At 38.4% G+C, this 60948-nt stretch overlaps 2 protein-coding genes across 5 annotated transcripts in view; both read left to right on the top strand.

Annotated features, from left to right (window-relative positions):
• pak1 (p21 protein (Cdc42/Rac)-activated kinase 1) overlaps positions 1–8738 on the top strand; it is a 67654-nt gene extending 58916 nt beyond the window's left edge. For all 3 annotated transcript variants that reach the window (XM_088079275.1, XM_088079278.1, XM_088079276.1), the window contains 3 exons: positions 1–10; positions 928–1065; positions 4221–8738. The exon at positions 1–10 is cut by the window's left edge and continues 187 nt beyond it. In XM_088079275.1, coding sequence (XP_087935401.1) covers positions 1–10; positions 928–1065; positions 4221–4307 — 235 coding nt within the window. In that variant the 3' untranslated portion in view covers positions 4308–8738. The remainder of the gene's footprint in view (positions 11–927; positions 1066–4220) is intronic.
• An 8491-nt stretch (positions 8739–17229) lies between these two features.
• On the top strand, positions 17230–60726 carry gdpd4a (glycerophosphodiester phosphodiesterase domain containing 4a). Of its 2 annotated transcripts, none has more exons than XM_088079280.1 (19): positions 17230–17517; positions 18454–18544; positions 37693–37918; positions 38671–38776; positions 39246–39349; positions 39558–39651; positions 41117–41176; positions 41337–41435; positions 41546–41639; positions 43957–44102; positions 44205–44287; positions 46619–46769; positions 47518–47736; positions 48635–48792; positions 53101–53248; positions 53710–53792; positions 55233–55312; positions 56435–56572; positions 56979–57137. In XM_088079280.1, exons 3-18 carry the CDS (start codon positions 37857–37859, stop codon positions 56527–56529), a joined length of 1782 nt encoding a protein of 593 aa, XP_087935406.1. In that variant the 5' UTR covers positions 17230–17517; positions 18454–18544; positions 37693–37856; the 3' UTR covers positions 56530–56572; positions 56979–57137. The 2 variants fall into 2 exon arrangements, with proteins under 2 accessions (XP_087935406.1, XP_087935405.1); XM_088079279.1 differs by lacking the exon at positions 56435–56572 and adding an exon at positions 59209–60726 and having other exon boundaries at positions 17231–17517; positions 56979–57150.
• The last annotated feature ends 222 nt before the right edge of the window (positions 60727–60948 follow it).

A 60948-nucleotide genomic window follows, 5' to 3' on the forward strand; every position in this document is an offset into this window, starting at 1 on the left:
CCCACTCAGGGTGAGACTGACTGTGTTCCTGAGTGTGTCTGCTAAAGGCTGAGTGAGGGAGAGTCACTGTGATGGGAGCATTATTTGTTACCATAAAAGCATGAAGACATGATGTGGTAGAAACCCAAAATATGAGTATGAACCTGAAAATAAATGTAACAAGTCCCTTTTAACCCTTTAAAACCTGGATTGATCAGTTTTCTTGAGCGGCGTTCAGACACCTCTCACAAAGTATTTAACCCTTTAAAACTGAGCAACTTGGTTTGATTTCTTTATAAAAACACAGGGAAAAAAAGACAGTGACCAACTTGGCAAAAAATGTCCCATAAATTGCAATAAATTAGTAAAAGGTGACAGGAAAATGGCCAGAAAAATAGTTTCAAAAAAGGGGTGGGGGGGGTTATTAGAACATTTAAACAACACTAGGGAACATTTCTAGAAAACTATATATCTAATCATTATGATTATATATCTAAAACAATGTTAAAAAAACATAAACATACATATATATATATATAATTTTTTCTGTGCTTTTTTTGGCCACTTTCTTTTTGTTTTTGTTAACTTCTCTTCTTTTTGGGTTTTTTTTGGTCATTTTCTTGTAAGTTTTTTTCAACCTCTTACTTATTTTTTGGCCATGTGTTACGATGCTCATTGCCTTCTTCCCACGTTTTTCTGAAGAAATCAATCCAATTTGTTTAGGTTTCAAAGGGTTAAAGACTGTGGCTGCCTGGGTGTCATTCTTTAAACCATCACTGGATGGCACCAAAGTAGAAGATTTAGTGGTTTCAATTTGCACATGCATCATGGGATGTAGATGAACATGTTTCTCGTGTGTGTGTGTGTGTGTGTGTGTGTGTGTGTGTGTGTGTGTGTGTGTGTGTGTGTGTGTGTGTGTGTGTGTGTGTGTGTGTGTGTGTTGCCCAGGCACTGTATCTCATAGCAACCAATGGTACGCCAGAGCTGCAGAACCCAGAAAAGCTGTCAACGATATTCAGAGACTTCCTGAACAGATGTCTGGAGATGGACGTGGAGAAGAGAGGCTCGGCTAAAGAGCTGCTGCAGGTAGTGTGTGTGTCTGCGTGTGTGTGTTGACATTGAAAATGGTAAAAAAAAAAAAAAAAAATCAAATAAACAAGAGAAGAAATATGCATAAAATACATTTACCATCTAAAAACCACCTGACTCTCCAGAACAATCTTTTGAAATGGAAGCTGACGAAACGTTGACTCAAGCTCCACTTGACCTGAAGTTGTTTTGTCAAGAGCAATAACGCTGATGCATCTATATAAATTTGATTTCCTCAGATTTTAAATGACACCTTCCATCTTCTCAAGTGTTTTTTAATGATGATACTATGCACATACAGTCGATCTTTTTTTTGTTTCAACACTAGATTGTGATTTCAGACGGGGGGCAAGATTGACTTAACTAAAAGTACCAATACTGCAATATAAAAAAATGCTCTGTTGCAATTTAAAGTCCTGCATTGCAAATGTCACCTAAGTAAAAGTACCTAAGGGTCAACAGTAAAAATACTTTTAATGCTGAAAAATACCCCCTTTAAGTATGATTACATGAGTTTTTTGGCAATATTATTACTATTTAATTTACTGTTGTGTGGCCAGGTTTACCCTTTTATGTTAAATAGAGGTGCACCGTTGGATAGTCTGTTCACATTGCTCAATCAGCAGCACAGACAAAAACAAACTATCTTCAGAGCCGTTTCAAAATGCTTGACGGCTAGTGACATAAAGGAAAATAAAATGGTAATGTTACTTGAGTTTGAGAAGGAGCTGCCAGTCAATCGTGATATGACCAAATCCTGACCATCCTGAGATATGTCTTGAGCAGCCAGATTAGCCTTTTTTGAACTAGGTTTTCTAATAGTTATGAACATTTACTGTCACTCAGATTTCTCTCTTTTTTTGTGAGACACTTAGCTTTGATATTATGTATGTACTGTAATACTTCAAGCTAAGTTTTCAGTGGCTTCAAAGAAAGAAGTTTCAGAAGTCCTTGTTCATGCTGTAAATTGTACTTCTTAGAAAGAAAGGAAACATGAAATTAGCCAAAATTTGAATCAGACCATCAGACTTTTTAAAAAAGTGATACTGGCCAAGAAAATTGCGATTGGTGCAGCTCCAACATTTGATCTTAACTTTTTTTTTCAAAGATGATTTTTTTGGCATTTTAGCCTTTATTAGATAGGACAGATCATAAGTGTGAAAGAGGAAGAGAGAGGGGGAACGACATGCAGCAAAGGGCCTTGAGCGGGAGTCGAATCCAAGGCCGCTGTGGCAAGGACACTGCCTTTATTCATGGGGTGCCTGCTTTATCCACTCAGCCACAGACGCCCCATGATCCTAACTTTTAAAGTAACTTGTAACCGTAGCTGTTAAGGATATTGGAATGAGAAGTACATTATTCAAAATGGAAATACTGAAAAACAATAACCTCAAATGTGAACTTAAGTAATATATGTAAATATATGAACTCAGTTTAATTTTACCACTGAGCACCAACACTGAGCACTCAGTCTATCTCATTAGTCTCAGTCTGTTTATAGAAATAAAAATTGAATCCAGCGTCAGTGTTGATTTGAGTTTCAGCTGTGTGCTCACAGACAGACAGACAGACAGACAGACAGACAGACAGACAGACAGCTGTGGAGGTGGAGGTGTAACTGAACATCACAGTGAGTTGTGTAACTGTACGATGACTCAGAGCTGAGAGGTGAATTTAGAAGGTCTTTTAAAGGAGTAATTGAATTTAATGACTCCTTTGTATGAGTGTGTGCGCTTGTTCTCTGAGGTAACAGTTTAAAGGTTGATTTAGTTGTATGTTTGTGTGTGTGTGAGCGAGAGAAAGAGAGAGAGAGAGCGAGCGAGAGAGCATTAAATAAGAGGTTACGTAGGACTGCACATACTGCACCAACAGTTTTTATTCAGGCTCTGTGCTGTTTCAGTCTAACATCACTCTTGTTGCATAAAAGGGGAGATCTGCTGCTTTAAACCAAGCACTTCTAATATCTTCATGTTGATTTTCTGATTTCATCCACGTGATGAACTGCAGAGGCAGAGGTGAGAAATAGTGATTGAAGGAAAAGATTTAGAGAAAGAAGTTCTCGGTCTGGAGAACAGTTTTGGATTTGAAGATGACGTGTGTTTAGCTTTAGCCTCGGATAAACATTGTAGTAATTTTCTATGCCTGAAACATCACAAAAAACAAAAGTATTTATTATCAAGTCCAAAAAACATTGCCTGAAAGTCCCACCACTCAACCACACAAACACACAGTGCAACACTTAACCTGACGAGCTCTCTCGTTGGTCATTTTGTTTTAAAGGGACACTCCAGCAATGTAGAACTGCTTTTCCTTAAAGTTTACGACTCACAAGGAGATAAAAAAGACCAAAATGTTCAAATTGAAACAGCAGCGGCTGAAATATTCAGACTTTTAGTCCCTACAGCCTCGTTTCCACCAAGCAGTCGGGTTCATTTCAGATCAGTTCGTTACACGTGAGACCGGTAGTCTTTGCATTTCCATTGTCAAAAGTTGTGGATGGCACCAATAGATCTGTTCTGTTCTGTGCCTTTTCTCCCATCACCACTCTGTCGAGGTGCCTACATGTGCTGTGAAAGGGGAAACTACCTGTGAAGTGATAAAGAAATGTAAACAGTTACGTATATGTATGTGTTGCAGAACATCATTATTATCAGATCACATCAGTGTTCTTGTGCTGCATCCAGATGCCTTTCATAAGCTTTTTAACCCTTGAAATCCTGAAACCTGAGAAAATTGGTTTGACTTCTTTAAAAAATCATGAGTGAAAAGGCAATGAGCAACTTGGCAAGAAATGCCCGAAAAAGTAGTAAGTAAAGCTGGTAAAAGGTGACAGCAAAAAGACCTGAAAAATTTGTTTGGAAAAAAAGAACATTTTAGTGAAAATTTATAATTATTTATATTTTTCTTTGTAATATAATTATATTTATTATTATATTTATAATTATTATTAAATGTAGACATGTAAACATATAGATGGATAGATAGATGATAGATATTCATATTTTCTTGTTTGTTTTTGTTTCTCAATTTTATTTTCTTTCTTTTTTCCTTTCCCTTTCCCTTCTTCTTCCCACTCCCGCACTTCCCTTTCTCCTTCCTGTATCTTCCCTTTCCCCCTTTTCCTCTCCTTCCTTCTCCCTCTCCTCTCTCAGCACCAGTTTCTGAAGATGGCGAAGCCTCTCTCCAGTCTGACTCCTCTCATTGTGGCTGCTAAGGAGGCTGCCAAGAACAACCGCTAGCTCGCCTTGCACTTGTTATTCTCTCTCTCTCTCTGTCTACCATCCCTCCTTCCTTTCTTCTTCTTTATTTCCCCGACTGCACCAAGTCTGACCCCCCTCACAGGGAGGACGAAGGTTAAATTCTTCCTGTAACTTTTTTTTCGACACTCACTGGACTCGGACAGGAAGACTGGGGGGATTCGGGGGCTAACTGAATGACATCATCTGTAATCAAGTGATGTCAGCGATGACATCACTGCCCCCCAAGACGGTTCGAACAGCCCAATATGGGAGAGACAGTGTTTCAACAGTTCTTTTTTTAAATCAATGTTTGTTTGTTTTTTTACTTTGCCTGTAAAAGCCCCGGACCACAACAGCCAACCAGCAACCTCTGCTGCAGACTGTGTGTGTGTGTGTGTGTGTGTGTGTGTGTGTGTGTGTGTGTGTGTGTGCGTGTGCGTGTGTGTGTGTGTTTTAACTAAGGTCCTTGCTTCCTGTCATTCGTCTGTGGGTTTTAGTCAGATTTATTTAATCTTCTCAATTTAATCAAAAAGTGCATTTTTTGATTTTCATTTTACATTTCTTTAGATCAACATTTCTGTGTGTGTGTGTGTGCCTGTGTGTGTGCGTATTTTTGGTCACGGGGGGATGTTTGGATATTGATTAAGTTGATTGTAAGGTTACCTTCTGTAGTTTTTGACACGGAGCAGGAGAGGTTTGGAACTTTGTCGTGTCTGCAGTTTGAGCTGTGAGTTAGAGAATATTAATATTAAATATAATAAAGTGAGACCGGCGGGCTTGGAGTCATCGATGGAGCGAGTTTGGACAGTTTGGAGGTTTTTAAAAACAGCCATTATTTTTCCATGATGTCTTTCCAGGAGAAAGCAACACTTTTCTCTTTGCTCTTTTTACTTTTTTAAAATGTTTTGTAAATAATTCACAGTTGCTGATATTGGACCAGTGTTTCCTTGTGTTCGGGTACCTGGAGGGCCCATAGTCAGACTCAGGTTGCAGGTTGTTGCTCGTTAAATTTTCTCACTGCTGACAGAGAAGCTGGATCCTGATAGAGGAGAGATCTGAGAAAAATATAGGCAGCTGTTTTTATTTTTTGTGTGTTTTTAACACTAATGAGTATGACTCCAGTGATGTAGCATTGCACTCCTATAACATGCTCTGACTCACAATAGAAAGAAGATCAGAATGGATGCAGCACAATTAGAAATATCAAGCTTGTTTTCCTTGATTTCACTGTTCTGAGTTAAATGTCAGAGATGTTACGCTCCATTGTTTGTCAGTCACATGATGACAACAAAGAGACATAAAGTCTTTCCCAGGAGCCTTACTGTCACATTTTTGTAAAAGGTGTTAAAATGTTTCAAAAAGTTGTATTTAAAGAGAAGCATCAGAGATTTTCTCCATACAAAAATCCAAATTCCGATCAGCACAGGTTTCAGGAATCCAAAAAAATAATGCAATGCTGAAATGTGCTTTTTACCCATAATCCATTCTGCCAAACTCGCTCCATCTGCGGCTCTGGGACTTCACTGTCTGCGGGCTCCACGCTGAGACCGTGAGGGAGAGAATGTGCATGTCAGTAACCTTTTTTTTATACGGTACAAGATAGAGAAGAAAAATACTAAATGAGTTGTGTCAATGCTGGAACATGAAGTGGCGGTACATGAAGGATGCTTGTGTACGATAGGAAAGATCATATCCTAAAGTAATACTTCACCCCCCCAAATTGATCATTTGTATGTCAGTTACTCATTTCGTCATTTCGAAGAATCCAAATACGGAGAAAATTGAAATCATCCATTTACAAACTGTCACACATCTCGAGCAGTATAATCAAAGTCTCATTTATCCAAAGCTATGATCAGTATTTCCCAAACACAGGCATTTTTGCTAAAACATTACTTCTTAAAACTTAACTGAGAATGAAACAGATCTATGATCTTGTCAAAGCCAGACTCCATTGATAAAACCAGTTATTTTACATTGCTGAACACGGGAGCTGCTGGTCTACTGCTGCCTCAATCAGTGAGTTTGTTTGTGTTATTGTGTGACTTTGGTGTTTTGAAGCGTTACTTTGGATTCACCAAAGTCACACAATAACACTAACTAACTAACTAACTGATCTAGGCAACAGTAGACTAGCAGCTCCCGTGATCAGCAATGTAAAATTACTGTTTTTGTCAGTTGAGTCTGGCTCTGAAGAGAGCACAGATAAGTTTCACTCTCAGTTCAGTTTTAAAAAGTAAGGTTTTAGCAAAAACGCCTGTGTTTGGAAAGTGCTGATCATAGCTTTGGATAAATGAGATTTGGATTATACTGCTCGAGTTGTGAGGGAGTTTGTAAACATGTTTTTTGGGGGTTTCTGTCAGTGCGAATACCAATGACTTATATTCAACAAAATCATCATTGTCATCATTTTTGGGTTCTTCATTTACTGTTGAGAAATGCGAGAAACAAAGTTTTCATCACAAATTCAGTGGGTGAGTAATTGATATACAAATGATTGTTTAGGGGGTAATTTATTCCTTTAATCCTTTTTTCAGAAGAGTGAGACAAATAAATGCTACGATGGTACAGTGTTGTTGTTTTTTTTCTGCCTGGTGGACTGTTGGCTCCCCGGGAACTCTTTGAACATAAGGTGTATAATTTACGTGCAAAAAACAAACAAACAAAAAAAACGATTTGACAAGACAACAAAGACGACAACAACAATCTGTTTCATCTTTTGTTTACAGACTGTTTTTTTATATAATCGATTCATGTCAGAAAATGAGTTTTGACTTAAAAAGTAAGATTTGAGTATTTGTTTTGGAGTTTTTTCTGCTGAATTCAAGAAACTGAGTTTTTCTTGCCGAAAAAAAAATGTCACAGGTTCAAATCCTGCAAGAGCCAAAGTTTTCATCAACAGCCACGGTCATTCGCTCTGCAACCTGCAACGTGAATAAAACATTTCCAAAACATCTATTCAAAACTATCACTTTGATTTCTGCTGGTAGTTGTTTTTATTGTTTGTTTTATGTAGTGTTCATGTACCTCTGGCCTTAAACTGTTTCAAAGGTGCAAGACTACTTTAGAACCAGTCTGATGGCAACATTTTGAGGCAACATGTTGAATGTTGATGCTGCAACTTTTGACTTTCTTGATTATCAAATAATCTGATGACCAGTTTCTCTATTAATCAATTTGTAAAAAAGCAACAACTAAACAAACCGTGTGTTCATCACATTTTTAGAGCCCAAGGTGACATATTCAAATGTCCTGTTTTGTTAAAACCAACACTCCAAAACACCAAAGTTTACAATGATGGGAAAAAAGCAGAGAATGATTGGCATGTTAAATTAAAAAAGTAAATGTTAAATTGGTTATCAAAATATTTGAAGATTAATTTATAATTAATCGTTTGAAGCACACAGCTAATTAGACCGGCTGCAGTGCGGCGGATGAATGCTGTAAAAATCATTAACGTGTATAAAATGCCTGAAACTGCTGCCGCGGTGTGTCTGTCCTGGTCTGAACCCCGTCACAGAGCCCGACTTGAAGGACTAATCTGTGGTTTTCCACTCGATTTTCTCTGAGATCAAAATATTAGTTTTGGCTTTCGTAATGTTATTTTGATGGGCTCATATAGGTATGTGTGACAATGGAAATGTTGTCTATCTTTCAAGATGAGCACTGATGTGACTGATCAGAGAAAATGTTGCGATTAACAATCTCATACCAGATGAGCTTCATAGCATTATTTTGGATGAAATTGTTGGTTGAAGGTCCAGTATGTAGGATTTAGGGGGATATATAGGCAGAAATGGAATATAAGTGTGTTTTCTTTAGTGTATCATCACCTGAAAATAAGTATTGTCTTTTTGTTACCTTAGAATGAACCATTACATATAGGGAGCAGGTCCTCGTCAAACTGAAAAACTGTCTCTAGATAAGGCCATTCAAGTTTTTACTTCGGCAGAAGTCCCTCTGAGACAAGCAACATTATAAAAAATACAGATTTTTAATGTGAAACTGCTTTATTCTTCTTCTTCTTTTTTTTTGGTTACAGTTTTAATCACCTGGTCCGTTTGTTTTGGAGAGAAGGAATCAAATCACATAACGACCATCACATTTAGCCTCTTAAGAAGCAAACTGCTGCTGGCTTAATGATCTGTTACAACTACTGCTGGACCTTTAATAAAGTTGAATACTATGAATCACTTTGGTAAAAAAAAAAACATCATTTTGCTGTATGATGTGACCATCGACAAGCAGAACACAAAGGGGTTCAGACTTGGTACAGTCTAAGTTCTACAAGGGTTCAGTCCAGGATGAGACGGTTAAATGAAGTGTTCACTCCCCAATGTATCAGAGCCATAATTTATCTGTTTATAAGTCATTTTGATGATTTGAAACAACTCTAAAAAACATAAAATAAAAGTGTACAAAAACGGAAAATCTGGTCTGCTTTTTTTTACATTTAGCAGAGATGAAATTTGCTAAGTATGTAAGTCAGCAGCTGTTTGTTAACAGAATCACCATATCAACTGAAAAGGAAATGATTTGTTATCTCAGCCAGGCATAAGTCTGGAGGGATCATGAGTTTCTGCAAACCAGGGATATGTTTTATTTGTAAATTTCATATTAGCATTTCTAAAGTGATGTAATTGGCATTACATGTATATAAACTGACTTTGTAATTGTGAGGAGGAAGGGAGGTGGGGACAGTGGATGGTATGACATCTATGTCAGATGGCTGCCAGGCAGCAGTCAGCAGCAGATCACCGTTAGAGACCAATGAGAGGTCTTTTCCAGCCGTGACCAAACCGGGTATTTTAAACATAAATGTAATGTTGGGGTTTTTTTGCCTAACCACATGTTAACCACTGTGTTGTCACAACATAAAACTGAAAATTGAAATGCAAAGAGACTTAATGTTACAACATATGTGCTAGTTATACTTATTCAAATGTAGCATATCTATTGTTTGCAGAAACATAGAATGCCAGCATGTGGTGATTGAGTTGACAGTGTATAACTTTTAAAATGAAACAGCTATTCAGTTTTGTGCAGGAAAGTGCAAAATATTGAGAAGAATTGAGAGAGTGTGCAGAAGTTCACTCTTTTAAAAATAAGAAAAGTATGCAGAGCAACAGTCTAAAAGATGTGCGTTATGTGATGTGTAATATCTGGGGAATGCCATTCTCCTTGTTTGCAAAATAACCAAAATGCATGATCCTTGTTAACCTGCCATCCCACAGAAGCAGAAAGAGAACAGAGGTATGTTAGTCTGGTCTGCCTGGCTCATTGACCTTTGCTCTGACTGAAGTTTGTGGAAATTAAAATCTGAAGTATCAGAACAGCTGTGTATTGATGAAGCCATGGTGCTGAAGTGCAGACAGATTTGTCATTGAGTAATTTATAATATTCTCTAAACTATATTCCAGTAGCTAGGGGCCAGTAGGCCAGTACGATGTGTTAAACCTTAACAAATGGCCTGCTGGTGTTAATGTAACATATAGAGGCAGATGTAGAGACCTTAGGTAAATGAAATAAAAATACTCTGCATTTGGACTTAACCCTCTTACAAGTGGCCAATTGTGGAAGGTTTTTAGTTTAAATTTTCCAGCAAACAGCAGTCTAGTGTTTTCCCCCCAAAAAGCTAAGCTTTGCTAAAAATCTAAATCTTGCTGAAACTAACCTTGAACGTACAATATGTAATTTTCTGCTGCTAGTTGTCTCTCAATTAAAACAGTAACAAAAGACAGCAATGTCATCATTGGAGTCAGTTTCTCCCAGTTACAATTCTTTGGGTGTCAGTTCAGCAGGTTTTTGCAGGCAGCCAGATCCGCAGAGGTCTTTTCATCTCCAGAATGAACCAGATGATGAATAACACTGAATAAGGAGTGACCTCTCTCTTATCTGGCAGAGTCTGTCCCTCATTGGCTGAGGCCTTTGCCACGGTTTGGGTTTGATTCTGGCCCGTGGCCCTTTGCTGTAAGTCATCCCCCACGCTCTCCCCTTTCCTGTATGCCTTAAGCTGCACTATCCATAAAATCATCCCCACCCCCCCAAATAATATTAAAAAAGAAGATGCCTGTGTTTTTCCATTGCTGGTTAGCACAACAGGGGCTGGAGCGGAGCTGCCACTTATACATTTGCTGAACTTATGTCTCTGATAACTTAAAATTCAGACATCCAATGACTAAAACCCTTCATCTTGTCAAAAGTTAGAGTTAAAGACAACCAAGAGCTAAAAAGTGTATCCCAAATATGTGGCTTAAAACTGAATTAAAGGTCAAGTTGTGACGGTTACTGGCAGACAAACTCAATCCAGATGCATGCGTGACCAAATGACACGGACTAAACACATTTTAATGCAGAAGTGGTATATTTTTTATCTTTAAGTGTCAAACTGGTGGCAAATAAGTGAATTTCCAAAAGATTGTAGCATTCCTCTCAGAAAATGTATCACTCACTGTTGCATTTTGGTCCTAGAGGCACTGCAGTGTTAAAAATACTAGTTCAGTTATGTCAAAATGTGATCTTGATTCTGAAGGCATTTGTTCTCTGAGGTTTCACAAACTGCACAGATGAGTCCCAGAAGGAGAATTACAGCTTTAAATGCTTAGGAACTCGTGCACCGACATGTTCACTATTTCCTTGTTTTTGAGCATTTGTCCTGAATCCTCTGGAGACCAGAGCATTGTAAGCTGATTGGACTGTTAAATAATAATAATACTGTTTGTTTATAACATGATTTTAATACTCCTGAAGCCTCTCTGTAAATCTCTTATGTAAACCGTTGTTCTCTTCCTGCGTCTGGGGCAGAAATGAGCTTAAAGTCGTCTGGCTGTGACATGCGCCCACCGCCTCACTCCCTCCGTCCGCCTGTCTGGCCATGAAATTAGATCCCACCTCCTTCCTTTTTGTTCCTTCTTGTAATTAAAAGTGCTGATTACTGATCGCCTGCTTCCTAAGCTCCCTTTCATCAGCAGGCTAATGAGTTCAGTGGAAGTGAGGCTGCACTGCAGCGTGTGAATGAGTGTTCAGGCCCTCCAGTGGGTTCAGTCCTCAGAGTTTCTCTCGTCCTCTTTCCTTGTCTGCATCCTTTTACTGTTTTTGTCCTCTAGCCTCTTTTATCCTGAGATGCCGTCATCTCAACTCTGTCCCTTCATTCAGACTCAATCAATCAATCAATCAATCAATCACTCACACTTTATTTGTATGGCACTTTTAAAACGAGCAAAACTGTAACACAAAGTGCTTCATATAGAAAAAACAGAACCCCCCTCCCTTCATTCTCTCTCTCTCTCTCACACACACACACACACACACACACACAAGCGCATGGATAAAACAGCAAAGCTCTTCCACAGCTCTGACCTCTCACTCAAATACGGTCACTTCTGGCTCCTTGAAACGAACATGGCGATGACCGATATGCTGAACTCGAGGCTTCAAAACTGGGATCCACAGATGAATAGATGATGTCGTGATGGCTGCGTCCATTATTTTTACAGTCTGTCATGACCTCTGTGAATAAGGACCCGCTCTCTTTGTAAATTTAAACATTCTAAGGTAACGAAAACACAGCGAATCTTATTTTCAGGTGATGAAACACTAAAAAAAACATGCTTAATGCACTGTTTTCCATTTATGCCAATATATCCCTCTAACTCCTACACACCGGACCTTTAAAAACACTAAAAAAACACTTTAACAACACTAACTGATTGATGATCTGACTCTAAACGTGTAGCAATAGCGTGTAGCATATTCTGTATTCAAAGCCTGGCTACCATTTTTGTTGGGATTAGGAAAAACAACTCAGTCTTCATGGCAACAGTCTCTGGTTACCAAGGAGACTGAGCTCATGTTAACCAGCTGCACAGTGATGCTGTCATTTCTGCTCATGGTAGAAACCCTCTCTCACTTTCCTTCCCTCTGATTCTCTGTGTTCGTGTCTTTCTGCTTCCTTTAGTCATTGTGTCTTCAGTCTTTTTTTATTGTCTCTTTAATATGTCTGTATATGTATGTGTCTTCCTCTGCCGGTGCAGTGTGGAGAGTAATGAGGCTGATTTCTGCTGAGGTGGCAGAGAGAGGAGGAGCGACACAGCGTGACGCATCAATGACAAGGACAAACAACCACAGAGGGTGAAACTGAAATGAAAACAAGACAGCAGAGAGAAAGTAGGAGTGGGAAATGACACCAAAGACAAAAAATAAAACAATTAATATGAAGAAGTGCTGACATCAGAGAATTTGATTTTGATGAGTCAAAATCATGTTGTAGTTCTCCTATTGCATGCACTCAGTGAAGCCTGAACTTCAGCGTTGGCCCATTTGTCTATGTTTTTTTCTTTCTTTCTTTTTTTTAAACAAGCGGCTGTTTGTGTTTTGTGTTGTCTGTTGTTTAGCCCTACACAGTTACCAGGTTTTCAAAAATGGTGTTAGCTGGTGCTGTCTTTGTTCAAACAATCTAGATACACTTTCATCACTCGTGCTGGGAGATACCTACTCTGAAATATAAGCTAAAAAAGTTGCTCAAAATGACGCTCTACAGACTACAATCACTTCTAGTTTTATAGACACAACAGAAAGGGGGACCTTAGAGCCATTGAAAAGTACCTAGATCCAAAACCCAAAAGTCTGTATTATCACTGTAAACTGTTGAACTGAAACCAAAGAGCCCGTACGCAGAGGTTTCAAATCCAACAAAAGGACTTGTTGCTTGCTGCTAACTCTTTCTGTGTGTGGGGGTCTTCCAGGTAGCATGTAAACACTGGCATGCAGATATCGTGAGCTCTTATTGGTCTTGTGCAAGCATGCATATGTGAATGCGGCACACAGGGAGCTTACAGGCTACAACAGGGCTAAAAACATGACGCCAGTCACATTTTTCCAAACAAGTTGGCACATGAGGGCATCAGGACAATTGTATTACTTGACATTTTGTGGTTTGACTATGTATTTTTTTAAATGTTTGAATCTTGGTCACCATTTGCTTCAGTTGTTTGGGAGATGTGTCGAACGCCTTTTCCCTGTGAACCTCTGGCAGTGTTTTGTGGACTATAAAACTTCACCTGACTTTCCATCTGCATGAGGGTGAATAGATAATGACTGAATTTTCATTTTGGGGTGACCTGTCCCTTTAATGTCTAATATAATCTTTTTTGCTGTGTTTTCACCTATTGCATTTTTTAAATCTGTATTAGCCTATTATATTATGTCTGGAACACAAAATTACAATGTGGCTACAATGAGGACAGAGTTGGGAGAAAGAGAGAGAAAAAGACAGCAAAGGTGAGAGACTCAACAGTAGGTAGTGATTGATTGCCATGTTTTCCCTTTTGTGTGTGTGCACGCGCGCATGTGTGTGTGTGTGTGTTGATTAATGTCCCTTGGTGTTGCAGTGGAGTACCCCCACTGCCACCCTCTCACTCTCTTTTTTTATTGCTGGCTGTTACATAACAGCCTCCACTGCAGAGGAAGAGCACTGCAGAGGACTCCTGCTACGCACACACACACACACACGTGTTTCCATCACTTTGGAGGACATTACATTGACTTAATTTCCTGGAGACTTACCTCAATGGCTCATTAATTCTCAACATTATATACATGCATGGCGAGGATGGAGCCTTCTGTTTGAGCTCTGCCTGAATTTCATCTGTATTTGTGTGTGTTTTCTGAAAGGTTAAGGATGCAGACGAAACAGAGCAATGCCACTGGACATCTTAGAGCCAGTCCAGCAAAGCTCAAATGAAATCAATATTATAGCAAAAAGAATTCTCCGTGCACATGTCATGATGGTTTTAATGGCCCCACAAACCACCCCTGTCTACGACACTGCCTCCATTAAAAAGTTCCATTATTATGACCTCCTCCATCGTCACCATGTTGGCTGTATCTTTATGTCAACATTAAGGGCACATGGACGTATCTGGGCAGTGGCAGTCATAATATGTGAAATGAATTTATCCATTTTTTTATGTAAAGGGAGTAGAAATTAGCATTAATCCCTAACCCTGACCCAAGTCTCCACTGCAAAATTTTGTCCTCCAAAGGAAGGCAAATCCCCACAATTTCATCCTTTATTTGTAGGACAGCTTGAGAGAGGCAGGAAAGGTAGGATAGAGAGGGGGGTACAACACGCAGCAAAGGGCCACAAGTTGGACTTGAACCTGGGCTGCTGCAGAAGCCTGCAGCATGTGGGGTGCATGCTCTACCCAGTGAGCTAGAGGGTGCCCCCCCAAAGATGAGCATTTCAAATATGTATGTTTTTACAGTTTAATAAATGATTTGATGAAGACAGCACAAAGAGTCGGAGGTTAAGTGTAAAGTGTGTACAGTAAATTTAGTTTATTTTCATTTTATTGGTCAGATTTCCTCTTGGTTATGGTGACATAAGTTTAGTTCTAAGCAAATAAAGGTTTTTTTGTTTTGTTTTTAAAAATCTCACTTTTATCTCAAGAGCAGATAATTTAAAATTAGGATCGGGCTGAGACAAGAGGAAGATTGTCTCTCAGATGCTAAATTTCAGAATTAGCCTATGAGAAAATGGTCAAAATCTCATATTTATGTTAAATTTAGCTCAGTTCAGTCTAGAAGAAATAGGCTGGACAAAGAGGAGATCTTATTTTGATTTTTCTTTCCTCTGCATTGATCTGTATCTGTTCCCAGCTCATTTTAGCTCTGGCTGCAGTCTGATCACTCTGTCTGCTCCTCTCCCCAGGCACACCATGTTTTGGGTCGGTTGTTTTAGTTTATGCTATAGGTTACACCACTGACATGACTGATTTCTACATCCCAACGTAAATCTTTATTTGGCACTTTAATTTGGTTTAATTCAATTAAAAAAATATCTTGTTTGTCATGGTGTGTCTCCATTTTTTGAGCCAGGTTAAAACAATTGCCAGAAGAAATGATGGCCCAAACTATTTAAATATGACCGTGCTATATAAAAAAAACAACATATAAAAAACATTTAAATTGTATAATGCATTAAATTGCACATTTGTATAAATTTGTGCCCTATGTGTAGATATGCTGTTTCATGCACAGCACTCTAGTTTTACATTATTTAAATAGCTCATTACTCAGCTTTGTTTTTAAGTCGCTCCTTCCACTAACAAGTTGAGGACATTTCTTCCAGAAATAACTTTTATCTCCGCAGCAGAGGTAACGTCTGCACGCTGCACAGTGTTCATGTTTATTTAGAGGTGTGTGACCCCTCAAACTTAACTTACAAATAAGTTGAATTTGTGATTTAAATTTAGATCAGGCCAGGCTGTGGTTATATAATAACAACTGTAGCCTGACATTTCCTCGTGTTTGGAAATGTCTTCTGCTCTGTTGTCAGCAGGGATTTGGCCTGCTTTAATGGATTTACCGCCACTGCAACTCCACTAACATGAAACAGAGATGCTCAGACTCACCAGCATCCACTGACAGGCTCCTCTAATGATGTTTGTCCATTAATTACGCACAACTTTGTTGTTCTGTCTGTGGTTACATCCTGAGGCCTGTTCTGAAGAGTGTGCTAAGAAAAGTGGAGATTAAAGTCCGACACCTGACTTGAACAAACCAAACAAGTCATTTGGAGCGTGTGCACTCTTTTCTTAAGCAGCCTGAGGGGTAAAACATGGACCAAATCAATACAGTATTGGCAAACAGCAGAGGTATAGAGAGAGCGGTTCATGGCCTCTGGTCCACAAAACACAATCAAAAACCACTGAGAAAGGCTGGCAAGAAATTACAGATTGACTGAATGTGTAAGCAGCAACTACGTTTACATGCAACAAAGTAATTTGAAAAACAATATTAAATCTTGAACACAGTACATTCAAACAGAACAGAAAATCAGTAGGTTATTAAAACGTCCTGTATAAGAATATATAGATATTAAGAGAAAGTAGTTTTTTCAGCTGTGTATTGCATTCAGCAATTTTAATAGAAAAAATTAGTGTCATGCAGTGCATCAAAAAGCAAACAAATGGAACTTCAAGTGAAGATTTGTGTGTAAAGCATACAACACCAGCTTCTCAAAAATGAATGTTTGTAAGATTTTGACATGCTATCATATTTCATATCACATTTGTCTACAATAAAATTTGTAACAGGTATATGACAGATTTGTTTAGAGAGAGATTTTTCGGGAAAATCAGCACAAACACCATTACATAAACCACGGATAGTCAACTTGTTATGCATGGGGACACATTTAGCAAGATGACAGGAGGCAAGGGGCCTATCCGTGGAGCTCCATATATGTTTCTAGGATTTTAGGATAATTCTCTGATTTCAGGACGTTTTTAGGGATTTTAGAACATTTACAGGATACTACGACATTTTTAGAAACGTTTCTAGAATTTCAGGATGTTTCTAGGATTTTAGGACATTTCTTGGATTTTAGGGAAATTACTAGGATTTTAGGATGTTTCCATGATTTAAGCATATTTTGCATGTTGTAGGACATTTTTAGGATTTTAATACATTTCTGGGATTTTAGGACATTTCTCGGATTTTAGGGCGTTTCAAGGATGTTAGGACATCAGGGGTTTAGTTAGGACCTCTCTCAGAGGGTGCGGGGGTCCTCTACTGGCACTTTTTTTTAATAAACAAGCTCTATTTTGATGCTCTTTATGCACTTTGGCACCCACAAAAACAATTCCCTTTGTAAATCACTTGTTTTTTCATTTTTTTCGTGAATTAAAAAATGGTTGGCTGGCACCCTATCGGGGCCTAGATTTGGCCCGCGGACCGTAGATTAATATCACTGACATAAACTGAGACAACCTACAAAAGCAAACTAACAAAAAAACCAATTCACCAATTAGACCAAGTTTGCTTAATATGTGTATGTTGATTTGATTGGACAAAAGGGAGGTAGACTTTAGGGCGTGCTGTCGTGACGTAAGCAACAGGTGGGTTGGAGCCCCTCGCGGACGCCTCGTGCCTGCAGTTCTCCTCCCCTCAGCCAGCCGGTGAGCGCGTGCTGGTACCGTGCATCCCCGTGTCTTCAGTCACACAGGCAGCAAGACACGGTGCTCGAGCGGGGCTACACTGCTGCGCGAGACAGTACTGCAGCACACACGGCTCGTGCCTCAGAGCGTATTTTTCAAGCTTAACGTTAATTAAAAAAAATAAAAATAATAATAAAGAAGAAAGAAAGACGGATAAAAAGACAGAGACCGAGAAACGGACAGCCGAGCTGCTAACAAACGTCCTTAAGGTAAGTAAATGTCAATTTATTTTGTACAAGATGATTGTTACTTGTGTTTAAGCGACCTTTACATTGTAAATATCAGTTTGCGATGAGCAGACTCTTCGCTTTAATGTGAAATTCAGTCACTTTTGACACAGACAGCGTCTCCGTATCGCGTCGCCACTTGAGGTTAAAGCCAGTTGAACGATAACGCGCTGATTAGGGACAAAACAGGATTTGTTATCCTCCTCCCTCTGGCGCATCTGTTTAACGTTCTGTCTTTTCTGTCTTGTCACATTTAGCATTTTTCACGGAAATATTGTCAGCTGTTGTCAAAGTCTCTTTAGAGCTGCGACTTCATACTGGTTTTTATGTTTTATCGTGATTTAAGTTGCTGTCAGTTAACGTTTTTTGCGCAAACTACTGAGAAGTGTTTAGTTTCAAATCGCAGAGTCAAAGCACAAATTGTTTAACGTTTCACAGTGACTAATGAGTTTTAATTGTTCTTTGTTCGTTATTTGAATTGACGTGTAAGATTAGATTCAGGTTTAGTTCTCACATGCAATGAACTTGCCTTGGTGTTTTGACGCATAAAGAGAAGGGATAAACACAAGCAGATTACTGCAATAGTCAAACAAAAACAAATTAGAAAAATGACAATAAAATATGACAAAATAGTGCACTGTGTACAATTGATCAGTTTTTAAAGGTCCAGTGTGTGGGATTTATGGGGACATATTGGCAGAAATGGAATATAATACAAGAAGTAGCCTATTTTTTCTTAAGTGTGTTATCACCTGAGAATATGGATAGTGTTTTTGTTACCTAAGAATGAACCATTTAAATCTGCACAGGGAGCAGATCCTTTTCTACAAAATCTAACATGATTCACAGTCATTTTCCTGAAACCCTTTTATTCAGTGTTTTTACATGTTTTGTTTACTGGGTTCATTTGTTTTGCAGAGGAAGAGACTTTTGTGGATAGTTCGGCTCCTGGTTAAAAACCCCTGAATGGGGATTCTGCATCTGGATTTGAAGTTATCAGAGAAAAAAGGTGAGCATTACCAGCAGCCCATCAGCAATGAGCCAAACAGGGTGCGAGAAACACTGATTAACTAAATCCCCCTAAACCTTACACACTGGACCATTAAAATGAAGGATAATTACTGTTTTATCAGGATTGCCATTGCAAAACGTATTTATTTCTCTGTTTTGTAATGACTATCAGCTGCTTATTGAGATCATTTTTTCTCTTCTTCTCATAAGTGACAGAGGCTACAGTGATGTCTAATGTTGTCCCATAGTGTTAATTATTCTGTCAGTGTTGGGCTCAAACTGCGTTTCTTCTGCAGATGGTTGATTTAGTGACATTGTTGTGATTGATTGCTTCTGTTTGCCTCAACTGGGAATCATGTTTCTGACCGGCTGCCTTATTGTTATCCGGTAGATCTGTACAAATCAATACACGACTACACACTGACAGAATTTCTGCTGTTACTCAATGAGGATAGTTAGTGGTCTGAGTCACGTGGCAGGACATCAGAGATATTTATGCATCTATCACAGAGCCAAGGTCAGTCCATAGACCTACAGCTGTGAAAGAAATAATAGATGTGGAAGACGCTTTATGTTCTTGTTCTTATCACCATGGGGAGTGGATATCAAGTGAAAAATTGCTAGAAATTTAAAAAAATTGCTAGGAAGTCTCTGCTTGACATCAGGACAGATGCTCAAAGTAATATTGTACGCTTGTGTGTGTATCTATCCAAGACAGTTTCTTTACTCACAGTCTTAGAGTAATTTAATCACATTGACCAACTTATAATACACCACCAGACATCATTAGGCATTTCTTCGGCTCTATGTTTACTGAATTGATACCTCATTACACAACAGACAAGTAGGAATGCACTGATTGTGATATTCTGGGCCGATCCTAATTTTTTTTGTGTGTGTGTGTGTGTGTGTGTGTGTTTGTTTTTGCGGTTATTTATTCCCTCACTGAAACAAATTTTCAGGTAAAATTACTGTAAACTCCTGGCAGCTGTAGTTGCCAGCATTCTCTATTTTACTACTACTGTTACTGTAATTTACCTTACCCTGTATATTACCATTATATTTATCTCAGTATTCTGCATTCTGTCACTCCATTAGGCCAACTTCTGGTAACACAGCCTACAGCAGCAATTTGTTACAGTTACAGTGTTTTGTGTAAGGAAAACAAAGAAATCTTCATTATGAAAAAAAAGAATTGTTATAAAATCCTTAAGTCCTTCATAACACTGTCTTTGAATGAGAACAAATTCAATTATGAAAATGTATGAAACAACCTTTAATATAACCTTTCACAGCCTTTTTACTGACATGCTGCTGCTGTGATAAAATAACATAGCTTCTGTTCCATTGACGTGTATTACTTCTTGCATGTAAAATTGACATTTTGACATTATGGCTTTGGCATATAGCTAGAGTTAATAGTCAAACTCATTCAAGGCCGATATTGACTCTGCTAGTTGTACATGACTATTTTAACATTTTGGCAAAAGGCAACATTTTGGCAAACTGCAGCAATATACCACTCACCATGGAACAAACATGAGTGGAACAACATCAATATGATATGAATATACTGCTTTTCCAACACAAACACTCACACACACACACACACACACACACACACACACACACACACACACCTGGAGCAGACGTCATGTTAACTCACGCACAGATGTGCAGGTGTGCATGATGCAACAGCTCCTCTGGCGCTCTGCAGCCTCCTGACTGACACTAAAGCTCTTTACATCTCGTCACAGAGACTAGTGTTCACTTTCTGCCAAGCATCCCTGTGTTTCTGTGTGACATCAGTGCTGCTCCGTCATTTAAGGTCACAGCCTAGCAGCCAGTTGTATGCAGAGATCTTGACGTTTTGTCCTCTTAAAGACACAATCAGTAATCTGGAAACACTCACAATTGAAAACAGAAGCTGTAACGCTGTTTTTTTAAATTGTCCTTGTATCCTCAGAAATTAACCATTGGGGCTGCGCAGTATGTCATGTTGTTGTCTTCATTGCAATGTCAACTTGTGCAATAAACACATGCCAAAATGACTATGATATGGCACTAAGGGATTTTTTAAATTACTTGAAAGAGAATATCAGTAAAAAAAAGTTGCACAACATTTTTGCATCACATATTTTTCTCAAACCACGCAACATGAGTCATCTCTGACATTGCTCTTAAAGTCTCTCACCTTCATGGTTTTCCCAGAGGAAGGCGACAAGAGTTGCTCCTGAATGAAAAATGTGTATGCAGTGATGCAGTGGAGGAAAAAAGGCAGATGTTTGGACTGACAGCATCAGGTTTGAATTGTGAGCTCCTTGACTGATGATTTAAATGTTCAGTGTTTAACTGAGTCTTTGCTAGACTGACGGAAAATCTGCTCTTTTGTTAAATAAAAGAAATCTAATATGTGCTGGATCAGTTTTTATGTTGAGAGCAGTGGCTGGAGGGATTAAATTTTTGGGTTATCTATCCTTCCCACCCTCGTTAATGTGATATCGCAACAATGCCTTGAGGAAGCTTTTTTTAAAAACTGTCCACATGGTCTCAAAAATGAACTTATCAGAATTTGGTGGTTAGAGGTCATTGTGACCTCAAAAAAGACAAAGCGTATTTTCTGCTGTAACTGAAGTAGTCATACGCTAATTATGACAAAATGTCAGACAAATGTTTAAGAGGATAAAATGTTGAAGTGATGACATTTTATATCCAAAGGTCAACTTCACGGACACTAATCTTGGGTACTTAACCTGAAACTGTGCTGATTGTATAGATCTCCTGTACTGCTGTGGGTAAGATGTGTGTGAAGAATTTATGTTTTAGAATATGTAGCTTCTCTGCAGCAACATCCATATCTGAAGCATTGTTGGCTGTCATGGCTACATATGAGTCTGGACAGGCATGGATGTAAACCTAGAATTGACTGGTTGGTGGAGGCATAGAACTGCAAGGAGGTAATTCTAGTTGAAACTCAGGCCACGTTTAGTTGAGAACAGCCCCACTAAAAACAGAAAAGTTTGTCCTTTGCATTTTTAAAGAAATCCATGTGCATATGATAACACTGTGAAAACGATACTAATGTACATGGATCTGTAAGAACAACTGAAAACGTTGTAGTATGGATGCCAGCAGTTGGCAGTGTAGCTTTATAATGAAACACCATAGAAGAACACCATGCGCCTGCGCATAAAGGCGTTATTCAACAAAGCGATGAGTACAAACAAACAAGAAGGCGCTGGCGAATGCACGCACGAGAATCAACAGCTTTGTCTGAACGGACGATGAAGTGGGATTGTTACTTTGAGTGTTGCTGGATTATAAAGTAGTAGTAGATAGTCTGAAACGTAATGCACATGTGCAAAGTGCAGCTGTGATGTCACCATTCTCACAGGGATCCAAGCATTGCCAGTTTATATGGCAACAGATGGGGTGCTATTTTAAAAAAATGATACTTTGGAACCTGCATTAAGAGGTCTGCGTTTTCAGGCCCCGAAAACACAGTTGTCGTGTGAACATTTCATACAGGAACCATTGCCGTGTAAATAGCCCCTCAGCTTTGTTGCTTTTAAAGTAAAAATATTTCTGGAGCAACAACCAGCACTGTTTCCATGTTGTTGTTTGGCTAAACAGTTACGCATTTTTGGTTTTATAGCTGACGGCAAGAGGCCGCAGCAGAGTCTTTAGACTACATGCACAATGATTGCGAATCCCTGTATGACAAACTGTCTGTGTTAGCGCTGATGCTCTTTCTCTTCTTTGTTTACTCCTTAAAAGTGAAAAGCTTCTAGAAAGATACATTTGTAATGTCTAGCTTGGATGTTTGTTGCTTTTGGAAATATTGCAATAACCATAATGTCATCATAGTTGAGACAAGAGCAATCAGCCTCAGGTGGGCTTCTGACCCTCACATTTGCCACTCAGCAGCTTGAATTGATTGTGTTGCCTGATGGCACCACAAACTTCTGACTTGTCTAAGGAATCAAATCGATCAGCCAACTCTGACCTTTCGCTACTTGACACGTCTACAAAGGTTTAGTAGGAGTGTATGTGTTTTTTATGATTGTTTTTCTCACTGGAAAATTAGCACAAAACAATGCAAAGTCGAAGAAGATTTTGTTGCAGTTTAGTTGAAATTGAAAGCTCTCAGAATCAGAATTCGCCTGTTAATTGTTTGTAAAAGGTGCTTTCCGAGTCATATTTTAACTTCCTGTACAAGTTAATTAAGTTGGTTTTATTACTGTGAATGAGTATTCCCACTGGCCGACAGAAATCCCAGTCTAGCAGTAAAAAGCAATTAAATCATCTTCTGATATGGGTTATTTCCTTCTCACCAAGTCTGTTCAGACACTGTGATGATGACAACATGTAATGAGCAGTTTCATGAATAAATCAATATGTTTGTGTGCTTATCATTAATCTGCCATGACTCATTAACAATCGGTGCTTGTTCATAGTGTGTGAGTGTGCTGTCTGGTTTGTGCTCAGATAGAGAAAAAGAGATGCCAGAAGAGGACAAGCTGTTCATTATTGAATGATCCTGACTGGACTGTGAAAAAAAAAAAAAGGTATATATTTGTTGGAAGTTGTGATTTTTAGTCGGATTTCAAAGGCAAATGTTGCTTTTACAGAGAGAAAGTAGATGCTAAACCAAATTAGTGCATGGCAGGTTGTCAGTAATGCTGTTTAGGTGTACAGTATGTTGAGATCAGTGGTGGAAATTAAGTACAATTTGAGGAACTTTTCTGTAACTTCTGTATTTTTTATTTTCTGCAACTTTCTACTTCTTTTTTTTGATAAACAAGTTACTAATTATGTTAGGGATTTAGATTAATGAGTACAGTATAGAATGAAGGAAAACATTATGATACATAATAATAAGTCAATTTAAAGCTTAATTGATCTCAGGGGGAATTTCACAAGCTACTCAGAAGTACAGAAAATAATTACCAGCTGCAGCATTACAATCACAATGCATCAGTACTTATAATCCAGTAATGTAATATATATTTCCCTGTGATGGGCCACTTTGCATATTGAGTACATTTCCTTTTGGTACTTAAAAAGTTTTGAGTGCAGGACTTTTACTTGTGACAGAATATTTCTACACCATGGTTTTACTACTTTTATTTCACTGCTGTAAAGATGGTCTATACAGTAGAGAGACACAAATACTTTTGAAAAGGGTGCTGCATAAACAGAAAAACAGAGGGAAAAGACTGTGTGCAATATCATGGCAACTTTACTATTGGATAAAAGTATCAGAATCAGAATCAGAAAATCTTTATTGTCTGTCATAACAGAAAATTGTCTTGAATAGTATGTGGTGGTTGTTGTTGAGGAAGTATTGTCTTGCTACATGTCCACTTTAATGGACATAAATCTTATAATAAGAGGTTAAGTTTGTTGTACAGATTTGGTTGAGATATTCTGTTAGTGCTTTTTAGTTTAAAATTGAGTTTGCATCATTGTTTTAAAAGTAATTATCACCATTTTGTACACAAAGAATGACTTTACAATAAAATGTTCACATGAGCACATGCCTGTGGTGTTGGTGGCGTTATCTATGGTGTGATGTGTTTGGACAGCGAGTTACCAGCAGAGAGCTGATTGGTCTGAATACAGAGGGCTGCATTGTTTTATGCGTACTGTCTCCCCTGATCTCCATCTGTCTAATATCTATTAATCTATATCTTTCTCTGTTTTGCCTTCATGTTGTCTGCACAATCAGTCGCAATATTTTTTCTCCTCAAATGCTATGTTTTGCTGCATCATCTCTCACACTGAACACACACACACACACACACACACACACACTGAGACACACTTGCAGTGTACAGGCAGCCTCCAGCTTTGTGTATTCAGCTCTGTGATTGCTTTTTTTCGTCACCGCCGGCCGTCTCCTTGCTTTACCCAGGCAGTCTGGGACCAATCACATTCAGCTCTAGCATGTGCTGCTGGGTATCTCATTGGGTTATTTACTTCCAGAGTCATTTCACATGAAATACAATAAAACTGATGAGCTGGCTTGCATTTATTTATCCAGAGTGTCAATTTGCATTTTGGTGAGAATAATTTCTCTAGAATTACTAATTGCAGCTATTTGGCTATTTACATACATCCCTACAGCCCATTCTTATTGATCCCATTGCATGCTGTAATTGGTTAGTAATAAGGCTATTCAAAGGAGGCTGGGACACGCTCTTTGACCCTATGGGAGCTGAGGGGTGTGACACATGTGCAGTGTAACACATGTATTTTCAGCACTGTCAGTTGTAACATAAAGGAATTATGGCCACTCAGGTGCTCTGTGGGTGCACCCGGCCTGTAAAAACTTTTTGAAATACAGTCAAATTGATGGTGGTCGATATAAAATAGAAAATTTTCATATAAAAAGCTTTTGTTTTTGATCTTTTGTTAAGGATCTTTTCAGTAATTGCACAGTTGTAATTCTCACCCATGTTTTATCTAAATAAATTTTGGACTGTGCACGCCTCAGTGAAACGAATTAATCTTTTTCATGTTCTATGATAATCCACCAGCTGAGTCTTGGGAAAGTGCAGATCAGATTTCACTGTGCATGTGTTGTACCCAAATGATATGATGAAATATGATGCGGTGATTTCACCTATTTTAACCTCCTTGGTTGGTACTCATCACGTCGACACATCAAGGTCGCAAGTGGTTAGGATCAGGGCAGTGAGGTCACAGATAGGGATATGGCTGGGCAAAATAAGGATCTTTAGTGAGATATTAGGTTATATCGTCTTAGATATTGGATATTGATATATTGTGATATGGAATAAATTGTGTTTTTCCCTGATATTAAAGGTTGCATGACAGGAAAGTCATTTTCCTTAACTTTATCAGACAGTTCTACTTGTTTTAATACTTGTCTTTACCCATTTAGTCATTATGTATATGTATGAGTATTAGTAAAAAATGGAATTGTGTAAATAATTTTTCACAGTACCAATAGTCATTCATACAAAATTGTCACATCAAAGAGGGAATTTGTAAAAATTTTGCAGTTCTAGCATTAATGACATGCTTTTGAGGAGATTTAAAACCTTCAAGATATTTATCGGGCTAGCGTTTGTCTACATTGTTTATTGTTTATTGGAGATTGAAGTGGCACATTTTTGAGAAAAATCACACATATATTGTCAGATAGTCAGGTGACGTAGGATAAGGAGCGACACAATACATAAGGGCAATAAGACATGGTGGATGAACGGATCAAGCACAGCACTTTCAAGCAGGAGAGTTTGATTGGTGTGTGAGTTAATGTTGGCTTGTTATTTTTATACTTAGATGACTTATTTTCAGTTTTTAGGATGTATAAAGCTGCTGAATGCACACTGTGGAATAGAAGAATAGCTGGATAGACACGTTCATGTTCATACACCCGAGTGCAAATAGCATCTGCCTTATTTAACCCCCATAGTTCCATTAAGATGATCCCTGTTTTAAACAATATATTTAAAATGTTTTAGACATTCACATATTGTTTTCTCAGCACTGACCTGCTGCACATTCATATGTCTACCACTCATACCCAAGGGGACCATTAAAGTTTAATCTAATCTGGTGCATAATCACATCCTAAAACCACAGTCGTGCGGCTCTACAGAAGCAGATGGGATTAAGTGCCTGGTTTCAAGGGCACTCCACAAACTCTCTGTGGACTCAAACCAGTAACAAGCTGCTACTGTCACTGTTGGAGGAAATGCTGGTTTGCAAGCAGAAGTTGTAAAAGTGCCAGTTAGCTGATTAAGCGTGGCGTGTTTATCAGACGTTTACCGTCAGACCACTGCCAAGTTAAACTTGTTTGTTCGATTTACCTTTTGTTGTTGTTTTTCCTTCTTGTCCTGAGATGACTGCAGCGGGAGTGAGATAAGCACACCACTGTAGATATAGATGTTTTTTATAATATTATTCACAAACAGACACAGAGGGGTCGGCATTTGAACACACATAACTGAAGACACGTTGTCATTGTCAGTTACTGTAATTTATTCCACTTGGACCAATTACATTAAATAGACACAAAGCTCTTTCCATCACACACACATACAGCTTATCTGCTTTCAAGCATAATCAGTTTTTTTGTGTGTGTTTGGGAAAAAATAAAACTTTTAATAACTTTGTTAAACCTGGAGGAGAACTGAAATGTAAACAGGTTTTTAGACTTTAGTCTTTAGTTTAGACCTGCTTCGACAGTAGAACTGAATATTCGACTGTTCCCTCCTTTTTTTTGTCATTGTTTAGAGTTTTATCAGGATTAAGCGGGATGTTAATGGCAAAGTGCAACAGCATTTTTTTGCTGATAATAGATATCAAACAAAAGCCCGGGACAAGATCATGTTGAGTTGCCACTTCTAATCAGAGGGCAGAAGCTAATTGTACCCCGAACAGGAAAAGCTTCTCCATGGGTCTGGGTCTGCAGCTCCCTGTACCAGAGAGCAACGTGAAAGCAAGAAACGACCACTCTGTAGCTAAATCTGACCAAAATATCTCACTGAGTGACAAAAGTTAAATGAAATAAAAATAACTGCTTGACTTGAACAATTTCAGTCGATTTAGCGTTTTCCGACTGATTTGATTTGTATCTTAGACTTTCAAGGGGCAGCCCTAATACTTTCAGTGGCCAGATTTGTTAGTACACCTGTACGATTTATTGCAATAAAACACAACAGCTCTGTCATAAATTTTCATCTTTCTATAATGATTAAAATGTGTGAAGTCAATTATATGTTTAGCATCAACATCATAGTTAAAGGTAGTTCTGTACTGGACTACATTATATCCAGTTTACTGATAGCATCACCTCTCAATGTAATGCGATCTAACACATCACTGTCACTAACTATGACCTCAGTGCTTCACGCTCATTTAGGGTGTGGACTTGTATTATTGCCATGGATATGAATTAGGTGCAGCCCCATATTTTTTTAGCTTATTACCTTTTTGGTGTATCTGAACTAAGAACTGTCATGCCAAGTTACCCGCTAACTGTGACCAATGACAATCTCTAAATTACTTTTAATACAGAAGAAAACATGAGATTTGAAGCTGTTTGGTGCATCTTTTTTCTATGTTTTCTAAGCTGTGAGGTTTCTTTCCCTGGTTTCATAAGAAGAAGGACATGTCGGTGTTGAAATATTGTGGCTCTCCATTGGCCTCTCAGCTCCCTGGTTGCTGTAGGAGAACAGTCCATGTAAAGAGGTGATATATTTTCACCTGTACTCAGCCCTGTTGAGTTATAATTTAATTCTTGGCGGGGACACAAGGCAGTCGGTAATCCTGTCAGATGTAATGGAGCTGAGCAGCCAAGTGAAACATGACAGATTGCTAACCTGTTCTCTACCCACCTGCCTCAGTGCCCCACATCACCCAGAGATGAAGATGTAAGACAGCTACAGCTCTGATGTTTTGATGGTGCATTTATGGCGACCGCTGTGTTTAGACAAGGGCTGCATAATGAATCAATATATTATATTTGACAAAATTGCAATATGACAATATCCTTTACCCTTATCAAAAATCACAGTAGCTGCAGTTTTTTTGACAAAGGTAAAATGTGTCACAACATACTATTATAAATAAAGCATTGTGCTGCCACAGCAATGCCTTGGCCAACAAATCATATTCCAGACACAAGGCAGCATGCTTGTTTGGTACAGGCTCCAGCAAAATCACATCATTTTTAGTATATTTTATTTGTATAAAAATGTAGAGTAACAATTATCATTCCCACTAAAATTGTAATTCTTATTGCAGTCACAATATCTGTCAAAATTAATCGCAATATAATTTCTTTGTCTATGTCTATCACATAAAAGAAACAATATTCATTAAACTTATCATTTTAGCAATAATGTTAATGACAATGAAATGAGTCCTAGCTCAATCAACTTATACTTTAGCCTACACTTTAAGTAAATAACAAGACAGAATCTCCTGAATAAAATTAAGTTGAATGTGTCTCTTTTAGAAAAAGTGTAACCATAGCTTTGAGCAGCCACTTTTTATTTTATTTTATTTGCATCTTTTTCTACATTCCTTGGTAGCAGTTGCTCCATGCTGTCAGCTCTCACAGGACTCTCTGAAGCTGTTGTTCTGTCTAACAAACTGTCTGTGCAAAGTAAACAATTGATTTGTTTGGCTTGATTGAGTGAAACTATTATCAACTCGATTAGCTGCACCCACAGTCTGTAGCCTCAAACACCAGAAAAAAACAGCGCTCTGTGAAGATTATTCTTTATTGTCATAAATTTACCAGAAATTGATAAGTGGTCCAGATAGAGCTGTCAGTCAGTTTTGGTGTGGATTTTATTCTGCCATTTGGTGATGTTTGCTTTAGAAGAAAAACCAGGAAGCCTTGATTTTTTTTTTAGATTAAATCTTGAAATACTGTCTGATCAGCCTGCTGTCGATGCATTGCAGTTTATGAACTGCTGAGTGGCCTGTCTGAAGCCAGAAATCGGTTTCTAATGTTAAAATATAAGCTGGCACGTAGGATCAAATTTCAAAAACTCAAAAAAAAGAAAAACACTAATGGAAATTCTTTCCAGACTGACTCAAAGTAGAGATAAATCAGGTCCAGTGAAAGGCTGAAAGCTTCCTCTACTTCCTGATGAATTCTCCTTCACTGCTGCAGTCTAAAGGTTTGGTAAGCTGCATTAGGTAATGTACCAGGAGTCTCAGTGCTGTGTTTTACCTGAGGTAACCTTTAACCTGACTGGAACCACATGTAATCAGACTTACAGAGGACTCTGTAGGGATGCTGTTAAGATCGGATAAACCCGCCTGTACAAGCAGAGCATACAGTTTTATTCTATGAGGGAGTTTCTGTGTAGAGTTTCTGCTGTCCTGATGTCATTGAGGAGTTTGTTCCACTGTTGTGGATCCAGGACAGCAACCAGTCATGACTTTGTTGAGATGTAGCTGGGTCGTTCATTTTCTCGCGGGGAATACCAAGCTGATTGGCTGTAGCAGAGTGTAGTAGATGGGCTGGGGTGTACGATTTGACCATGTCCTGGATGTAGGATGGATCTGAGTGATTCCCAGCACGACAGGCAAGTACCTTTTATATTGGATTTTAGCAGCCACTGATAGCCAGTGCACATGGGCAGAAAATGGCCTCCTGCGCACAGTCTTTGTAGTTCATATGCATTTTTTCGTGGTTATGTGTCTCTTTGGGGTAATTTTTTGTTAATCTGTGATTTTTTTTCCCTCCTCTGTAGTTATTTTGTGACTCTTTACAGTTCATTTGCATTTCCTTTTGGTCTTTTTTGGGCCTCTTTTGGTCATTTTGAGTCTTTCTGTTCAGTACATGTTAATTTGAGTGACATTTTGCAGGCAGGTGTTTCCATTAGTCATATTTCATAATCACTATTTCAATTTATGCAATTTGAGGGTTAGTGGAAACCCATGTACTGTTGACGTAATACCTGTGCAAAGGGCTGTAATGAAATCTGAACACAAGTGGTCAGCTGGAGATGCATGATAGACACAGGTATGAATGGCGATGTGTCTTATCTGTCCACTTGTATTTGGATTACCAAAACAAATGCTAATACTAGGTTTTACAGGCTTTAGCTCCGAGAAGGGTCAAGAAAAAACAAATAAAAAAGTCCGCCCCTCATCAACAAACAGTCCCTAAATGTTCTGCTACTGATCCTGAAAAACAAGGACAGGTTGTTTCTCACGACTGCTCCAGTTTCCAGAAACCCTGTTCTACTTTTCCAAAAGGACGGATTGTTTAGAAAGTATTCAGTGAACAAAGTGTGCCTTTTCTCCTCTGCTGAGACCAGGGACTATTTAGGTCGAATGCAAAACAGGAATTAATCATTATGGGCTCCTACACTCAGTAAATCAACCAATCAATCTAGCAATCAATTTATCTATCATGTTAGGTTAACATAACAGACTTTTTACTGGAACAGGCTTAAAATCAGAGATTTCTAACAGTTCTCACAATGTTATATATGCATCATCCAGAATACAGCAGCCCTGCAGTTTTGATCAGATCACCTTAGACGCATGTTGAGGTCTGAACAGGGTGACTGTTTTCCTTGAGCCTCCATAAGTGACTGGGGGAAAATGTACGACCCTCCCTCTACCATAAATACAGCAATAATTTCTGTTTTTATACGTAGTGTCTGGCTTTGACAAATGATGTATTTAAAATTTTAAGTCCCCCCCAAGTGCTTAAAAGATTATTTGAAGTGCCTCCTCCATTTTAACCCCCCAGTCCCTTGGTGCTATGTTGCACCCTGTAAAAAAACTTGCAAATGTTATCAACTAGTGATTGTTTTGCAGTCTGTCCATTGTTGTGGTCTGAATATCGACACTCATCCAATTCCTCCACATTACAGTTGAAGTGCAGCCTGACAGGCACTTGAGATGTTTTCAAGGTCATCTTGACGACCATGTTTCTTTGTTTACTGTTTGTGCATCAGAGCGTGTGCCTGTGTTTGTGTGTATGCGTGTGTGTGTGTGTCTGTACCTCAGGTTATTGAGTTCTTGTACAGAGATGCATACAGAAAGAGGCCCATATGCCAGTGTTTCTCCTGTTTGTTGTCTGTTTCCCTGTCGGTGTGATGTACCAGAGGACATCCCACACGGGGATCAGAGCAGTGCTGCCTGTCTGACTCTGTGTCAAACACTGACTTACCTGCGTCATGTTGCTCCCATGGTGCTCGGTGCTTCAGTGGTTACAGCTGTTGGCTCACACCTTCCTGGGGCTCTGCATTATGTGTCTTGCTTTTCTATGTACAGGGCTTAACAATAATGATTGCCAGATTGCCACAGTACAAATAAAATCCCATGTTAGGCCAGTAGATAGCAAGTTATTTGCCCAATTGGGCAAGTGGTAAAAAAAAAAAAAAAATTAAACAGAGCTGATGATTGCAGTAGGTAAGGGATGAACCATTTGGCTTCTCTCTCTCATCTCTATTGAGAGTTGCACCTGCACAGTACCGATCAGACAGTTGTGAAAAAATGGCAGCAGGTAAAAATGAAGTTTGTGAGCTAAAATTGAAGTTAGCTTTTCCATTATGCTTGAAACAGGAGTTCATTAGCTGGCGTTAAAAGACGTGAGTGAAACCCCAACTATGTATTGTGCAGTTTGCCTGAAGTTTTAAGAGAGAGGTGATTAGGCAAATGCACATTAAGATAAAATTAAAATTGGTAAAATTTGAAACTTTTATATCCATTGATGAATTTAAGCCATCATAAAGAGTGTGGTGATGGAGGCATTTAGTTGTTGTTTTCTTGCGAGGCCACTGTCTTCTTTTTTATTGGGATATTTTTGTATATTGTGTTTTAAATGTTGAATTTTAAATATGTTTTTTTTGCAAGGCTGCTACCTTGACCAGGTCTCTTGAAAAATAGATTTTTGATCTCAATAGGACGTCCTGCTAAAATAAAGGTAAAATAAAATAATTTCTGCAACGTCACTGGAGTGCTATAAGTAAAGTCAACTGCATCTTGCCTGCTTGTTGTCATTTAATAACCTCTAATTAATCAAATAATTTGTATTGGGGAAGGTAAAAATTGACTTTTCAAAATCTACCTGCCTGACCAAGCAAATGTGAACCATGTAAATATGATAGTTGGTCTGTTTTAGTGATTTTATGCAGTATGACTTTGGTGCTTCATATTATAGCAGAGTCAGATCGCCTCATCTGGAATAAAGACTGCCACCTTTAACTTTAAAATACATGATTTTGATAATGTGTCAGGAGTGTAGCAGATTATAATAAATTATTGATCACATTGTAGGTTTACTTACTTTTTTTGCCAGAGAAGTATGCTGCAATTTTGGGAGTAAGAAAAAATTCAGACTTAGAAGTTTGGAGAAGTAGAGGCGAGTGGCTCAGTTAGTCACAGTCATAGACTATGAAATACAGATCACGTGGGAATGTGTGAGAAAAACTCACAATGGGCAGAAGAGCACAAGCAGAGCTGCCAGTTTAACACCAGTCTAAAGTTGTTTTTAACCACAGATATTGACCAGTTTCTTGGAAGGACATCTGTCAGGGTCTTTCCAGCACAGTGTTTGCTCCTGCTTAGGCCTTAAAGCTCACAAGTGAAGACTTGTTAATGGTTACAACAGCAGTTTGTTCAGTGGTCAAGTTTTCATTCACCAGATCATCAATACCACACTGCTGCATCATTATATCATGAAACACTGTCACATAATCAGAAATAGAAATAAGTGACACCTTTATTGGACAGTAACAAGTTTAATCTTGTCAGTGCGTAATGGGTTAGGCTGTGGCCCCCATCACTGTGAATAACAAAAAGTTGGTCTTCTTTCTTGTTGTCCTTTCAGTAGAGGTCAGAGGTCACTGTGAAATTAAGGACACAAGTATACACATACTATATAAGATACAGAGGTACTGTACTTTAGGAGAAGCTGGCCAGTTTACAGACTTGTGGTTGTCTTTTGGTATAAATTTATAGTTTTTGCTGACCATGCAACATTTTCATGACCATTACTGTTTTGCTGTTGTTTATTAACTTACAGTGTACCCTTTAAATATACACACGTATGAATAGAAAAGTGTGTTTGTTGACAGATAACCTTTGCTGACTTTGGCTCTCTCTGTAAGAGCTGGCTGAACAAAGTGTTGCTGTCTGGTCCTGTAGTTTGATGTCAAGCTGCTCAGGTACTGGCCAGTGTCCAAAGGCTGCTCTGAAGGAAGAGGGACACTGACAGATGGAGAGAGGATGGAGGAACAACTGAGGTTAAGACAATTAGCTGAGAGACAAAGTGAAACAGTGAAGTTGTGAAAATAGCAAGAGGGATGGAAAGAGAATGAAAGTCAAGATGCAAACAGACTGAGGGATTAAAGAGAGGATTTTTTTTTAAAGCTTTAGCATCTTTTACACTTTCTCATGTTTGGCAGGTTATTCCTTTCCTTTCTCACTTCCTCTCTGTGCTATTTTTGTCACTTCGTAGACTGCAGGGGTTTTCAAATTTTCTCATCCTAAATTAAAAAAAACACTCTCCTTTCACCTCAGGAGCTCAGAATGTCCTTAAAGTGTGTCACTGCTCTCTTCATGTCACCACCTTCAATGCATCTGACCTACTTTGAGTCCAGACTCATAGTTTATAAATCAGTGAAAGTGGAGATGTTCACTAGTATTGACAGGAAAAAAAGAAATGCTCTTATCAGATGTCAGAAATGGAGGTGGGTTGAGAGACACTTTGTGAAACACATTTTGGTTCTGTTGTATAAGCCTTTTAGAGAGAAACTGACTGCAGGATGAAGGGAGACATTTACAACAGCTACCACCATTTATCGCCACACACAATGGAGACAAAGAACCTGGCTTACATTACTGTCAGAGCAGATATACATAAATACATAATTTCAGAAGCTCCTTTTGTCCAGCTGTCAGTAATCAGCTCGTAGTTATCATTTTTAAATATAGTCAAAACTCAGAACAAACATGTAATTGCTGCTAAGATTTGTCTCTGATTCGTAGTGCCGCCACTCTGGCAACTGTAATAACAGAAAACACTTTTTTCAACAAGCATTGCACTTGGTGGATTTCTGTCATTTGTAGCTGCAATTGCAGCATTCCGCCAATGTTGCAGTGATATCATAATCAGCACGGTGCAACAGGAAAGGCACTGCCATAATTGTCAAAGAGTAGGAAAACAGCTGTTCAGTGATAGTTATTAAATCGCCAGATGGAGTTTGTAAATGTCGTTGCAAAGCGTTTGTGAGCACTGTTTCATGCACCTCTGTGTGTGTCTGAATGCCATCCTGTACTGAGACCACAGTGTTTACAATGTCTTTTTTCAATAAATATTTTTTCACTTTGTCCATACAGAAGTTCAGACATCTGTAAAACATGTTCTTTTCAATACATGACAAGATGACCTCTACATTGTGTTGTTAAATAATGTTAAATAATCTATATAAATAATATAAAAAAGAAAAGGCTCTCTTATAAAGGTGTCTTGTAAAAGTGTGTGAGAGAGGATTACTTAAAATACAATATTTAAAAAAAAAATCTGAATGCTTCAAAAACAGGAGACCTACATTTGTGTAAATTATATTGTGCCAGCAGTTTTTTCGTTTGTTTTTTTACAAGATATCAGCATGTAAGTTCTTGGTCTCAAAGGGTTTCTTTAACAGATGATATGTTCTGCTAGTTCAGCATACTTAAGACACAGATATTACTGGGGTCATAGAAAATTGCAGATGACCATTTAATTTCCAGGAATTAACATTATAGACACCACTGACTGTCCACGCAACAATTTGGCCACAATTTACAAATAATTATCTTTTTTTCAATCATATGATTATTAGAACTTCCAAATACATTGTTAGAAAAATTGTTTATGTGAGCCAGTTGAAGCCTCGGTACACATGATCAGGATGGTACCACTTCAGCCTAATTATGAGCCAGAAACAGCCTAATCTGGCCGTTAAAGACTGGTTCTATGTTAGATAACATGGTCTATAAACTTTGACAAAACAACAACAAAAAATGTTGAGATTAAATCAGGTAAACAAGTCTCTCTCAGGTCAGATGTCCCATCATGATATGCTCTACCTATGAAATGGTCAGAAGAGGCACAGAGAAGATGTGTGTAACTTGGATGGAAGTTGGAAAAAATATTATAAAAATAAATAAAAATGAAGACTAAAAAAATAATTTATTCGCTATTTTTAAATTGCTAATTTTACAAAATGATCAGAGATTAAATTATTACTTGATGTAATTGCAAATGAACTGGCTGGAGTGTTGATAACTGATTAATTGTTTTAGTCATTTATGATGCAAATGTTAGAGAGTGTGTTAGGGACACTGTAAAAAGAGAATACTCTGCATGTCACCCTGCAGAAATGTGTGGTTTTACTGCATAACAGCTTTCATGACTCCTGATGGTAATTTCTCACTCAGTCTTCCTTTTTTTTATTACTCCATCTGGCTCTTTCTCATTTACCCCTCCTTCCTTCATCCTTTTCATAGCAGTAATAATCACAGATCTGATGTCACAGTTGCCATGGCAGCCAAATGATGACTCAGCTGCTTGAATTGGCCTTGTCTTAGGGTGGCTGACTTCAGTCACAGACTTCACACCACTAAACTGTGCTGGATGGATTAGATAGGCTACAGATAGGATATGACTTACGTAGCATATAGTAGATACAATGAGTCACGGTTTTAGTGGTAATGGTCATTTTTGCCTTTAATTTGTTACCTTCCTTTTCCAATTTTTAGAGCGAAGAGAGAAAATAATTGATAATTAAAAAAAGTAAAGGTTATCATTCGGTAGAGCTCTACTGCAAAAAACTTCCTATACCTCTACATGTGAGAAAACCTGGTTTCTAACTGCATGCTGCTCATGGTGGCCTAACTACATAATATTCTTATGATCTGTTTAAAATTGATTTGGGTAGATAATAATTGTAAAGTGTTTTTTTGATGACAATGGCCGCAAGCCAAAATGGGTTTGTTCTACATGCTACAACAGTTTCATATATTCAGACCAGAACTGAGAGTTTATACAGAACACATTTTTAATGATTGCCGTCATACCTTCAAAAAAGTTAATACTTTTTCTTCAAAAAATGATTTGTTTTCTTTTTGCTTTCTTCAAGCTTTACCATTAACACTACCACAACATCAACAGCAGCAGTGAGGTTTAATAGTTATATAACAGTTTTACATCCTCTGCTCCACTGAACCAAATACCTCAGACACACGACAATCAACAGCCGGTAAAGCAGGTCAATCAATCAATGACCCAATAAATCTAATCCCTCAGTGTAACAGCCCCCATTTGCTAAATGTGCAACTAAATCCCAAATTCTTAATTTTTGCAAAGTTTTTTATTTAAAAAAAAAAATTAATTGTAAAATGAAATATGGACGCAAGCGGCAATTTCTGGGTTCACAGCCAGCATGAACTGTTAGAAATTAAAAGCTTCAAAGATAAAATCTTTAAGATAAAATCTATCTTAAAGATAACTCTGCCGGCCACGCTCCTTCTGGCAACACTGTCACCCATTATCAGTTAATCTTAGAAACATTTTGGCCTTTCCAAATTCCATTGAATTTTTGGGCCATAATTACAGTACAACCATGAGGCCAATTGGGGTCATATTTCTCGAGCAGCACTTGCACAAAACTTCCTATCAGTGGTAGAAAAAATGATTGTGTCTACAATGAACCATCTCACAAGAATTTGTAAAAACATTTTTAAAGAGAATAAATTAATTTACACAGAAACAATGGGGTTTCAACCCTTTAAGCTTGAACCCCTAATTATGGCTGCAAGTGATTATAACAATGTTGCTTGTTTTGTCCTAGTCAGTCAGACAGTCCCAAACCCAAAAATCTTCACTTTACAATGATATATAAACAGAGCAAATATCAAATCCTCACATTTAAGAAGCTGGGAAAAGATAGTTTGTTCACCTTTGCTTGATAAGTGATTAAAAACAATAAATCGATTATCAAAATGGTTGCCAACAATTAATTGATTAATTGTTTCAGCTGTAAAATGACCTCAGATCAGAGAGTAGTAAATCCATTGAGCCTCCTCGTTCCTGTCGTTCTATACTAAAGGTGTTCTTGATGTGTTAACGACCCAGATAGGTGGCCTAAATCCGTTTACTGTAAATCCATGACACATTTTAACTGTGTGCCTGAGTTAGGAACAAAAAGGTCAGCTTAACGGCTGAACACACACACTCTTCAGTCTAAAAACGTTATTCATAATAGAGAACTGATTAAGTCATAAGATTCGGGACTTATGATTACAGAACAGGGAGTCTGATTAGTAGTATTGGTGGAAGTGTTGGGGTTAGCTAAGTGTTTTTGCAACATAGATGTTAATGAATCTGTGTGTGTGTGTGCAACCATCATAAATCATCTGAGCAGATGCAAGTTGTATAGAATTACACAACTTGTGAAGAACAGTTATATCAAATATAGGTCAGTGTATATTTCTGAGAGAGTATCTTCAGGGTTAGTTTGAGCAGGCCCCACACACACACACACACACACACACATGCACACACACACGCACACACATTGTCCTGCTGAATCTAGTTTTCCTATAAATACCTTTTAAATTGATTCAAACTTTCTTCTCCCCCTCTAGGTGAAGCTGGTGTGCTGTGCTGTCCTGCCTTTTTTCATCCATCCTCTCTCTCTTCCGAGCCTTCTCCATCCTCCTCTCTCCCCCCCTCTTCCCCTCTCTCTCTCTCTCTCTCTCGCTCTCTCTCTCTCTGTCTGTCTCTGTGATGCCGGGCTGTGGGTGAGTGTATGCCCGTGACCAGACTGAAGCTGGGGAAGCTAAAGGTGGTGCGGCGGCAGCTGCTGCAAAGGTACAGCACAAAGCACACCACCATCACCACAGGCTGTCAAAAAAACCTCAGTAGCATCATCTCTTATCAAACTTTGTCCAGGTTTCTCAGGATGATATACAAACTTTGCCATTTGCTCTTTTTCATTAAGAACTGTTTGTTCTGTTGTTTGACAGTCTGCCAGTCTGTCAGTCTGTCTTCACACAGTGCTTCTGTACAGAGGTAGCCTGAAAGCATCATTCAGAGAGGGGCATGTAATTTAAAATTATTTTTGTGACAAATTTCCATGACTTTGTATGTTTTGGTATGAGATCTGTTAGTCTCAGAGTTTAAGGAATTTCTGTATTTTATTAACAGGGACCAGATACAGAATGGAACCTGCTATCAGAGGTGACATTTTGCACTAAAGGTTCACAGTAATCACAATTTATTTAGTTTCTACACTTAGCCTGATAAGAATAGTGTGGACAGTTGTTTCCAGAATACCTAATCTTCAAAATCTCTAAAATTTGATTTTTTTAAAAGTTATCTTTGGATGTAAGATAGGTTTAAATAAAACTTTAGCTATCTTTAGGAAAATTATTACACAGGAGTTGCAAAGTGGAAAGTGTGCATATGAAAATTTTCTACAACAAGGTGCAACAGGGTCATGTTTCTCTATGTCTTTTAAGAAATGTTTAAAAAAAATATTGTTTTGTGTTTTTTCAATCTGAATTCTCCACTCAGTCGACTAATGTTCACTTCATTGGTTTATTTCTTTTGGACTGTACCAGGTATGAACACCAGCCGTTTGTCTCCTGCCTGGCCGGCCTTTATGGTTGCCAATGGAGACGATACCAAAGAGCCCGAGCGCAGCCAGGAGAGTGCTGCTGCAGCAAGGTACACACACACACACACACACACACACACACACACACACAAACAGCACTGTCTAAAAGTGAGTTGAGTTTGATTAGTTTGCTGATTGTGCAGTGAGTATTGATTCGCAAGACAGTTTTCGTCTGTCCAGCCTGCTGACTTCAACAGTCCGTTACTGCTCTTCTCTGAAAAATGTAAGCACATATATACCCTGTCAGCTTGTTGCAAAATATACTGCTTCCATATACACTTAGTAATATGATTGACTTCCTCTATCTCTGCCAGATTGTGCAGCATCAGGGAGTTGCTATTTTGTCTCAAGTAATGATTACGAATCCCGTTAGGACGGGAAAACATTTTTTTCCCAAGAATACTGGAGCGAAGGGTTAAAGAACTAAAAGTAGTTCTTTGTGGGAAAGATTGGTAAGACAAAACCTGACACATGACTTCTGTGTGTGTGTGTGTGTGTGTGTGTGTGTGTGTATTACAGGTGGAGTGTGGCAGTTTTGGCCTCCTGATCCTCACCTTCTTCCTGAGTTCTTTATTCCTCTATTTCTGGAGTGAAGCTCAGAATGACTACATCGACTTTGACTGGTGGGTCACACACAGCACATACTGTTTGTACATGTTGGCAAGTGCAAACACACACACACTCAGTTTGGGGGTAGTGTGATTTCTGTTATGATTTAGAGGGAAATTGTTGTCATCATGATGGGTTAGTGAAGGGCCAACCCATCATTCAAACTTGATTCACAACACAAAGAGCACTGCATGTGATCGTTGTTTTTTTGTGTCTCTTCAGGTTTAACTTTGGGACTCTGGGCTTCTGGTTTCCCTGGTCTCTGGTCCTGCTAGTCATTGCTGCTGCTCTCTTCACATACATCGCCCTGCTACTGGTATGATACAATTTCAGCCTGTCTAATTTGAGCACTTGCACATGAATTAAATCAATGAAAATCAAATGAATCAACACAAAACAACACATATCTCCAGTGTCATTTTTATATTGAACAATGCCAGTTCAAATCCCTGGATGTGTGGACAGGCCTTTACAGCTACTGTAGTGTTTCATTAGTAGAACTTTCTCAGACAGAATCTGCGTTTTATTAGCCTGTCGACCCTCTGTCACTGTGACATTTAGCGGGGTTATCCACTTGCCTGAGGTGAAAGATATGATATAAAACATATTGTGTGATTAAGAACAATGTACAATATAAATTGATGTAGAAAGCTGCATCGATTAAGGACCTTTGCACACTTTTAAGTCCGACCCATGTACTTGTTACCTTGCAGGGGCACAACAGTAAAGCCCCTTTCCCATTGTGCCAAAAACCCTCTAATACCCACTATCATCTGACTTTTGTATTTAATGGGAAAAGTTACAATGCAAGGAGCATTCACTCCTGGGTAAAATGACTTTGCAGTAGTCATTGGTATGTCTCAGCTCCTTCTCCAGTCTGCAGTGATGGAAATATGACACCCATGTGGATGCAGACCTCTGTCGCACAGTTTCTCCTTTTCCACCAATTTTGAACTGTTAAGAAAATTTTGACCAAAAATAAATTGGTTCAGAACCCAAAAAGTTATATATGGAAGCAAAAACTATCAGTTTTTTCTTGACCTGAAGTGTGAACCGTGACGACATCAGTGGGTGTGTGATTTTCTACAGGCTGGAAAAGAGGATGGAGAAGGCAACAATGGAATGGTCAAATGTAAAAATTTTCAGACAAAATAGAGCATGCAGTGGTCTCATTAATAGTTATCCATGCTATTAATATCTTTAATTACAGAAAAGTTTTCAGGTAATTCATTTATCTGCGTTTTTTGTCTACTACTGTTTACTTCGCTGTGCATTGTGCAGCGCCCTATGTTGATGACACTTCCTTGACTACAGTGGTTCAAATTTACGCTTGGTCTGGTACCGCAGCGTGAAAAACAGGGGTTCTCACTCTGCAGCCGCATTTGGGGACCAAGATATCCCTAGATGTACACTAAGTGGCAAAAACAAAAAAAGACTAAGAAAAGGAATGGTAAAATTGAAGGATTCTCAGCTGACTGAGGGGTCTCCAAATGATCTAAAGTTCCAAAGTTCAGGTGGCAGCCCTGGTGTCCTTGAACATGCTGCAGACAGCATCATGTAGTGTAGACTGCAGAGCTGCCACTTATTGGTCTGTCCTCTCGCATCACTTGGGGGCACATGTTGTAGTTTGTTTACATGTATGTTCTGAATGCTTTAAAATATATGTCCTTTCTTAGTTGACTTATTTAAATAATGTCTCAAAAGAAGAAAAGTCCTTGTAAGAGAGTTACTTGAAGCAGCTCTATGTAACAGTCTTTGAAGAATATCTAATCTTTGTTCAGGTGCTGGCGGTGTGTCTGCTGTCTGAGGGTCAGAGGCTGTACCTTCACTGGAGTCATAAGGTAATAATAATAATAATAAATAATAATAATAATAATAATAATAATATAAACCCCCACATATGAACATAAACACTGATAGACAGCTCTTTGTATTTTTGTGTTTCCACTTGTTATAATTGGTCCTAAGTTGTGTTTTCTCATCGTCCTGTGTTTGTGTCAGACTGGCATTGTGGTGACGCTGGCGTTCTCCGTCACAGCCACCGCCGTCTTGTCTGACCTGTGGAGCAAAGAATGGAAAACTCTCCTTCTCTCCCTGCAGGTCAGTCAGTCCTGACACACCAGCCAGTCACAGGATTTGACTGAGATGTTTGGGTCTGAACTGACATTTACGCCCACCCCTTGTCATCCTCTTTCTCTTTTCATCTATAGGTGACAGCGCCTTTCCTCCATGTGGCTGCAGTCTTGCTCATGGTGATTCTCTCCTGGCCCATGGCATTGCACTTCTTTCGCATGAACAAAAAAGGTAAGCAAGCAGATGAGTGTTGGTCTTTGGAAGTGTATTTGTGTAGTTTTTTAAGTCATAGCAGTTGTATCTTATTAAACATTTAATCTAGTCATCTGTATTAGAACATGCTGTTTTAGAGAAAAACTGGGTAAAGAAATGTAAAAGGCACACACCTTCCAAGAAGTGTTTTAGCTCGGATGCCTCTAAGCAGTGGTGGGATATAACTGAGTGCATGTACTCAAGTACAGTACTAAACTTTACACTTTTTTCCTCCACAACATAAGTAAATGACTTGACTAGAAACAGAAAAAACATGTAAAAAGTTAGTATTTACTTTGTCAACTGCTGTTGGGAAAAAATAAAAGATAACCAAACAAAAACAATACGTCTAAAGTATTTGTATCCTATTTCCCACTTTTAAAATAATTATTGCACCAAAAACAATATGCATTATTATTTAAGTATTTTTATTTCTCTGTCAAAATACTTGATGTTTGGGAATATTATAGTCAGAGACCAAAGAATGGACATCTAGTTAGAAGCTCAACAAGCAGCAGTAACTGGAGGGAAGGGAGAGCTGAAGGACCTTGTTGAAATGACATATTGGCTGATTGCTGGCAGACTCTGAAGGGTTTCAAATCTAAAGGCTTCAGTTGTAGTAGCACTGAGCTGCCCCACCCGCCAGGAAAAAAGCTTATCTAAAATCAAACATACCCCTCAGCAACGTGACTCACTTGTCTACTGTCTACCGTAGATCTCACTGCTACCCTCCTTTCTCTCCCTCCACTTCCTCTTAACAGAAAATCAATGTCTCATTTTCCTATGTGCACTCTTCTCTTTGTCTCCCTGATGCTTTCTGTCTTCTTTCATTCACTCCGTTTTCTCATTTCGTCATCATTCTGATCTCCTTTCTTATCCGAGCTGCCCGTCTTACTGTTTATTATTTACTCGTCTTTAGATCACTGGTCTGTCTTGCATTGTATCTGACTGCTTCTGTCTGTCCACTGAATTGGCTTTGACCCGTATGTCCCTCTCTGTGTCTCTCATCTCTCTTTTGTTCTCCATGGGTACTGTCTCTGGTTGCCATGGTGATTCAGTAGGGTGGAGTGATGCTGAGTCATGTCGAGGGTCTCGTTGGCAGGAGATAAGGGAGAGAGATTTGCCAAAAACACAGGATATAATATAGCTCTCCCCTTTTCTGCTGTATTGACATGAAAACCAGCAGTAGAAAGTAACTGAGAAAATGTACTAAAGCAATAATGATCATTTATATATCATATACTTGCCCTGTGTGATGTTGAATTCATGAAGAAAACTTTTTTCTTCTTGTATGCCTCCATGGTGAAGGAAAAATGCAAAAACTGAGAAAATTCTTGATGAATTGAAGTCATAGGTGATGGCATTTAAAAACAAAACTATATTAAAACATCTGTTTAGTGACTCTCACACAACTGGTGCAGTGTTATCCAAGTCTCATTTATCCCTGGAGCAACAAGAGCATTGCCCTGGCAGCGCTTTGTGAGTCTAGTCTGGACAGCAGCAGAATCCGCTGTCTCATCTCATACCGTAGCGCTGGTATATTATATTTAAAATAAATATATATTATTTAACTCTTTAATTGATGATATTAATCAATCAAAATGATCAACATCCCTAGTTCCAGGGCGGATTTGCCTCCTAACCAGAAGGCTTTCATCCTGCCTGTTCAGCACCAGACCACCATGTTGATCCTGTCAGGAAATATTTACTGTATCTCATCCTGATTAAGTTCCAATTTCTGATCCAGCACACTCCTTTAACACTTAATTGGGCATTATTTAGAGAGCTAGATCTGTTGGATTTTGGGTTTGTTTGTGTGCGCGCATGGCACAGTGGACTGCAGCTGGACTTGTCCGTGCAAGTTTGTGTATGTGTGTGTGTTAGTGTGTGTTTGTGTTTTATGGAGAATTATCAATCATGATGTGATGTGCAAGCACAAACTATTGCAATTTACTGTTAAACTGGTACTTTAGAAATTACACTGTATGCGGATTAAGTTTTTACTATCCAGCCTCTCACTAATGTTTTTGGCCGAAAACTATGGGTCCCAAAGTTAATTAAAACTAGAGATCATGTTATGATATGATCACACTAACTGAGATACAGTGATCGGTGGCTCTCTCCAGCCCTGTTGGTCATACCCCACCTATCTTTCAACTCGACTTTGACTGTGATGTCAGCCACTCGTCTTTTAAGTGTTAATAGTCATAATAATAATAATAATAATAATAATACAGCACTCAAAGACACTTTACAGAATTAAAACAATTACAATAAGTATGTTTGTGTTCTTCAGTGCGTCAGGTGGCTGCCCTGGGTCTCTACCTGTCCGTGCTGTTCTCTCTCTACCTGGTCCCTCTGGGAATGTACTCCCCCTGCATTAAAGAGGCAGGAATGCTGGGACCTGCCCCAAAACTCATCGGACACAGAGGAGCTCCAATGGTAACCGTTACAGCTGGACTTGTCTAAACTCTGTGTTTTACTGATTATCATTTCTATTGGTCATGATATTTTTGATGAGACTGTTTTTGTGTGTCTGTGTAGCTTGCTCCAGAGAATACTGTGATGTCGTTTGAGAAGGCAGTGGAAGTCGGCGGAGAGGGACTGGAGACTGACGTCACCATCAGGTATCACCTGCTTTCATCTGTGTGTGTGTTTGTTTTCCTGTAATAATTAGTAGTGATAAATACTAGTAAATGAATATATACTGCAGTGTTCTCCAAGGTGTGTTTGAAGAACACTGCTGTTTGGAAATATTTTAGATTTAGGAGAAAACTGATCACATGCAAAGAGTGCATGAGACTCAGCACCAGAAGCACCACAATCTGCAGTACAGAATGAATGCATAAAGGCCAAGAAGAATAACATAGCAGACTTTACGTCACTGAATCCCTGTCCTTGTCAACTTTCAACTCAGAGATCCATAACAAAAACGCACATCGCATCGCAGTACCTTGACCGTTGTGAAAATAATAACATAAAAAAACAGCAGTGGATATGTATACACCCAGCTCTTAAAGACATAATGAAATAACCCGTGCAATCAAATTCCATTTGGCTAAAATTGTGTCTAATAAACACTGATTTTAATCATTTGCCTTCTGTTACAACATATTTTTTGTTAACTAATAGATTTTATTTCTAGTTCACTTTTAGGATATGCACTGAATTCAGGTGAAGGAGAACCACAAGTCTAATTTAATGCAAAATAAATGTTAATTCCTGTGGCAGGAATGTAGCACAACATGGAACTGAAAGCAGTGCTTTCATAAATGGGAACTTGCAAAATAATATTTGTCCCTAAAATCATTGAATAATCGTGAAATAAGAGCATAGAACTGCCAGGCCAGAAAAAAAAACTGTTCAGTGTCAGGTAATAACATGAAGTTTATTTTTATAACAAGAAGCTATTTTGCACATTTTTATAGGATAGTTTCATGTTACAACAAGATGTTTTCATGTTATAAGAAACTCTTCTTGTTTCTAGTTAATAGAAAGAAGTTACAAGAAATAAGAAAGAAAAGTTTCTAGTTATAAAAAGATATTTTCCAGTTTTTACAAGATATTTTCATGTTACAACAAGAAACTTTCCTTGTTATAACAAAAAACATATATATACATATATATATATATATATATATATATATATATATATATATATAAATATAAATAATAAAAAAGCATCTTGTAATATCATGAAAATATCTTTAAAAACATTTTGCTAGAACAAGAAACTTTTCATGTTACTGATTAGTTTTTTTTTCGGGCCTGGCAGGTCTATGCTTTCATGTGGCATAACTATGATCTCAGTATTGATTAAAATAATCGTGTTTATCATTAAAGTTTTCAATGGACAGGAAGGGGATAAAAACTGTAATCTAAAAAGTAACTAAAACTTTCATACAAATGTAGTGGAGTAAAAATACAATATTTAACTCTGAGAAGAAAAATATAAAGTTACATGAAATGGAAATACTGAAGTAAAGTATGTGAGTAAGAGTACTTCATAAAATTCTACCTCTGGTCACTTTCTCTTCTAAAGATCATAAGTAAATGTTTCTATCGTTAGGAAGCAAACTGACAGTGAATGACCTTAAATAAATGGATAGAGTTTGCATTCACAGTTGTTTCAAAGTGACCTGGTTGTGCTTCATGTAAATTGAAATTATGAAATCATTACTGGTGTTTAATAACACGAGAGATTACAACGTGAAACATTGTCAGCATAGCAGCCGGTCAAAGGTGAACTAAGTCTGAGTCTGGTGCTAATTGTTCAGATCAGATGCTAGTGTGCTGCTCTCAGCGCTAAGGTGATTACTGCCGTGCTAATCCAGTTAGCTGTTAGCCCTCCCATTAGCCCACGGCTGCTGGGTTAGCACACTATCCTGCAGCCTGGAAACAGGGGGATTAGCAACGTGGCATTACTCAGAGTTAGCGGGTTAGCTTAATCCCATTCCGCTGGTGACCCCAGTGAGTCTGGTAGTTCCTGAGTTCCTGAGTGTGTGTGTGTGTGTGTGTGTGTGTGTGTGTGTGTGTGTGTGTGTGTGTGTGTGTGTGTGTGTGGGGTGGGGGGGTGGGGGGATTTTGGATACATGGCAGTTCTTGTGTAATTAAACTGTCAAGGGTTTTTTGAGGCAATTTGTTAGTTGGGCTGTGTGAGTGTGTGTCATTTATGGGCATATACATAACTGAGATGGCGAGCTCACTGAGATTGCGTGTGTGTGTTTGTTCATGAATATGATAGATAGGCTTAATTTGATTGCAGGTGTTCTGAGCAGTAAGCAGAGCTTTGGAGAATTAAATGCTTATTAGTGCCTTTAATCACTTTCCTCTCATTTCATTCATATTCACCTCATCACCACTTCCCGAACTTCTTTGTCCTGACGTGAACTTTCCCTGGCTTACATCCCAATTCCTCAGTCTGTCACCCACTTTAATATTTCCATCTCTCTCTTTAGCTATGATGGTATTCCCTTCCTGATGCACGACTCCACTCTGAAGAGAACCACTAACATTGCTGAGGTTTTCCCAAATCGAACACACCTCGATGCTTCTATGTTTACCTGGGCGGAGCTACAGCAGCTGAACGCTGGCGCCTGGTTCTTATTGGTGAGACTAACACACACACATTAGCACACATAATTTGATGTTCAAGTTGTGGCTTGGTTTGCTCAAAAAATGCAATTTTGTATTTCCAAGTGTGAAATTCACCCTGGATGGAGAATGGCAGACATTATATTGTTTTTACCCGATATATACCCGATATTTATATGCGTTTCGGTGATCCAAACACAAGTGGATAGCAGATTCACACTTTCATCTATCATGTATCACCAGCTGACAACTTCAGATTGTCCAAATTTCGTCATTGCCTACATCAGTTGTGCTGCAAGGTCAAAAGCCTGTGCTCATGGTTATTACATGCAACACATCTCCTTATTAATAGATTTCCAACCAAATCTGAGGTCTGTCTTGTACCCAAAACTTGTTGTATTTCTTGCTGCAAGAGGGCACTGACCATGTCCTAGTTAACAAGTAAATAGGACCTCTTGTAATAGCACAGCACTAAAAATTACCTGGTTGGAGATGGTGAAGAGACAAGTAAAACAGTTAAGCCATAGTGTTAAAAGCACTGCATACCTCCTGAACATCAACACAATTTTCACATTGTTTTTGATTGTTGAAGTATTTGTAAATTCTAAAATTGTTTTTAAATTTTCTGTAAGTTTTTAATTATTAAAAAAAAAACATGGCTCGACTTTGCATTTTTTTCCATTGCCTTTAAATTCTCAAAATGACCAAATATCTTTTTTTTTTTTTCTTCCAGTATCACTCTGACACACACTTTTTCTTACAGAGGGATCCTTTTGGGACTGCATCATCCCTGTCTGAGGAAGACTTCTCCCAGGCCCAGAACCAGTCTATTCCCTCACTGGCCCAGTTCCTGGAGGTAGCAGCCCATAGCAACAGACTTGTGCTATTTGACCTGCGCAGGCCTCCGTACGGACATCCCTACAGTCAGTCTTACATCAACACCACTCTGCAGGTGGTGCAGGCCCACATAAACTCCTCACAGGTAACTGTACAGGGTGGATATGTGTAAAACATTTTAATCTCCAATATTATTTGGGGTTTTCAAGATGATCGAAACATGTCATTAAACATCATTGTGATACTTGGCAAAATTTACATGGTAAATTCTGGCATTATTCTGGCATTATTTTTAATTCTTAAGGATTATTATCTTCAAGATAAGCTTGTTATGAAAGTCAAAGAAAAAAGTTAGAAAAACAAGCGAATTTCTGAGATTATCAAAAACCTGGGATGTAGAAGTATAATTACATCATGTTATCGATAAAGTTATATTATATCATTTCTTCTCTTGTCGTCTTACTGTTGAGGTTTTTGACCTGTGATGAGGTAGAAAGTATTTTTTTGCGTTTTAGTGATAAATGCTCAACATGTATGAGGATGTATATAGATATGTGTACTATATATGCTTGTGTTTGTATTAATATTCATGTGTACATGAAAAATTTAAAACAATCGAAAAGACAAAAAACCTTTTAAACTTTAGATACATTTGAAAGCTATTGAAGACCAAAACGACCATGGATTCAGTTATTTTAATTTCCTCCACTTTCCTGTGATGACAAGATTCTTTTTTTTTCTTTTCATTAGATCATTAGTTTTGAACACTTTTCACATTCGCACACTCTTAATTTCATTTGCATTTACAACTGAATTGTAGGCTTGTAAAGGGGGCTAAGGTGGACAAACACAATAAAGTACATTAGAATTTGATCAGTTTTGTTTTAGCCAATTCATTCAAATGTGCTTGGAGCCTTTAACATCATCAAGAGTAGTTTTTCCTCTTTCATTTACTAATTGTTGCGAGTTGCAAATATTTTACATTCATGGATGTGTGTTTGTGTATTCGTATGTGTTCATTGTGTCTGTGTGTGTGTGTGGAGGTGCTGTGGCTGCCGTCTGAGGACAGGGAGCTGGTCCAGGCTGTGGATCCAGAGCTGCAGCAGACCTCTGGAGAAAAGGCTTCTATTCAAGAATTGACGGACGGCCACATCACCAGACTGAACCTGCACTACAGCACCATGTCACAACAACAGTTCAGGTACACATGCGCGCATGCGCACACACGCTCACCCAATTATTTATTAATGAAGTAAAAACTGCCATGAAATAAACAACATTTTAGCCAATTTCAAGCAAAAGATTTGTGTTTACTGCATTCATCATCAACTAATTTAACCTTCATCGTTATTGACACATTTTAACCTGAAAATTTCCAGATTGGCTTGAAATGATTTTTGTTTTGCAAATACCACCACTTTTTCACTGACTGCCACAATGAACAGGAAACAAAGTGGAAAAAAGAAATGTTGGAGACAAAACAGATGTAAATTATAGATGTGCTTATTATGCAAGAAAGAAAATTTATATTAAATAAAACTACTTGTAGTTAGTTTGTATTACAAAAGGTATTTTTGAAAAAAAAAAAAATTTGAATGTGCATATTTGCATTTTAATGTCCAAAACAAAGACTGACAATTCATATTATAAAAAAATTATACTACTAATAATAATGGACCCTAAATATAAACATACAGCACATTCAAACATTGGCTTATGTAATTTTATCTATTCATACCAACTGAGAAGAAAGTGACATTTCACTGTGAGCTTTTGAAACTGTCTCTTCTGTGTTTATAAGTGTGCGCGCGTGTGAGTACATGTGTGTAGTTATGTAACTTTGGGTACAGATGGCCACCACATCCTCAGAGACTCCCATCTTGTTGCTTGTAGAACAGTCTCAGGGTCGGGAAGAGAGGGGGAGGTAAAGGGCAGGTGGGTGAGGAGTTCATCGCAGGAGTGAGGAGAGAGAAAGAGCAGAGAAACGGGGGAGAAATCCTGGCTAAAGAGGAACTTATTCTTTAGAGGAGTGAAGTGGTTTGAGTGATATGAGGAAGGAGAAAGACAGATTGGAGATGGTTCAGAAGAGAGGAGGGTATGAGGGCCTGCTAAGTATTACATGAGAGACGAGTGGGAGGTGCTTGTTCATAAACAGAATCTGTAGGAGAACAATCTGGAAAGAAAGCGGCTAGAAAGATGGTTGAGTGACTCAACATTGACAGCTTTTAACACCACTCACACAGTCCACCGAAATAGTTCTCCTTTATGCCGTTTATTCATCTTCATTGTGATTTCTCATTGAAACAGAAATATCTACTTTGATGGCGACGTATTTGTCACCGGCTACAGATGCATGTTTGGATGAATCATGTCCGTCATCATGTTGATCATTTTTTAAGATGTTATTTGGATTTATAAAACCTTTCTAAAACCCAAGCAAAAATGGGGGCTGGGGTTTAGGTTAGTCTACCTTTCAGCGTTGCACAAAGTGTGGATTACCTTTGATACAAGGTACAAGTTTACAATACATAGCTTGGACTGCACTTTCATTTTGTTTATTTTGTTGAAATTCTTCCAAACATCACTCTTAAGCCTGGTCTTTATTCTGCCTATAATGTTAGATTGAGTGATGAATGAAAATGTTTAACTTTATCTGCAGCGGCAAATTTTCTATCGTATTTGCTGTATTGATCTATGCAGATGTACAATGATAGCAGTAACATTAAAAAATGTAAATGATGTCCTTTAGAAGGCAAAAAACAATAAATGTGATTACTCTAAATGCTAAACAAATGCTGAAGTTCAAACTCATGTACTCATGCACATCTCTACCAAATATGTGTCCATTCCTTGATTATTTATGTTCCTTTAGTCCATAAGGGCCCATCAAAAGACTCAAAAGGGTTTTTTTTAATAGAAATGAATTTAAGCTGTGAGTATTGATGTGTGAAATCAATATAACAAGAATAAAGTTGTGATTTAATGAGAATAGAGGTCTCAATATTATGTGAATAGATCCATACATTTATTAGATAAATTCACAGATTTACTGCTAGAAAGTCAGGTGATATAAAGAGCGACAAAGTCAACATATGGAGAAAATCTGTGGTGGATGAATAGGTAAGGCACAGGGCTGTACACCAGCAGATAGAGGTTTTTGTCCTGTGTTAGGCAATGATGGTTTGTTATTTTTAAACTTTGTTGACTAAGGATTTTCAGTGTTTCAAAACCTTTTTTCCCTTAATGTAGCCCTAATCATGGAATATTGTAGTGACAGTGGATAGTAAAAGATGTATTTAATTAATTAATTAATTAATTAATTAATTAATTAATGTATTTAATGTTCAAAAAACAAATTCATCAACTTCAGTCCAAAACAGTTTGTTTCCATTGCTAACTGATCAAGCATTAAACTGGCGCTCCAACTTTTTAATGAGATGAAATCTCACCATTAAAAATTGCTTTGAACTGACCCTCAGAAATAATAATGAGCTTATTACACAACTCCTGGAGATTATACAACTCTTGCATAACCTGGCAAAGAATAATTCTCTCCTAGTTCTGAACTTCCTCCTCATAGAAGTCAGTGTCTCTACTTTTTCTCTATGTGTCTGTTTTCCTGCCTGTTTACCTCAACAGATGATCATCACACTTTCAAAGGACACTTTCATCCACAAAACACAGAGATACCTTTGTGTGTGTGTGTATGTATGTGTTTCAGAGAGGTGCCAATGTGATAAATTTCACCTCTCTCTTTTCCCCCTTTCTATACTTTCATCTCTCCGTCTGTTTTTTCTTCCTGTCCTGTCATTAACCTCCTTTCACCCCCCCACCCCCCAATTCGTAACCACCAGCTCCATCTGCCATGTCCTCCTCCTCTCCTCTCCTTGCTCAAAGAATTAATCCTTCTCTCTCTCCCTCCCTTTACAGTCAAATCTAATCAGCATTACAGCCACAAATGTTCATTATTGCAGATGCTAAAATGCATATAATTGATAATTACATTTCAGTAAGAGATTAATAATCTCAAATATCTCAAACAGTACACTAAACATTAAAGGGTAGAGCAAAGAGGAACAAAAGAGAACATACATATAAGATGTTTGTATGTTTTAATTTTTGTGACGATGGAAGTTGATGTATCTTTTTGAAAGAAGGCTTTTTTTTAGGTGAGTGTGTTTTATGCTCTCATTAGGCGCATTTATATAGATCCTAATATTCTACTAATAATCACAACAATAGCCCAGTCAGAATAAAAATGCGTTATATTAACACCTTTATCTCAATCAGGTTGAGAGGAGTGGTGTAAACCTTTGAATATGTGTTCAATAAAATAAAATAATAGTGCCTAATAACCCTGTAAACACACAATGTGATTGCTTCATTCTGGTTGGAATAAATACATTCTTTCTGTGCATGTTTGCACCCCATAAGGTGTGTGTGAACCACACATGGCATGCCCCAACAGGTGTTTCTACGAGCCTCGCTCTGCAGACTTTGTCAGAGAATCGTTCATTTGGCACTCTGATAGTCCCACTTTCTTAGAAGTAGTGTTAACTTTATATCTTATGCCAGTGCCCTTTGATTTTGAAACAGTAATGTTATGTCACATGGTACAAGCTACAATGTGGAGTCGCTGGACATAATGTTTGTCCGTCAAGGATGTCAGGCTGCATATTAGATCTTTAGTGAACATTGTCAAAATTGTAATGTCTACCGTTAGTCTGCATATGATGTGTTTAAGGGACATCTGTAGTTTTACAGAAATTAAGCTGGGTTTTACATGCATTACTTACATGCATTACTTACACTTAATTGTGTTAACAGGCAAAAGCACTTCTTGGTCACCTTCTTACCTTTACGAACAAATTTAACTTTTTCATTTAAGTTGGAAAAAAAAATATTTTGTTGTATTTTGGGCAGATTGGATGCTTCACAGTCAGTGGAACCACTCTGCAAAAATCTGATATTTTGTTTAAATGCTTTAGGGCATGTGGTCGCACATTATCAGATCACTTTTCTTAGCATCAATGTAAACAGTTCAGTTTGGATCAATGATCAGAATGATTTCAGTTGGATTAAAGACATAATATCAGTGAAACTGCAGCTACTAAAAAAATAAACTCTGTCTTAATGGCTTGTAGAGCCAGAGGTAATACAGCCTGTCATCACTCTGTAGCCAGGTTTTTCTGTGCTTCTTTTTGTCAAGGCCAGACTGTTGTCAGTGAGTGTGCATTATCCATGTTTTCTTCAGTTTTTCATCTGCTGTAGTGGAGAGTTATGGGGTTATTATAATCTTGAATTTTGGGTTTTCGTAATTTCAGTGTAATAGCCACGGTGGTTTTCTTTTTGAGTGTGTAAAATTATTATTAAGATGAATGTTTTGTGCACATGTGCTGTCTTATTCTCCTCAGTTTCTCAGGTAAACAAAGAAGTGCTTAAATGTGCCATTACTGTTATTTTAAAGTAAGGTGGTGAAGTCATATCCCCTTCTCCTCTCTCTCTACAGAAAGTACCAGTCAGTCAACATCAGCACCAACCTGTATGTGATCAGCCAGCCATGGCTCTACACTCTGGCCTGGTGTGCCGGAGCTCAGTCCGTAACCACCAACTCCATCCACATCCTGTCCAAAATCAAAACGCCGCTCTTCCTCATGGTGAGCAGATTGACTTCTTTTATCAGATGTAATGATTCCTGCTGTCCTATTCTGCTATGCTTATTTTCTGGCATAAACACACACACACACACACACACACACACATATATATATACTTTGTATTTTGACTTTGTATTTTAGACATCTAGAATTTGCTCTTATCCACTGTGGCTCTCAATGAGAAGGCAGGTAGGATGTTCTGTATCAGTTTGAAAATCTCCTCAGCACGTATCGTGGGTGATTTGAATGTTGAGCTTGTGATCTCTTGGTTACGTAAACATTCTGTCTCCACCCACACGTCTGTGTAGCTTCAAATGAGCTTGATTACTTTTTTTAATATGAGTGCTCAAGTCTAAGCCCTATTCTTTATTGCCACTAAATGAAATAATGATATTCATGATCACTCAGCAAATGGATTCAGTTGTCTCTCTCTCTCTCTCTCTGCGTGTCTTTTTCTCAAGACTCCAGAGGAATATAGTTTGATGTGGATTCTGACTGATGCTGTGTCGGCCGTCCTCATCATTGCAGTTTTCGTATTCCATTGGTATGTAGACACGCGTGCACACACACACACACACACACACACACACACACACACACACACACACACACACACACACACACACACAGCTCTCATAATCATCCTTCCCTGCTAATTGTAACGTCTGGTGTCGGGTTGGTGAAGCTGTGCAGGGTTAAGTCATCCCGGCTCCTGATGAGGTTTAAATTTTAATATTTAATCTGAGAAGTCACTGTGGCCGTATGATGGGAAAAGCGAATGGGAAAATCATGATTTATTTTCAACCTGATCCTGATTAATGTAGTATTGGCCATTGTCAGTGGTGAAAAATAACCAAAGTACATTAACTTAAGTAGAATTTTGGTGCACTTGTACTTCACTTGAATACTTCTATTCTACCATTTTCTATTTTACTTCTACTCTACTCAACTACAGTCATCTATACTCCCTTCTTGTACGGAAATAAATAAGCTCATTTCAAATGTAAATGTCACTGACTTCATACTTCCATGCGACCTTCATTATAGCATAAATCCAGCCAGTAGATGGTGGTAGAGGGCAGAGTCAAAAGTCTTACACAACAACAAACTAAGTGATGGTGGAGGAGGTCTAAATAATCCACCTTTTTGTTGGGGCTGCAATGCCATTAAATACATTGCAACATGTGGATGGAGAATTGTTTCACTATATTACAGATTCATTCTGTTACATAATTTCTTTAAATGTCTCTGTCTTGTCCTGTGTTTATATGCTCACTTGAATTACATTACACTGCCCCCACGTTCTTAAAATATTAGATGTGATGTGAATTTTGATTTACTGGGTGGGATAAGTGTGGATATGTGGTTGAAAGAGATAGTCTGGATAGTGAAAGAAGGTAAAATAGTAAGGATACATACTGAAATTAACAAGAGTAAAATGAAATAGCTGGAAAAGTCAAAAAACAAGGTCGGGACCGTTTAACAAACTATGTGGTCCGTTCACCATAGGAGTACTAAAAAAATGCAGAAAAGGATGAAACAAAACATCCCAACACCAAACGTTAATGGGGGTAGATTCATCTCTTTCTGTCTGCCAGGTGAGGCCATTCACCACACAGAGCTTGATTTTTTTTCTCATGGCCTCCTCTGTTGATTTATTTTTACTGTATTTGTTATCACATCATCTCTTTTATCATCAGTCGCTCCTGTTCTCCCTTTCATACCAGGGCTTTAGTCACCTGGACCCCCTCATACACACACGTCCTTATACACACTCAGTGTTGACATCAAAGCAGTTACAGTGGCACACGTGGCTGTTTCAAAGTACTTTGGTACACACCTGGTTATTCTCTCTGCTGCTCTGATCTCTTTGGTGTGTGTGTGTGTTTGTTTGTGTGTGTGTGTGTGTGTGTGTGTGTGTGTGTGTGTGTGTGTGTGTGTGTGTGTGTGTGTGTGTGTGTGTGTGTGTGTGTGTGTGTCACAGGTGGAGAGAGAGAGGACTGCCCTTCTGGTCCGGCAGCCGTCAGACTCATGAGAACGGACCGTACAGCAAGTTTAGGACGGGTATGGGAACATTTTTCCTATCTTCACTTTTGGGGTGTGATTTGGGTTCCCTTCTTATGAGGAAGATTCCTGTTGTTGTATTACTTACTTCTTGCTCAAAATGTCTTCAGAAACATATTTTAGTGCACTGTTTTGATGTAACATGAGAATTTGTGAACAGGAAGCAGGTGCCTGTATTGTAAAGAAACGGTGGCTGAAAATACTCAGATCAAACAGTGAAACTGAGCGGTGCTGATCAAATATAAACCAAGATTCTGTCACTTTCGCCTAAAATGTTTTCAGAAACATATTTTAGCTTACTGTTGAACTGTAATTCGAGGTTATTAGTTACCAGCTGGCTGCCATTTTGTATCCTGTATCAAAACTGACACACTACAGTGCTTTCACCAGCCGTGGTCATTGTAGTCATTGTAGGTTTTTTAAATGTTCCCAAAAAACACACATCCAGATCACAAAAAATAAGGTGCCGTACAAAAGACAATACAATAGAAGAAAAAAGACAAAGTCTGCACGAGACTATTCTCCCTTATATATTTAATTCAATTACTACTGAGGTAAGGTTTTGAGCTACATGTTCTTCATCAGACCAAAGTTGTAGGTTTTCTACCTCTTGAGCAATAGCAAATGCCACAGCCCTTTTCCTCTGTTTTCTCTGGTCACGTAGCACCAATTACAAAAGTTTTTTGGGTCTCTACTGCATAGACAACCTAGTTTTTTATGAAATACTTCTTTGCGGATCTGAAATATTACTTTAATGGAGCCGCTTTTTTTCAGGAAAAAGCCATTTCAATAGGTTTGAAGTCTTGAATGCTCAGTTCAGTCTTGTTCAGTCACAGACATTTTTGTGGCAGGAAACATTTTAAAAATACTGCCAGTGGCAATGGTCTGATACAAGCAAGTCCCTTATCCCAACCTAATTGAACACACAGGGATGTAATTGATATTGATATAAGCAAACAATTAAATTGTCAGAGTATGTATTTGAATGTAGCTTGGCTCAAGCTGAGGCTAAACCAGCAGAGATATTTTTTATGATTAAGGTGTTTGCATGCAGTGACCTCTGTGCTGTGTGTGTTTATGTGTTTATGTGTGTATGTGTGTGTGTGTGTGTGTGTGTGTCAGACTCTTCAGAGGTCATCTGTGTTCGCTGGAGCCCCCTTCACTCTGACCCCCCTGCTGGAGCCCTCATCTCCCTCCCCTTGGTCTTCAACCCATGACACCCTGCATGTCAGCCCTGCATGTCAGCCCTTCATGAACCTTGTATGAACCTGTTTGAACTGTGAAGCTTCTGTTTTTTCCTGTCAAAACTAGCATGCACCCTTTAAGAAGCACATAGAGGAAGATGTCTGTTTGATTTAAATGACTGGGGATTAAACTTCACTGGACATACTGTGAAAACCACAAATAATCTCCACTGTTTTTCAACTATGTAAATGAAGCCTGGAAATAAGTCCTTACTACAGTATAGTATGTGTCCCTGCATTATGCACCAAACTTTGCAGTTTTGCTATCTTTGCCTGTACTTGATCCACCACCTCCTACCTTATGTTTCCTCTTGCCGTGAGTCCTGTCTCCTCCAGTACGGCTTCTGTATTACCCATGGTGCTCCTTGGCATGTTAAGGTATAAATTCTGAGCTGTCTGACCTTTGCTCCCCCTCTTTGCAGAGCTGAGTGACGTTTGGTCCATCTCCAGTGTCAACGTCCGGCCTGACCTACGGAGCACTCCTAATTCACCCAGTACCCCTCACCTGCCCACCATCACAGAGGAGTGACTGGGAGAGAGAGAGAGAGAGAGAGAGAGAGACTGAGAAAGTGAATGAGAGAGGCAGAAAGAAAGGTACAAAAAAGTCAGATGGAAAAAAAATACTTTGCAGTGTTGAAGCTCTTGGAAACTTGGTTTCAGTTCTGAAGTATTTGTCAATAACAATATTTATGACTAAATAAGCCAGTTTTTCCCCTTTATGCATATAGCAGTGGTGCTGCGCTGCTGTTAAATGATATTAGTGCTGCTGCTATATAAAAATCTCCCTATACAAAATTAACTCACTATCTCTGCCTAAGGTAGCCAGAGATGGGGACAAGCAAAAATTAAAATTGAAAAACACACCCAGATGAGGGTGTGATGTTCCACTGATCTGCAGATATTTGTTTTAAATAGTTTGAAGGCCAAGTAGATAATAGAACAGGCAATAATAACAATTCAAGAAGCATGGGGATGGATGTTCAAAACATTAACACACAACCAACATGGCATCTTTATGTAAACCAACTCTTTCTCATCTGCATCTCTCCAGGATTTGAGTTGTTTGACCAGGGACAGATGTAAAATTTTTTGGTTTGATGTAATTGCTCAAAAACCTGAAAAAATCTGGATATAATTTTTTATGGAGGTAACACATAAAACAATATTGGTTGATTTTATATTTGGCCCCATGTGAAGGTGATTGTCACATTATATGGGGTATGGGAAGCATGCAAAATAAAACTCAAGCACTTCAGCACTGATGCTGGAAAAAAAATCCCAGGGGAAAACCTAAGTAATTACCAAAGTGGATTAAAAAGCATTCTTAGTTATTATTTATTTAACACTGAAACACTAGATATGGTTTGATCAGATTGTACTGAGAGTACTGGCAGAGTCAACAAACAGCCAGTGAGAGAAGTTTAGAGAACCCCAGAGAGTAGGGTTGGACTGGGGAAAAAATTCGGCCCTGACATTTTTCCTTCCTCCATTAGAAACACTGTGCAGAATGACTTTTTTCTGTATATCTCTAACCTTTTCTGCTGTACCTTTTCAGTTTTTAGATTCCTCGATCCATCTAATTTGTTTTTACACTTCAATTATGTTGCTGCATTGGCTTTACAGTATTGATAGGCTATTGACAGTTTTGAGAATGTGTAAACTCTAATCAGATGGGCTGTTCCAACATCCAGGGGGCCGCATTCGGCAATCTTTTCTTAGGGCTGTCCCAAATATAATTTTATTGGCTGCGGAGATTCAGGATTTATCACCAGCAAATAATCAGACCTTCGGTTGTCTGACAGACACAACTTGCGCTCCAGAGCTACACCGTCGATGAGTGAGGGACATTCAGTGCATGGTTTCACTATCAGGTGAAGAGAGACCTTGCGTCAGATGAGAATGAGACACAGCGCCATGGTGCTTCAGTGTTATGGAAGAGAGAGCCTGGTGTGCCTCTGACTGCTTGACAGTTTTATGACATGTCATAGTTTGTAAAGTTTAAAAAACTCTGACAGTTATCAGAAGAATATGTGTCTAGTGCTCTAAATTAATTTTATTGTGTGCATGAAATGATACGTGTCCTCATTTTGTGGAAGATATTGAAATTTGCCTGCTCTGTGCTGCAGGAAAGCCCTGAACATGGGGTAAGCTGCAGGGGCTCACAGGTTTGCATTGCGGTGCTGCTCACACCAACACAAATGGCTCGACTCAGTCAATAAACCTGTTAATATATGCACATATACAGACATAATATGTGTATGACAGGCGCAGCAGCAGGATCTCAATGACTGAAAGGGCATTTGTTCTCTGCAAAAAAGAAAAAAGAATTCCTAAATTGAAAAACAAATACCTACCCAATTAATGAATACTCTAATAGCTGAATATTTTGGTCCAGCCCTACTTTTTTTCCCCAAAATCTTTTCCTGGAATTGCTGGTGGCCTTGTAGCCCACAAGGTCACCCTGGATTGCCCTATGACCTGTCTGAACCTTCCAGAAAGGCAGAAGTCACTCATGGGAAATGTCCAAAACTGAAAATTTCTTATATCTTTAACTAAAAGATATTTTTAGACAAAGTGACCAACATGTTTAAGTAAAATAAGAGACAGTAGACTCTCTCGTCTTTCTCAACTTCCTCTCTTATCCTCTGTCAGTCTGTGGGCCGACTGCTTGCAGGAACTGAATCGCTGAACCAAACCTCATTCACTGATCTGCCATCAGGGACGGAGCAGAGACACTCTGGACATGAGGACCAGGAGCGACAGTGTCCTTTTCCATACTGTAATCTCATAGATGCCATTAAAGACCCTGGGCAGTAAGGACTGTTGAACACCACCGCCCAAAGGCTGACATGCTTGAAAATTTTCATCATTCAACATCACCAGCTGCGCTCAACAACACAAGAAATTAAACCTCACAAAAGAAAGAAGAAACCAATGAATATATACTGCTGTAGTAATACATGAGTTGCTTTCACTCCTTCTGTCTCGTGTTTCTAGTTGATAAAAACCAAATGTTTGTCAAATGAGGAGCGACAGAGAGGCTTGAACCAGGACATGATGATAAAACAGACTCTTATGGACATTCATTTTCAGCTGTACAGATATCAGGTGCATTAGACCAAACCTTAAACCATGTCTTAAATTTTAATCTCTGTCTGTGAGTTGTTGGATGCAGTGTATGAACTGTACACTGCTGGACTGACAGAATGAATGTAAACCTGAGGCTTTAGAAGGAATTGTTGGTAACTATTTATGTTTTGTACTAAAGTGAATGTATTATCAAGCAGGGCCGTGTTTCTCAAAAGCATATGAGGAATGTTCTGGCTGGAAGTAATTCCTGTTTGGCTTCAGATTTGTGCCAAATGTAGTATCAGCTGCTCTAAATAAAGATAAAGATGCTTTTGAGAAACCAGACCTTGTTACTCTTTTTACAAGGCAGTGAAAACAGCATCTGCTTTTTTCCTTCAAATATACGCACAAAGTACTTCTGGAAGTATGACTATGTAGTCCGTCTGTGCTATGTTGTCCTAACTTAAACTGATTTTAGATCTGAAATCCAGAGTGTCTTGTCTCAACTTTACAGGTGTGAAATCCATGAGGTAAGGGGCCTTGATTTTCTGAGGGGTTTTGCCAGTTTGCTGCACAGTGTTGGAGATGAAGCGGGACTTGCTGCAGTAAGTGCCATTTAAAAACAGTCACTGGCTTTATTTTCACTGTTTAGAATCAGAATCACTTAATCCGTAAAGCACAGTAATATATAGTAGTATATCCTAATTTATTTAGAAAATGTAACTAGTTTCTGACAGTGTTCCTTGGATGCACATCCATGAATTGTAAAGAATTATTGTGACGCAGCTCACATTATATTTACCAGTAGTCAGACCCACCAGTAGTCAGCCAATGGCAGGCTATAAGCCTGACTTATGTAGGCTGGCAGTCTACCCCCGTTTCACTAACTGCTTATTTTCAAATCTCCTTCGCTATGAGAAACAACAACCTCTGAGCTAACAACCTATGTGCTATAAATGACAAGTTTTGACAAAGGTTTGGATCATGCAATAAGGCATGCATGCTTTGTTCTTTTGGTGAATACTTGTCTAGATCTAGAATAAATGAACAAGTCATTGTATAGTGTCGTCAAAATCATGAATAAAAGTTAATAGTATCGTATGTCGTCCAAAATTCATAAGTGTCATAGGATAGTATGCTGTCAGAAATCATGAAAAAAGTAATAGAAAAGCAAGTCGTCAAAAATCTTGAAAAACCATAGTATATGTCGTCAAAAAACATGAAAAAAATGTGATGGTAAAAGATGTCGTCAAAAAAAGAGGAAAGACTGAAAGTCATAGTACGAAACCCCAATTCCAATAAAGTTGGGACGTTGTGTAAAAC

Source organism: Plectropomus leopardus, chromosome 6 (genome assembly GCF_026936395.1).
Source record: "Plectropomus leopardus strain MGB_pleo_1.0 chromosome 6, ASM2693639v1, whole genome shotgun sequence".
NCBI classification, from domain to species: Eukaryota; Metazoa; Chordata; class Actinopteri; order Perciformes; family Serranidae; genus Plectropomus; species Plectropomus leopardus.

Excerpts from the sequence above, each read along its gene's own strand:
- gdpd4a (XM_088079279.1), top strand. The coding sequence starts at position 37,857 with ATGCCCGTGACCAGACTGAAGCTGGGGAAGCTAAAGGTGGTGCGGCGG. Across the intron at positions 38,777-39,245 it reads GAGAGTGCTGCTGCAGCAAG|GTGGAGTGTGGCAGTTTTGG; the intron begins GTACACACACAC and ends TGTGTATTACAG. Across the intron at positions 41,177-41,336 it reads ACCTTCACTGGAGTCATAAG|ACTGGCATTGTGGTGACGCT; the intron begins GTAATAATAATA and ends TGTTTGTGTCAG.